At 41.8% G+C, this 72,089-nt stretch overlaps 1 protein-coding gene across 2 annotated transcripts; it reads left to right on the top strand.

Annotated features, from left to right (window-relative positions):
• Positions 1-13,726: 13,726 nt before the first annotated feature.
• Positions 13,727-51,553, top strand: RPS6KA6 (ribosomal protein S6 kinase A6; the record flags this gene model as incomplete). 2 transcript variants are annotated; one of them, XM_084269138.1, is made up of 22 exons in its annotated part: positions 13,727-13,807; positions 23,427-23,486; positions 27,336-27,452; positions 30,976-31,057; positions 31,911-31,991; positions 32,503-32,582; positions 35,249-35,355; positions 35,628-35,665; positions 37,226-37,368; positions 38,198-38,268; positions 39,376-39,464; positions 39,907-39,971; positions 41,453-41,555; positions 42,840-42,964; positions 43,744-43,869; positions 44,417-44,506; positions 45,164-45,326; positions 46,089-46,246; positions 46,660-46,736; positions 48,390-48,507; positions 50,401-50,541; positions 51,428-51,553. In XM_084269138.1, 22 exons carry the CDS (start codon positions 13,727-13,729, stop codon positions 51,551-51,553), a joined length of 2,241 nt encoding a protein of 746 aa, XP_084125264.1. The 2 variants fall into 2 exon arrangements, with proteins under 2 accessions (XP_084125264.1, XP_084125265.1); XM_084269139.1 differs by lacking the exon at positions 13,727-13,807 and having other exon boundaries at positions 23,436-23,486; positions 42,840-42,961.
• Positions 51,554-72,089: the final 20,536 nt, after the last annotated feature.

Here is a 72,089-nt window from a genome sequence, read left to right as displayed (position 1 = left end):
ACTGGAGAGCAGGTACTCGCCATCCAAGGCCACACACAGCAGAGCCTGAGGCGTTTGGTTCCCCAAGCCTGCAGGCTCACTTCCCTGGGTTTCATGTGCCATCAATACTTTCCTTCTGTAATATCTGCAAACCCATCGCAACCAAAATCCCTCAGACCTTGTAGCCAAGAATAGTAAGTAAATGGCTCACTGTGATCTGAACTATAAACAGACTTTATGGATTCTGCCAGAAATTTCATATTGAATTATTTCTTTATGCCCACATGTCTTTCCTGGTTTTCTTAATTCTGCCAAATATTTAGCTCAGCAATCTCTTCTCTCAGCAGCCCACACGCTCCTAGTGACATAATCCCATTTTTGGACCATTATTTAAAATTTCAGCATTTTCCCAGGGCTGGCCAAAGAAGCCAAACGCTTCTGAGAAGAATGAAACAAATGAGAGTGTTCAGCTCATTTGCGGATCAGGTTGTTCCCTCCTCATGTGAAAACAGGACCACCCCACAGTGGGCTTTGGACCCGACCAAGTAAACCCAAGTGACTTCTTGCAGCTCAAGAAGCCACCTAAGATAAGAGATATTGTTATTCACTGCAGCTGCTTCCTTGGGTGTCCTGAGCGGCTGGGGCTGATGGAGCCATTCCCCTGACATGCTCCCACCTGGGATGGGGACAGGGATTGGGATGGGGATGGCTGGCATCACGGATTGCTCGCTGCTCCCACGCCGAAGCGATGCGTTGATTCACTCTGTAATTGATTTGGGCAACTTGAGGCAATCGGTTTCCAAGATACCACATCCTTCAGATATTTAAAACATCGTAACTCTGGCAGCAGGTTATATTTAAATGTCGATGTGTAATGTGTGTGTGTGTGTGTGTGTGTGTGTGTGTGTGTGTGTGTGTGGATATACGTGTGTGCGTTCATAGGCCTCTCACTGGAAAGGGACGGGCAGGACAGCGTGTGGAGCTGCTGCATCCCACTGAGGAGGCTGCTGGCGGATAGTTCAGTGGGTAGACCCTCTCTGAGTCACTGTGCAATCGATGTCTCAGCATGGCCAGAGAGGTTCCCAGGGGCTATGCCACGCTGGGATTTCAGTACAGCTCCCACCGACATTCCAACCACGTGCAGCTATTAAAGAGCGGTTTCAGCGTTTCCTTCAGGTACAGGGGCAGTGGCCAGCTCCAGCTCAGAGAGGCCCATTGCGTTTGACAGTCCTGCTGTGTCTCACTGTTTACTCCCCACTGCCGTGCTACCGAGCTGCTTCACGTCAGGATCACTGCATTTCGGGGGGGAACTCCCCAGATAAAGGAAATTCCAAAGGAAGAGAGAGGAGAGTCTGCTGGGATCTCCCTCTAGTTTTCCAACAAAGCAAACTGTTTAGATATTGGTTAAATGGGTCGAGTGTTACAAGTGTTACGAGTGTTACAAGAGCTGCACATGCACCTATGTGAGCTCTGGTTTTCGGCGTGTGAGGAGAAAACTCCTGTATGCAGAGGAAGAGCATACAGAGAGAGTGCCGAGGTGCTGGAGCAGGCTGCCCAGAGAGGTGGTGGATGCCCCATGCCTGGGGGTGTTCAAGGCCAGGTTGGATGGGGCCCTGGGCAGCCTTGTATAGCTCCAGGCCTGGAGGTTGGTGGCCCTGCCTGTGGCAGGGGGTTGGAGCTCTGTGATCCTTGGGGTCCTTTCCAACCCAGATGATTCTATGATTGTATGAAGAGGGGAAAGCTCTGAAGCAGGCAGGAGAGGTGAGTGGGATGTGGACACATGGGTCACCCCGTCCTGGGCTGCCTCTGCCAAGCAGGAACCCAGGAAGTGCCCAAAAAGGCAGAGTTCCCAAAAGCCCTGCTATGAGCTGCCAGAGCAAAAGCAAGGCCCATTTAACTCCTGAGGCCTGGCATGAGCCAAACTTAGCAGCACAGAGCTCAGAGTATGTTGAGAATGGAGATAAAAGAAAAGCTTGGATGTGTGTCCTCCCAGGTTTGTGACCATCGCGAATTTAAAGTTGGGATCCAAGATCACCCAAATCCTCCTTTCATCCATCTCCTGGGCGCAGGTAGCAGCAGGAGACCACAGAGGAGCCATAAGGGGACAGAACCGAAACGACATGAAACCAGAGGTATAAGGACAGATTAAACTGGTGGAGAGACAGACTGTGAGTGCACACAGCCTGTAAAGCAAAGCCAGCCCTGTGAGATAGGGCCAGGGACACACCTGATGCCAGAGCCGGACATACAGGTCTTGGTGGAGAGGTGGGGAGGGTTGGAGGGGGGGGCAGTAGAGTTGCAGGGAATCTGGAGCAAAGCACCTCCTTGCTGGGGTGTAAGAGGGCCTGATCTTGGTTGATCAAATCAGAGGTAGGGCTGGAGAAGTCACTTAAAGATGAGTGTGTCACCAGGCACTGCACTGGTTCGGTTTGGCCCGGGTTGGGAAGGAACAGACTGGTTGGTACGAGCGCTGGTGCCGTGTGCGTGCTGCACGCCGCGCTGCCGGCGCTGCCTGTAGGTGTATCAGTGGGATGAAATGACGGCTGAGTTTTGGCTCAACAAGGAAAAAATAAAACCCAACCTTTTTGCGTTTGGTTTTATCCTTGCTGTAAGCTACACGCTGCGGAGTTTTCATTGACACGTTTCAGGACTGTATTGCATGCAAAAAATAAACTCTGGGCACAAAATAGTCTGTATGAACAGCAGTATAGTAATTATAAGCAGAAACTCAAATGCAATCCAGGAGAGTATCTCCTGCTCAAGGGGTTTTAAAGGCTGTTTTTTCCCCTATCTATTAATAACACTGAGTTATTATTATTTTCCATATCCTAAAAGTTTTACAACGACGGTCATTTTTTTCTAGAAGTGATTCTTAGTTCAAGGAAAGAGATCTCGAACTGCTGCAGCTGAAATAACCTGAGTCACTCCAGCTTTCTCTACCCAAGATCTGACCTGGTAACTTTAATTCACAACTCTGGCTGGCGAGTCCTTCTCCCAGTTAGTCATCTCGAACATACCCATGGGCTTTTAAACGTCTACTTCTTATTTGTAGTAAAAGGAGGCGATTGTATCCCTATGGAGCTCTTACAAGAACCTCTGGCACCAGTGGAGCTGGTGGGAAGCGATGCCGACCATTTCCAGCTCAGGGCCTGGCTGCCCTTTCTCAGAAGCTGTTTCCGAGAGATTTCTGAACATGCTGCACCAGGATGATAATCATTATAATCATTATAATAACCCACGTGTACAACTGGAGCTCCCAGAGGAGACTGAAACTCTCCAGAAAGCTGAAGGACGACACAAAAAGGTTTTCACAGCTCTCTCTCTCTGAGATGGATGCCAGCTGAAAGATGGACAGTCTGGAGGCAAAACAGCCGGTTCTGTAGCACTCGATGTGCTTAACATTTGTCAGCAGGCTTGAGAAGAAATGAAAACACAAACTGAGAAGCGTTGCACTCCTATGGAGATAAAACAGAAGGAAGATGTTTTTAACAGAGAGTGGGATGAGGATAAAAACAAAGAAGGGGGGCTTGGGGCTGTGTTAGGGCTGATCAACCTGCTTGTCATTTGGGAGGGGGTTAAGGACCCCCCATAAAAGCTCAAAACCTGATTTTCCTGATGAAAAACATTGTGAGGGAGGAGGGAGTGAGGCCCTTGGGGTGTGCATGGATAGAAAATAACTCGGTACATGCGAATATTCCGATGATGTTGAAAGGAAAATGCATTAGCAGTTGTTTTGGCAGGTGCTTTTCAAAATGAACCACCAACCTGTGCAGATTAATCACCCACTTTTGAGGCCGTGCTTTGGTAACGAGCTGCCTGGTTGCGCTCAGCAGCCAAGGTGTTTTGTAGGTGAGCTCCCTTTTTTTTCCAGCTGTACAGAGCATAATGAAATGTAGGTGTCACTTTGACATGCCAATAGCATTAAAAAAAATGCACTCCCAGAGTCTCAAAACAACTTTGGGAGAAGCCAGAACTGCTGGCTTGAAGTTAAACAAACAAGCAGACAAAGGAGGAATGACAATTTTCCTTCCCCTTGAGCTTCTCTCAGCCGTCGGTGGGTTAAGCAGATCTATCGGTGTGACACGAGGGGAGGCGGAAGGAAGAGCCGAGCACTCAGCGTGATGTTTTATGGAGGAAAAATCTTCTAGGGAGGAAATATTTATGAGAAAAATGTTCTCCTGTATAGACAAATGATGCAGCACGTTTACCCTGCTGAAATCCTGTTTAACTCTGTAACAGGGCTTGGGCACGGCGGGGCTCCCGTGCTGGTTCCATGCTCAGATAAGCATCATCCTCCCCGAAAAAAAAAAGTCATCTCTCAAAATTAAGTGGCTAGGGAAGTATATTTGTAGCTGCTAATATAGATATAATCATCTTGATCTTCCACACAGCAAGCCAAATAGCTGGATGTAAAACATCTATAAAAACATAAAATACTTTACGACTGTCTCACGAAAATGCATTAACATGAGGACTTTGTCATAACAGAAGAAACATATTACTTCTGTTGCCACAAGCTTCATAATTGTGCTTAATCACCCATTATTTGGCGATTCAAAATATGGAAGCATGTTTTGATTTAAATTTTTAAGAGTTCCAAGAGGTCGGGATGCTCTAGAAAAGCATGGGGGGGGTGGGGGAGGCAGCCCTGGTTCTCTGAGACACACGGGCTCGTTCCAAGCCTGTGGCTGCAGAGCTGCTCGCCCAGCCCTGTGCTGCCTCAAGCCCTCCTCAGTCACATGAGCAGCTTTCAAGGCCAGCTTCTGCCCTTGAGTCCATGTGAACTTCAGCTCTTTATCTTCTGCCCCTGTTTAGGTGCATTTACATGTCCTTTAAACTTTTCTCATCGATATTTCAATGTGAATATTTAAAGTATGTTAATTCTGACTATCTCTTTCAACGGTTCCTGTAATTACAAGGTACGTCATTCATTCTAGATTTAAATATGCTTCCTTCCCACACAAACCCAGCATTATTTCATTTTTTTCTTTATATTACTGTTAGCATATTTTAAAAGTGAGTCTTTTGTGTGTGTGTGTGTGTGAAGAAATCACATCCTCCTCTTTTAATTGAAGTGTCCGTCCCTGGTGCTTCCTGCCGTCCTTGCCAAGATGGTCCTAGATTGTGCTGGTTGCAGCAGAAAATATTAAAGACAGGTCCTCCTCCTTTTATGAGATGCTGGTTGATGCTCAGAATCACGTTTAAAAAGACCCTGCAGTGCTTAATAAAAGTAGAACTTTATTTCCCCAGCCAGAAGATACACTGGTGGTTCTGAACTCAAGGTTACCCAGCATCTGTCTCTTTATGCAATGGGGTTGGGCGAATGAGGAGAATGAAGGTGCATACCCAGGCCTGGAGCACTCCTAGGTGTGCAGCATGGAGTCGCTGACAGAGGGGTTTATTGGTGCAAGTGACTTCATGACATGTCATCCCACGCTGCTGGAACAGGAGCACGCCCGTTCATGAAGTTACCTGAACTTTACAGAGGAACAGCCTCGCTGGGCCATCACTGTTGAGCTTCATTTCCATGCAGCCTTTGCCTTTTCCTCTTTTCTGTGAAGCCTGCCCGGGTAACAGCAGCGTTTCAGCAGCCAGGCTCCAGACATAGCTCCTTTCTGTTGCTTTCTTTAAAGTCCTGCCAGGTCAGTTCAAATTGAATTTCCTTAAGCCCCACTAACCAGTGAAATGCTGCAAACCTCTACCAGGCTGGAACTGACCTTTCATAGTTTCGGCAGGGTTTTCCAGGTACCCCTCAACCAGTGTTATTCTTGCTGTTAACAGGAGATTATTTATTGTTTACTCTGGAGTGGTTTGCTGATGTTCCGGTTTGCTGGGTAATAGCCATTCTTTAAAAGTCTGACCTCATTCTATTAGATGCTTCCTCCATTGAGTGCTCTCATTTCTCACTGAAGCTAATCCACAACATTTACTAAAAAAAACCACCCTACCCTCCCATTAAAGGCAGTGAGAATCTGCCTCAGATGGTGCAGACTGTATTTTTTTCCCTTATCATTAAGAAATCTGTTCGTCTGTCATTTTTTACTGCTTTCATCTGCTCTGCCACGGCTACTGATCGATGCCGGTGACAGCTCATCATTAAAAGGAGAAGCAGCTCTTTCAATGTCAAAGTCAACTTGTTGAAAACTCTTCATAATCGCTTGTCCTCGTAGATCTATGGCAAATGAGAAAATATTACGAAGTGCTGGGAATGGTCACAAGTAATGTCCTTTCTTTACTGAGCATTCGGCTGCCCCATGACCACCGTTATTTATTAAAGCAGCAGAAGAAACCAGATAATGAAATGAGCTGCTAAGCAGGTTTTTTTGGCATTTTCCCCATATCAAAGACTGGGTTTGAAGATAAATTGTCACCGTAATTGCTGCTTCGGCTTTGTCCCAGGACAGCACAATGTGACTGGGATAAATAGTTCTGACTTTGCTGGCCGTGTTGTGTTACCAGATCCTATTGGTGGCACTGAGCAGCACATCAAATCAGGAGCAGGTCAGGGCTGTGGTGCGTAGATTCTACATGTTTAATACACGTGAGTAGTGCCAACTGAGAGTAATGCTGAGTTAGGGCCACACTTCAAAGGCAAACTTGCACCTTAGCCTTTAAACACACCAGTATGTGACTGTGGAGGCTTCTCGGCCCAACATCCAGCCTAGTAGAGAGTTTCAAGTAAGTTCTAGTCACTTACCTGCTCATCTGCATATAATACTGTTATTTGTCTAATTGTTTCTATTCTTGTATGTTTGGTATGTGGAAATTCAGTAAAGCCATTATGCAGGAAAAGAAAAGGAAAGTAGTTGAGATGATTATTCTGTTATCAGTCATGACTAAGATGAAGAGAGATACACTAGCAAGACGTTGCTCCTAAAATAGATACCTTGCAAACAAGAAATGTCAGTCAAATCAGGTTTAAATTAAATTCCTGATAGCAATTACTTACAGGGTGATCATGTTCCCATTGAAATTATTATGAATATTGTCTCCATTTTTAATGGAAAAAGAAGTTGGGCTTCAGATACCGGTTCTGAAGTATACTTCAAAGTGTCCACAGCTTTTACCATCTGCTTACATCCAGTGTCACGCTGCTGCAGGATGGACACCTGGCTGAGCCATGGCTTTAAGCAAGGGGAGTAGGAAAATGAGTTAAACTGAGAAATGGGCACTCACAGGAAGTATTGAATGGCCACAAACAAGTGACCTCACTGGGAGGAGAACTGATGAAGTGAAGAAATGCGATGTGCGTTCCAAATAAAGAACTGATGACTCAAGTTGTGCCCCAATTGGAACAAAAGCAAAGTCAAGACGGCTTGAAAATAACCTTGATTATACTGGCAAAGAAACAGCAATCGATTCAAGTTGCATTGACCCCCAGAAGCTATGAGAATAGCAGTGGGTTGGGAAGGTACACTGATTTCTCTTCCTCCAGGAATTCTTCAAGACCTACTGCTAGAGCAATTACTTGAAGACCTAAACTAGTATCACTGAAGTGGTATTCGGTGACCTACTCTCTCTTCCCAGTAATGTATCTATTACTCATGCAGTCAGGTCCTTTTGTTCCACAATAAGGAGAAAACAATTTCTAATTATATTCTTTTAAATCAGTACCTTTAGACTGCAAGACACAAACAGCTACTGCTGAATTATTTCTGACAGACACCGAGTCCCTGTTTAATCTTCCAGGTTGAGACATTTTCTCTAAGCATGGCTCAGTAGGAAGTTAATTATAATCTTCCAGAATGGGAAGAATTTTCACCTGGAATGATTAGGATACTGGTTTGAGGCATGATACGTGGGCTTCTAGCTAAAGTTAGGAACTGGCAACATCTTTGGCTCTGTTATCATTTCAGAAGTAACAGCCTCTGCTGGCACAAAAAAACTTCCCTGAAGATGGAGATCACGATGATTTCGGATGCAATCAGTTCCTTAAGGATTCATCATTGTTGATGCATTTGCATATCAGGACATCATGATGGTTTGTTCCACACTCTGACACAAAACGTGAATTCAAGTTTGAATTTTTCGGGTTTGGTTTCAGTTTCAAGAGACAGGTTTGAAGAAAAATTATGATGCAAGTTTTGGAAAACCTAAAAGCATGTTAGATTTGGTTTTAAAGACAGAAAAAGAAGAAAGGAGCAATTGCTTGTGGTGGATTTGCCATTTGTTGGTGAACTCACGCTGCTGTAGTAACTTACTTCAGTGTTTGATCAATTTTCCTGCCCTGCATTTGGCTCAGCTAACCTTAAGTGTTCACATGAGAAATCCAGTTTCTGAAGTTCCCTTCAGCAGTCTTTGGGAAGAGCTGAATTGCCACAGAAGTTCTTGTTAATGAGTACTCAGGGTGAGGCTTGGTTAAGCTGGGGCCTTTGGGCTTTTCACTCCAAGTGGTTGGGTAGAGGCTGGAGCGCATCTCCAGTTCTTTGCTGGGCTTTCCTAAGCACAGATTCCAAAGCTGCAAGTAAAGTCAGAGTAACCATCTCCACAGTGTTACTCGTGGGTGTAAAACAAGCTCCCTCCTTACTTTATCGCTGCTTATGCATCCAGTCCTCAACACAGGCCTGTAATTTACTTTGTGCTGCCTGTCATCTCCCAAAGGACTTTGATAACTGACTGCTCGTTACTTTCCTTTCTCTTTGTAATATGTGTGTGCCATTGGTACTTATTTTGTATTTACTCCCAAATCACTAGTGAAAATACAGAGAAACTGGAATTTCCTCACCCTCTGTTTACCAAGTGACTTAACAGCCCACAAATCTTTAGCCTGGGAAACAGAGCAGAGCACAGTAGGATGGTGGAGGCAGGATATATATCATACATTAAATCATGAACTATGCAGAGAGGGTAATTAATCCCTCTCCCGTACAATGTAGGGATAGGGAACATCAGATGAAACAAAGCAGTAGGCTCAGAGTGAGATACTTTCGACATAAGGTGTAGTTGTGGAGCTGGTGAGATGTTATTGTTGCTGAAAATTTAGACATTCAAGAAGTCTTGGGAAAATTGATGGAAGAAATATCCATCAAGACAATATACCAACTACATTTTGAAATGAAAAAGAACTAGTTGTAAGTGAAAAAAAATTAGATAAGCATCAAAAGTGCAGTGGGATCTTCACTCACTGTGCCTATCTGGAGTTTTCAACCCCTACTATGAGATAAATGTTGTCAGCAGAGATAAAGTCATTGTATTTTCTATATGGCTGAGATCTTTTTTCAGCTTATTTTGGATAAATGTGTGGAAAAGCGTTTTTCCTGTGCTCCAAAAATAGCCCAGAAAAAGGGTGCTTGCTTTGATGGTGAAAGTGGAATAGTGAGTATCAAGGATCTTTCTCAAGGTGTTGGTGTAGGAGCATGGTCTCAAATTGGCTTCCTTTTTTATCTGTGAGATTTTTTAAAACTTGCAACAAGAGATGGAAGAACATGCCTGTAAACCTGAAGCAGGGATTCAGAGGGCCTCTTCACTCTGGCTTCCTACATGCAGCTTAACCATAACTGAGTATAAAAGTGATTCTTGTTTCCTGACATGCCTTCTCTTCCCTTTATAGTGTGGGGCAAGTATATACAATAAACTGTTTAATGACATCAAACTGTTTATAAGCTGCAGCTCTTTTCTGTAAATACACACACATGCACGTGCTTGGCTCTATTTGCATTTTTTAAGCATTAGTATATACAGGATGGGATATGGGCTCTCACATTTCTATTTCATCTAACACAGTACCACTAAGGATTTTGTCCTGGTACTCTTCCATAACTTAATCCAACTCCAGAGAGATCAGTTCCTCCTCTGGAACAATTCTGGTGTAGACACAGGCATACAACCACACATTTTGGATGCATCGGGACAGTTCTTTTTCCTTCTCGTAGGAGAACGAGCCACGCTAACAGAGCCTGCTTTGTACCCACGTAAATTCATCCACACAATGGGGAGGAGTTGTACTGCTCTGACTGTGCAAGTGCTGCTAAATCACATCCTACAAAAGATTAAAGGTGAAATGATGAGGAACTTGAATAAACTTGCCCTGAGAAATTAACTGTATCCCCACCAAAACCACACCAGCAATTGATTACGGAGCTCACAGTCTGCCTCCCACGGAACCTACAAAAGCTGAATTCATACCTGCTCCCATTCAGGGGCTTACCTTTGTAGTAAAACCAGAGTAAAAACATCAGTCTAGGCTCAGGCAGTCTCCTCAAACTTTGCTTTTAGCAGAGTTTCCTTCCTGGGACCTTGCTGAGCTAGATACATTCGCACATTTCCAAATTCACACTGCTGCTTCTGCTTTGTTTTCCAGGGTGGAGCTGAGCTGTACTTCCCATGGTTAGCATGGTTCAGATTCCAGTATCATCAGCTGAAGGGAGGAGGACAACAACCGACACAGGCCTGATGAGAACAATCTTGGTTGTCCTTTCTTGAAAAGCATTCTGGGTGGATGAACACAAAGTTTGCAGAATTCTTCAAAAATAGTCATCTTCAGGGACAAGTTGGACACAGATTGACTGAAAAGAGCTCTGTAATATGCCTCTCTGAGAAATGGCCTGTGAGGAATGATATGCAGGAAATTTGCAGGGGGTTATTTTTTTAGTCTCACAAGCAGTGTATGACCGATACTTCCAGGGAAATGGAATGGGCAAACAAAGTGTGGGTGTTGCCCACTGGCTGCAGCCCTGAGGTCTGTGCAAGGGTCAACTGAGTGGTTACTGACACTGAGCAAGATGAATTTTGGCTGCAGATCCCATTTAATAATAATAATAATAATAATAATAATAATAATAATAATAATAATAATAATAATAATAATAATAATAATAGAATAGGATTTGCAGCCAAAATTCAGCTTATTATTATTATAATAATCATGATGATTATAATCCTCCTCCTATTAGGCTATTAGGCTTGGTAAAAGAGCATTCTCAGCAACTTTGCCATGTCATGCAATTTATTTTAAAGCAAATAAATAGTTAGAAACTGGTTACTTTGAAGCCTTCCATCTAACAAAAGCGCCTGACAGAGGAGAATGTGGTTATGATGTCATGCTGGTCATGCTGTGACCTGCTGAGGAACATAACGGGCAGAACCTGCTGAATGAATTAAGGTCCTGGAATGTATAAAGCACTCAGTTGAAACCTGCACACCTAATGTGATCAGATATCCTCACCTGAAAACTGCTCACCAAATGAGATCTGATACCCACACAGTCATGGACATGGGCTAGATTAGCTGCTCGAAGGAGGTATGAAAAATATCTAAATATGTGATATTTAAATATGAATTTGAAACCCAAGACAGGAGGCCTTGGTCTGCCTAACTTCATGGTTTGCTATTGTGTTTCTGATATTTTATTTCTCCATAAGACCATTTCAGGGTGTCAGTCTTGCTAAGTTTTACATTTCTGTGACATATTTTTGCCTTTTTATTGAATACTTTTCACCTCTTTGGTTGCGAGAGCTAAAGGCAAGTCTGAATTTACTTTGCCTTATTCAGTCATTTTTCTGTCTACATACACCATAATTTCCCTCTTCTAATCCTTGACGTGAGTAACAATCCTCACTTCTTTGATTATTGCTTTTCTCTGAGCTTCCCAAATATTACAGTGTGAAGACTTTGGGGATGCAGAACTCTTGTTTTCCCGTGGGGTCCCACCCATGGGAGACAGTCCTCCACCAGCTTCTCCAACATGAGTCCTTTCTGTTGGGGCGTTAGCTCTTCATCAGCTGCCCCAGCATGGATGTCTTGAAGTGCTGACCTTCAGGCCCAGACTGCTCCAGCCTGGTCCCCCACGGAGTCACAAGTTCCCCAGGAACCCTGCTCCGGAGTGGGTCTGTCTCTCCATGGGCTGCAGGTTTTGCTGCCAGGAGCTTGCTCCAATGCAGGCTTCCCACTGGGTCACAGTGTCCTTCAGGTGTCTCTACTTGCTCTGACATGTGGTCCTCCATGGATCTCTGCTCCCCATCGTCATCCATGGGCTACAGGGGGACAGCCTGCTTAACCATGGTCTTCTGCACACAGAACCATGACAACTATTTAAGATGTAAATTCAAAGTGCTCTGGCCCTAACTTTGGCCCTATGTGTTTTTTACTTTCTGAGGGATGAACGTTCCTGCTACACTCCCTGTTTCAGCCCAAAGCATTTGTCTTCCACAGTTGAGTTGCAGACCTTTAAAAATAGGTTTGCAATGGAAACGCTGACACGCCAGCTGGCTCTTACTGCAGTGACACATTCACAATAGGCGACTCTCTCTTCCGCAGGCTCAGCGACGGGGAACTGGTAATGATTAGCTTTGTGAAATAGGTCGCTCTGATTTAATCAAGGACTACAGCGGCACGGCAGCTTACACTGGACACTTGATTGTACCATGACTGAGTGAAAAATAAAAGAAAATTCAAAAAGAGCAGTGTGGGAAAGCCTTACAGATGATGGGGTGTACCGCTTGTTCCCTCAGCCGTGCTACTGTCATCAGGATTACTTGGCAATTAAGAATGGTTTGAGAGTTCACAGAATCATAGGGGTTGGAAGCAACCTCCACAGATCATCACATCCAACCCCCCTGCCGAAGCAGGGTCCCTAGGACAGGTCACACAGGTCGGCGTCCAGATGGGTCTTGAATAATTCCAGAGGAGACTCCACAACCCACCTGGGCAGCCTGTCCCAGGGCTCTGGAATAGCCTGTACAGTGCTCTGACTTCTAGCTTTACCTAAAGGGCAGGGCTTACCAAGAAGTCGTATAGAGTGTTTGAATGAAACCTCCGTGTCACCGAGGCAGTTTTCTGTCCTTAAAAAACAAGTGGTTCTGAGAGCATCACCTAGTGCTTCCCAGCCCTTGAGACCGAAGAGTGATCTCTGTCACCCGCAGGGGTTTTCTACAGCCCAGCGCGTCCCTCTCCCCGCACACACGCCGGCTGCGAGCACAAGGCAGATGCAGAGGGCCGTCCCCCTCGCTGCCCTCGCACCAACACCCCAGGAGGGTCCCGGCTGCGGATTCCCACTCTCCGGCCCGCCTTTCGGCCCCTGACACGTCTGAATTTTGAAAAACGAAACTTTTCCCCCGCCCTCCCTCCGTCACTCCACCGGGCAGGAGAGGCTCCGTGCTCCCGGCCGCGCTCCTGAGGGGAAGGTCCCCGAGGGCAGCGACCGGCTGTTCCTGCGCGGGCCGAGGGGACAGCGGCCTCTGAGCCGGGGGTTACGTCACGGACTTCACACCAGCCCCTTTTTACGCCCTTTGTTCGGTTTAAATGCCGCCGTGACGCTGTGCCGGGCCCCCCCTCAGCTTCCCCCGCTCTCCGGCAGGACGCCCCGCTGCCGCCCGCCCTTGCGGCTATTTACCGCCGTCCCTCAGCTGGGACGGGGCACACGTCCCCCTCCCCATCGGAGCCCCCCTGTTTCCCTCAGCGAGGCGCCGCCCAGCCAAAGCAACGCTAACGGCGCCGCGCGTCACCACGCGTCACGGCCCAGCCTCCCCCCTCCCTCCCCATGCAGGGGATTCTCCGGCCCGCCCTGACGTCATCCCCATGCCGCGCAGGCCCCGCCCCCGCCGGCCGCCATGTTGGGGGGTGTGCGCGGGGGAGCGCAGAGCGGAGCCGCCCCCGCCGGCCGGCAGCAGCAGTAGCCCGAGCTCCCGCCGCGCTCTATGGGCAGGAGGAGGGGGCCCGCTGCGGCCGTCCGCCGCCTCTGAGCCGGCCGCTGGGCCGGAGTATGTGCAGCGGCTGGCGGCGGCTGCCCGGCTAGGAGGAGAGCCGGGACATGGTGCCGTTCGCTCCGCTGGAGGACGCGGAGGAGCCAGAGCCCTGCCACAAAATGGAGCTGTACGTGAGCGGCGGCGAGGTCAGTGTGGGGCCGGGGGCGGGGCGCGCCGCGGCCGGTTCCCCGCGGGCACCTGCGTCCCCGCTCCCCGCCTGGGAACGGCCGGCCCGGGGGCGGAGGGCGGACGAGACCGCAACGCCCCCGGCTCCGGCCTCACCCCGGCGGCCCCCGCCCCTCCCCGGCGTCGCGGGTCTCCCCCCTCCTCGCCTCCCTGCCCGCGGTCCGTCCGCCGCCCTCCCCCGACGGTTCCCGGCGCTCTCGGCGGCGCCGCCGCTTCCCCGCCCCCCTCGGGATCTCCCCCTCTCGGGCACTGCCGCCCGCCCCCCGCCGCTCGGGCACCTGGCCTGCTCGCTCCCGCCGCCCCCAGGGGAGCCGTGCCGGGACCGGCCTCCGGGGACCTCGCTCCGGCCCGTCCCGGGAACGCGGCGGCCCCCAGGCGCGACCCGTCCTCGCGGCCGCGGGAGGGCCCGTCCCCGCCGCCCTCCCCCGCCTCCCCTCGTCGGCCGCGGCCGATCCCGCTGCCTCTCGGCTGCCACTGCCCCGGCGGCGGCTCCGGGGCTGGGAAAGCGGAGGCGAACCCCGCTCCCCGCCCGGGTGCGGGCTGCGAGCGGCGCTCACACGTGTGGGGTGAGAGGAGAGCTGGCCGAGCCGGGAGCAATCACGCCTATCAGCGGGCACTAAAGGCCGGTTGGCTGACGATGTGCGTGCCGCGGGTGTCGGTTCCCAGCTAACATACGGCTCCGGAGGTTGGTTTATTTTGTAAACTCAGTTTTACGGCCGTGGCTCCTGCGGAAAGTTACTTTAACTTGTGGAAACGTGCACCCAGGTGGGCTGTCACTAGGAGAGGTCCCTTCGCCTTTCCCCTGGGTAGCTGTGCTGTAGCTGCCGTGCCCACAGCCAGCGGGAAGAACCCGGAGCGTGTGGCAGAGGGTTGGGTGCTTAAGCGTTGCAAAAAGCGAGGGACGGCTGGCAGAGTGTCTTGGAGGTATTGCTCAGCGCTCTGGGCCCATCCGTAAGCGAGTATCAGACGCTGTTAAGGAGAAGATAGATGGTGAGAGCGGCTGTGCTGTAGCGGTGCGTGTGTCTCAGCAGAATGTGACACTGGAGTATCAGAACTTCTGCACTTTTCTATCAGAAGCGTAGGATTGCATATCAAGTATCGCCAAGTATGACAAATAAAAGATTACACCGAGGTGTATGAGACAAGCAAAAGATGTTATCTAAATAAAGCTTCTTAAAACTGGTCGGACTGGCTTTCTGTGATGCAGTAGGTTTTTCTTATCAGAAGTAAAAAGGTCTGTAGCGAATCCATCTCCCAGTACAAAGTGTGCGAAACAGGCATAGGTTCAAGATTTGGGAAGGATGAAAGGATATCCTTTACAGGATCTTGTTGAAATGCTCTTAGATAAAACTTTATATGTGTAAAGGAAAAAAAGCCCCTTAAGTTCACAAGAGGAATAAAGCCATGAGGTTTCAAGTTTCTTCGGGTTTTTCATTTTCGGAGCCTACAGAGTGCCACTTCCAAATACGATAATTACTGGACATGTGTTTCTGCACTGTGGCAGCTACCCTTTAACACTTTAAAATGCTTTAATAATCTCATAATACTTGACACAGTCCTTGTACCTTAACATTAGAGAAATCCTAATTATGTTAGTGAAGCTACAGGTAAGGATTAAAAAGTCAGCTGAAGTATTAAGGCTAATTTGTTAATCTTATGGTTTGTAAAAATAGTATGCTGTAGTTGAGGCATGACGCTTATTGAAGGCCTGAGAACTTTCTTGGCACTGCTGATCTGTTCTTGAAGAATATTGCAATCCATCAGTGTTAAAATAAGGAAACTTAACGTATTGCAGCTGAAATGTATTTATGGGTGTTGTGCATTGCTCAGTATTTTTAGGACTGGACAAATACCCTTCCTGTGAGGCTGATGCTGCTGTCAGAGTACTGACTTTAGTGCTGCTTCTTTCTGTCTGCAGATTTTGCCATAAATACTGGTAGTTGGCAGGAGTCTAGAGAGCCAGCCCTAGCCCTAGCAAAGCTCTAACAGGTACTTCTGCTGACGGTGGGGGACGTTTAAGTCTGCTGTAGGAGCCTGGTTCTGGAGTCACTAGTCTAGCCAGGAGTGTAGCGTGGTAGATGTCCAACTGAACCAGCTTTGTGTTCCTAACACCTGAAGGCAACTGTTTGCAACAGTTGTTCTTTGAAATGTGTTTTCCTCAAGCCTGTACATGAACTACTCACTTAACAAGGTCTGCGTAAAACTTTCAGTAGTGCTTTGATTAAAATGAGACATTGTGTTTGTTACAGCCGTGTTACATTTGGCTAGCGGCGTGTGAGGCCTCCTTTATACCAGAACTAGTTTCTTCGAATTGCCTATGAAGTTCCCAAATTACATTAACAAATGCTTGTTATTGTCATAAGGCTTTCTATTACAGTGCATCTCAGGGATGTGTAGCACCTTTTGTTTGCTGGTCGCTTGTTTCACGTGGTCCGGCAATTTAATAAAGGTTCATTTTATGTTAAAATGAATTTTGGTTTGGAATCTTCACTTAAATTTTATAGAATTAATAATAGGCTATAGTATTTACTGCAACCTGTTGTTGTCAGCCTGCTAGATATCGGTGACCTTGGCCTCATTGGAGCTGCAGTCCATCAGTGTTACTGTGAAATCGTCCCCTATTTTGAAGACTTTCTTCTGTTTACTGGTGCTCTTCTCCGTCAGCTGTAGCGCAGGAGGAGGAATCAGAGCTCTGTCTGATGAGTCTGCTTATTGACAAAGTTCAAGATTGGGTTATTAGAAATAAATGCATTTCCAGTGAAGTTGCACTTGTGTTGATTTGATAAAGTAAAAGCAGCTGGCAAGGAAAGGATGTGATCTTGAAGGTAGGAAACAAATTTCACGTGTCAAGGCATAGAAACAACATGGAATTTAGGAGGCATCTGTCCTTTTTCATGTCAGTGGTCTTTGAAGTGCTAAGGATTATATTTTGTGCTGTTTTGCATGTTTGTGCTGTTCCTGTCCTTATATTCCAATGACAGTGCCAGTTGTGAAGCGATTCTGTGACTGTGGGAATTCCTGAAGAATAGGTAGGAAGGGTCGACGTCATGCAGTTAAACTTCAGATTCCGACTGAACTCCTTTCCTGCTAAATAGCTGATTAATGAGCCTTTTCAGGGTCATAAAAATAGATACGAGGGTGTTGATTGTAATTGACTGTTGCAGATTATTTAAATATGATCACAGTCTACAAAGAAACAGTAAATGTTAATGTTTTATTGATCGAGCTGAATGGAAATACTTGGAACTGGGCAGAATGTACTAATTTGGGGATTTTCTGGTTGTTTATGCATTTAAGAGAAGTGTAATTGACTTAAGTGCGTGCTCTTTGCAAGTCATGAATATTGTGAATTGCATAAATGCCACCTCAAACTCAAATACTTACTTTCAAAATAAATACTTAAGGAACCGGTTGCTTAATTGGCTGTCAGGGACAAGGAAGACAAAGTTGGAACAACGAAGTAGCTGGAAATCAAAGTATTCTGTTAGAAAACTGGCCTGCCTTGGAAGTTCCTGCCTTCCAAAAAGCCAGTTGTGACTTGAGCTTTGCTGCTGCTGTACATAATCTGTTGCCTGTGCCAATTTAAATAAATACATCTTTGATTTTGGCCAGTGTTTTCAGTCCATTCTCTTAAGCATGTTCTGAGCCTGGTCTGTCAAAGGCCACTGAATTTTGTCAGTGTTACGAGTTGCATAACTCCTTTGTGAGTAATTACTGGCAGTGACGTGGATGACTCAGCTACCTAGTTCTGTGCATCTCTGAAAAAATCCACAATTAGGTGGTGTTATGCTAAGAAAATAAAGTAATAGTATTGCCTGTAACTTGAACTAAGTGTCCTCAGCCGTTTCAACAGTTACAGTTTGTATAAAGCCTTCTGAGAACAAACTGCCTTAAAAGAAATTTTTAAAAGAAGCACATTAATACTCTTAAATGGAAAACACTAAGTGTCTTTATGCATTGAAAAGTGCTGCAATATAATAATAATTCTGTTTTGGTATGCCTCTTCCGAAGATAGTCTTGGAAATGCTTTTCTGAGTCTCTGAAAGGAGTAGGGGGTCTGTTTGCAGAAGCTCATCTCTGTTCCCTTGGGATAGCTTTGGAGGCACTTCATAGTAGTCCTGCATCAGAATGATGGTATGATTTGTTACATCGTATACAGAAACTTAATACTTAGGCAGATGTACTTCTTTACTAGATTAAGGATAAAATTTGAAAAAATGTTGTTTTCATCAATTTAAAGTCTTTTCCAGGGTAATCTGCCTAATTCCTAATATGCCATTAAACACTATTTCCTGAGCTGGCTGCTTTATGCCCTTTGACAGAGGTACAGTTGTCTCCTAGACAGGCAGGCGCGAAAAGATCCCAAGTCCTTTACTTGCTCAGTGATCCCTGTGCTTATGGTTGGATTGTGTCTTGCCATCGCTGTAACTAGTCTGACATGTAATTCTCGCCTGATCTCTGATAATGGAAAGGATCAAAATGTTCTCTTAAAATCAGTAATTATACGTTGCTGAAGGTTTGTTATCCTATCTGAATGTATGAGTTATTTGCCACAGGAAAAGAACCTGATAGCTTTCCCTAGTATCAACTGAGTGTTTAAGTAATACTGGTTGCTTGGTTTTCAAGATACGTGGCTTTACCTTCCTCTTTAACTTGATATGGCTAAAGAGAGCGCGTGTGAGTTGCCTGGCCTCTTCCTTTTGGGAGAGGAGCTGGGGGACTGAGGCTAGCACAGGGGTTATGCTGTGAGTGGGTGAGGAGAAAATTCAGCGTAGACCTGCAGTCTCATGTCAGCACTGCTGTCAGCAGGACATCCTTCCTCTGGTCACATCGTGGTAGGGTAGGACTCAGCTGTACTTGGGGTAACTCTGTGTCTGTTAACCTTGATAACCCCCACTCTGTCTTCCACTTCATGGGCTTGGCTGCTGGGCTGGGGGAAACTCTTCCTTCCCAAAAGTGTCTAAGCCCATGCAGTAAAGACCTCCTAATCCATCTTGGACACCTGTGTGCAACTACAATATCTTGTGTTATGGCTGGGGTTTTTTGTTGTTTGGCTGGGTGTTTTTTAATAAGACTGTTGCATGGGGAAGAATCATGGATGCCTTATAGGAAGAACAGGTGCCTTGAAGCTTTAGTTTTGTTCACAGTGACTTTTAGACATTGTTTTGAAAAATAACACACTCCTTCACCTGCTTGGCTGTGCACAGAACCCCCACATTTCTCAAACCTATCTCAGGAACTAAGATTCAGTGGGGCGAGTGTGGTGTTAATTATGTTAATGATGCAAACTCTGCAGATGCAGTTCAAAAATAAATGAGGAGCAAATGTGGTCTTAACAGGACTTTTTCCCAAAGGGTTTTTTTCCCAAAGTCCTTTCAAAATAATGGAGGCTTCTAATGTAAGCTTCCACTCTGACATTGAAATAAGTATTTGAAGTAGTGCTTTTGTATGTGAGGAAGCAAACTGGTTTGTCTTGTGTCCCTTTGGAAGGATTGAGAGGTGGGGTCTGGGCACTGTAGCTGCAGTAACTCTGCATATGAAGCTCAGTGAAGGAGGAACTGGGGAGGATGCTGAAGCTTTTGTTGATCCTTGTGTAGAATTTTACCTGTATAAAGCAAGGCATGATTATACTTGAGTGGTGATGAATAACTCTTTATACTTCTAATAATACTATGACTATGACATTCACAGTTCTGGGTTTTTTTTTTTTATAAAATTTCTAATTCTGTTCAAATGTTGAAATGAAGATGTGAAAAAAACAGGGCAGAATAAACCAGTTTTACATTTCGTGGTTTTCCATGATCGTGTCTAGCTGCTTTCAGCCAAACCCAATAGGTCCACCAAACTGTAACACATTTACCATGTAAACTGTTAAAAACATCCTTAATGTTGGGAGGAAGGTGGTCTTAATCTTTGCTAATGCTGTGCTTCCTCTGTTCTGCTGTAATTATCAGAGGAAAACCATGCACAATAGTAGCTAATCCCTTTGCCAGCCCACAAAAGCCCTTTGGATGTTCTCCCAAGGTAACAGGGTATCGTCCCAGCCACTCATAGGATCCAGCACAGCTCTTTAAAGCAGAAGGCAGATTGCACTGCATTACCTCAGAGGCAGTTTGGCATCGAAGGCTTGTGTCTGTTAGCCTGCACCTCTGGAAAAGTAAGGTTTTTATCTGCCAGGTTGTCTGACCTTAATGTCATTTTATCTTTCTTTTGTGTAGTGGTTTTGGTTATTTTTATACTTATCAACAATGGGGACTATCTCTTTAAAAAAAATGTTTGGAAAGTATTGAGAGTGTTTTCCTAAAAGTCTGAGATTTAGTTTGTATCTTAATGAGAGTTGCTACATAAAACATTCAGTTATTTGTAAGAGTTTAGCATTACTGAACAACAAAATGATTCAAGATGAAAGAATTTCCTTCAGAATAATGATACTGGCTTCCTTTCACCTGTTGTCTTGTAGAGAGACGTGCTTTTTAATGTTCAATAATCAGTGAAATGTGTGCATTAGTAAGTAGTGACTTGGAGGATAAAATAGTTCTGTTCTTTGTATGTTTGTACTTAAATATTCATATTAAATCACTAAAAGGGAGGGCAGTTGGCTGTGGAAGCAGAATTTTGTATTTGGTTACCATAAAGCTTGGGAAATAAATATGAATTACCATTTGTATTATTTGCCTACTGTGAGAGCCATTGATAACTTCAAGTTACTGAACCTTATCTGGTATAAGTAACCATACAGAACAGCAATGATTTGATTTTGGTCATTGATTTATTTTTTCTTTAACTGAAAAACAAGCTACTAGTTGTTTAAAAGCAGGAGACCTCGGGGTACAGTCCAGTTGGTTTGTTGTTGGTGCTGCTTTGTTTTGAATGGACGATGACCAAGGTCACAAACAAATAAGACGAAAGTGTAGCCATGTATATCAGGCAACAAAAGTAAAATCATGCACTTGAACTTAAAATTCTTTGGAGTAAAGCTTGGCAAACAGCCCAGTCTTTATAGTTATAGAGAGACTGGATGGGGGAAAAAAAACAACCCATGAGCAGCAACGAAGGGGGAAAAGTGTACGATAGGAAATTGTTAATTAAGATGACATTTGATTACCTGCCATAAAAATCCAATAACATACTGTATGAGGTTTGCCAGAAAGCTGCAAGTATGCCTACGTGGCATGCACAGCAGCTATGTAGATCAAATAACATGCTGATTTTTGGTTCAAAACCTCATTCCAGCAGTGACAGCTTTCCACATCTGATTGCCTGGAGTTACGCTACTGTTTTTAGTGGATCTGCAGTTCTTCTGGCTGGTAGTATCAGTTCCAGAGCTTAAATAACAAAGCTTGAAAAATATTGACTATATTTAAAGAAAAGATGAAATGCACATTGCAAATTTAATTCTGTGGAGTGGGAAACCACTTTCTTGCTAGATCCGAATAGTTTTTAGGGGGGCAACTTTGGTCTCATGTTAATCTCATGTTAATGGTCTCACATTAATTCATGCTTGAATGTAATTAGTGATACCCTGAAAAGAAATCACATGTCAATGAATCATCTGCAATGAGGTTGAGTTCATATTTGGTCGGAACTCCAATATTATTTCTTGATGTATTCAATTAATTCATACAGTAAGAAGTGTAATGAGTGCCCCATCCCTCCCAGTATCTAATTTGGAAAAAAAAATATATCTAAAAAAGAAAGTTAGGTAGCAAAGGGGTAGCTTGGGTTCCTTTAGTATATGTGAGGCTTCTGAATCCAGGCTAATAGGTTAATGATTTTTCGGCGTTGAGAAATTAGGGTGTGTGTGTGTGTATATATATATGTGTGTGTGTGTGTGTGTGTGTGTGTATGTTGAAGGTGTGTTGAATATGCCAGTGTTGGGTTAAACTGATGGTTTTTAGTTCATGTGAAGAGTGTGTATGTTTACTGTGGTTAAAATAACCAGAAACTTAAGAGTGGAAGCAAGCAAAGCCTCATGCTCTGCTCCTTTCCTTGCTATTTTTTTCCCCATGAGGTTATTAGTCTAAAAATACAAAACCCAGTATTTTGATACAAAATTTGTAGATCTAATTTTCTCAAAATCATTAATTTTTAATTTGGCTCTTAAAAGTTCTGCTTGAAATCAAGAGTCTGAGAAGAAGCAGTGGAAGTGGTTGCGTTTGCTTAGGTGACAGAATCGTGGTGGTACAAACCCATCCCTTCAGCCCTACCTGTCTGTCGAGTTTTCTGATTGGTTTTTTTAAATAGAATCATGGTCAACATGGCATTTCCAGAGTCTTTGTAGTCCTGTGGCTTAGCAGTTCACATACTGATAATCAGTGTATTGCAGTATCCTAGGCATGTGTTTTAGATAAATTAAGAGGTGCAAGGGGAAAAAAAGGTCATTAACAGGTCTAAAAACTTGCTTCAACTTCTGTTTTCAGGAAAAAAAGCAGCCTGAGTTTCCTCGTGGTTTTTCTAGTTGGTGTTTTGGTGTGTGAGATGTAAGCCACACGAAGGTAGTGATGCTGAACAATTAACATATAAATAAATTAGCAATTATCACTAGCAAAATCCATAATTGGCTTCACCCACTTTGTCAGGTATTTCCAGCTTTTAATTAATGCTTTGCGTGTTGAAGCAGAGCATGTCCTTCTTATTTGGGGTTGGGTATTATGGTTTTTTTTTTCCATTTCAGTTATTAAGAAGCATTGAATTGTTTGTTACTTGAGGAGAACTTAAAGTAAATAACTTCATAGAGAAGTTAAACTCTTCTTTACTGTGACTGCGGGCTTGGTATCTTCTTTGCTGGTAGGGGTACAGATGCTGGCAGGGGTAGGCAGATGCTCACAAGTATTGCGCTCATTTCTGACCGTGGCATGTATTCACTTCTGTCCAGGTCATGTCATACTTTTTTGCCTCTTAAAAGTTGTTTTTGAAAATGATCCACAAATAATTTAATATACAGATATGCAGTTTCTAACAAACTTTATTAGGGTTTGAGTACTTCACTTGCTAGATATTTAAGTAACTTCAGAAGCAAGCAAATTTTTAGAGGGATCTAATTATTTTTAAGGAAATAGGCAATTATTTTAATGCCTTAGAATTATGGCATTTATGCTCTGTTCTACCTGCTCCTACACTGCTACTTGCCCTAAAAATACTTGAAATCACTTTTGAATCTTTTATCCTTAAATTGTAAATTAATCTTCAGCAGCAGATTTTAGGTTTCTGAAAAGCATCTGCAACATAAATTTTGTGCATAGGAGAATTTTACATTAGTGTCATCTTGTATGGATGGTATCTGTAGCTTTTAAAGAAGGAATTTTAAATTAATTCTAATTAAATAACACTACGGAATGGCATTTACAAAGGGATCTGCTAAATGATACATAAGGGAGATGCTAAATATAACTACTAAGTAGTAGCATTTGTTTGAAACTACAGTTTTAAATTAGAGCAACAAGAACACCAGTCTTCATTTGTGTGCTCTGAAATGTAAATTGGCCAAATTATGAGCTCTGTTTATTTGAAATTATTAGGTCTTAATGATGTTTTTGTTTTGTCTTTTTCTTCTGTATTCCCCTTCCATCCCCTCTCCAGCTAAATGGCCTTAAAATGGCAGATGAGCCTATGGAAGAAGGTGAACCATATTCCTACCACGTAAGTATATCCGATAGCAGCTCGGATTCAGGCCCTCATCAGCATGACTTCCTTTTGAAGCGAAAGTTAAACATTCCCTCCTCTTTAATAACTTTTGAACCTATCATTTTATTTGACCAGATCTGAAGAAGTTCCAAGTCTTAAGGTGATTTTGAAAATTAGCACCTGGGCAGAGGCCAGAAGTGCCTTGTTAGGGAAAGTTTGCCACATGAGGCAGTGCTTCATGGAAAATACAGAGCCTTCAACCCTTTGTACACAGTGCTTAATGTTGCTTTTTCTGTTCTTCGTATTTTTTAATGTAGCTGCTGTACTTTCATCTAGAAAGCATTAAAATTCTGCTATTTTAGAACAGAATTAATTTTTACAGTGGTATGTTAATTTGACTATTAACTAGATGTATACTAGGTAAACCCTATTGAGCATGATTTTTGTCCAGTGTGATGGATATGCATATTTAGGAGATGCTGACGATCAGCTTTTTGCATGCTGGATAAATTTTGGTCTGAACTCCAGGCTAATTCTCTTGCATGATGAAACACCTGACTTTGCATGGAAAAATTTGTCATCAGTTTTCAAAATGCCTACCCCTGTATTTTTGAGCAGGATCATGGAAGAAGGTATCAAGTAGATCTTATTGCCACCTGTAGCTACTTGCTTTGTATTGCAATAGTGACTTTTTAAGGCACTGATTTGGAGAACAAATTCTTGAGGGTAGAAACACGGTGCTTGAATGCTTCCTGATGTGGAGTAAGTAAAGAGGCAGCGTTGTAGTTGTCTTACACATGGCAAGGAAAGACGTGCAGTGGGTTGTCTCAAATCTTTCACTGTACTCGAACCAGAAGGATGTTGTTGAGCTTGTTTGTTAGGTGCTTGGAGCTACATACCAGTCAAGCTGTAACAAAGCAAGATGGCACAAAGCCATAACCGGTGGTGGCCTTTGTTTCAGTGCTTTGTCTTCTGTTGTGCAAGGCGACTCGGTGGGAGCTGGTACCTCAGCACTGAAATAGATTTGCTGCTGGAGCACAAAATCAGATGACCAAACTTGCAGTTTGTGGAGGCAGAACTAGAAATGAAAATGAAACTGTTTTTTGTATCTGCTCAGCTCTTTACCTGCTTGTTTCTCGATGATGATGCAGAGATCTTTTTATACCTCAGTCATGCCAATTTTTAGTACTATAATGGTAGTTAAGTAGGTGAAATTATAGATGTCTTTTCTGAAGGTAAAACACTTGATAAAAAATAACTCATTTTGTGCATCTCAAGTTATTCTTTATTTGCATGGAAAACATTTTTCTCCTCAGTTCACATTTAGAAATACTCTGTTAGTCTCCGCAGCAACCACATGTGATGTCACAGGCTAATGACTCAAGGTGGGTGACAAACAGAAGAGCAGATGAACTCATAAAGACCTTTTCTTATGCAAAGGTTCACAGTGTTAAGAAACACAAATTAGGATGTTCAAGTAAAAAGGCTTCTAAATAGAGTATTTACATATTTCATGGAAAGAACCAGCGTTAAGCCTGTTGTACAACTTGAGGTGTAACTAGAGGAATCACTGCTTTCATCTGTCTTTGGGTGATGTGAAATGCTAGTGTTCTTCCCTGCCTTAAATTCCAGGCATGTGTTTAAAAAATAAGAAAAAATGAAGAGGTGAGCGCATCACTTCTACAAATATGTGTACACCAGGTCAGCAAGGTGAATGGAAGAAGTGACATTGAGATGTATATGCTGTATCATCAGGCTATGTCAGATGGACTTTTTTTGTGAGCAAAGGGAAATAAAGTAGCTTAGAGTGTGAATTAATTATTTAACTTAATTTTCCAGCAGTGCCTTGTGTTAATTAATACCTACTTTTGCAAGGGAAGCAGGTGGAGCAAACAGACCTTTTCTAGGAAGAGTGTGAAAGAAGAGATGTAGTAGAGGGGAAAGGACTCCTGTGCAACAGAGCTGGACTACAATTTGGGAACATACTGAGATGTTAGTTTGAAATCCTTCTGTCCACCTCTGGTCAAACAGAAAAACTAAGCCATAGACATTTAATGCAGTATTATGGTTACCCTCATCTTCTGTTTCTTTTGGGTTTTTTCCCCAATTATTGCAGGAAGTGCATAGACATTAAGATGACCAGATTTCTACCCTGAATTTCTCTGTAATCGCACCTGGAGAATTTTATCTGTTTCTGTATTTAGTGTGATAACACTGATTACAAGTTTTAATGTGTGCTCTTAGGCAATGAGACTTTCTTTGGTCAACCTGGTTATAGAATTACATTCTTTCCTAAAACCAACTCTTGCATCAAGTGGTTGAGTTGTTTTCTGGTGGTGTTCAGACTTGTCACTGAGGGAGAGCAGTGCACTGTAAGTTGGTAAGGTGTTTTTCTGCTCTCTTCTAAGAGAAGCTTTCAAGATGAAGACCTAATGAGAGGCTAGGAGGATGGTTAGTCATCATTTGATACCCTAAAGCAAAGTACTGCAAATGAGGTGGGATTTTCTGTTGTGCTTGGGTTGTGTACAAGAAGTTCCTTGGTATTTTTGATAGGGCTTGAGAGGTGCAGCTCCTTTTCTAAGCACAAGCTGAGGTTGCTGTTGTAGGCCTCAGCATGCAGTCTGTAGTTTCAAGGGTGCTGATTTTGACACCTCCCTCATTTTGGCTCACGGAAACTTCTCTTACCCCATAAAAGCTGCAATACATAATCTGGTTTGTTTTCATCATGGATGTTTGTCTTTTCACAATTATAGCTGCTGTGCCCTGCTTAAGCTAAAGGGGAGAGTAACAGGAAGAAATAAACAGAACATCCAATCTTTTACCTACCTCAGAATTACACTGGCTTTCTTGAAGGTCTCCATGCAGGGTAGTCTTTCTGTGAGCTCTGCGCCCCAGAGCTGTTTCTTCTGTTGGGAATTTGTGGAGTTCTTAAGATGACTCATATCTTTCTTATTTTCTCCAAATGATCTATATTCCTTCAGCTACAGCTGGGTGACCATATTTATTATTTGCTGCTGTGAAAAGCAATGATTACCTAAAATAATGAAATTAAATTTAGATTTCATTAGGTCTGTTTCAGGAAAGGGAAAGATGAGAAGAGTAATCACTGGGAGAAGCAAAGGTTTCTGAAACAGAGGTGGAGCACAGAAGGATTATCTCAGACTTTATTTTAAATTTGTGTATTTCTTTCATGTCAGAAAATCCATCTTTGCTGGAGTTGTTATATTTGTGGCTGTAAGAAATGAGCATTCTTTGAATTCTAGTACTTCAGAAGTTTTAGATGCATCTCCCCTATGAGGAAAGGCTGAGTAAGTTGGGACTCTTCAGCGTTGAGAAGAGAAGACTAAGGGGGGACCTAATTAAAGTCTGTAATTATCTTAAGCAGGGGATGCAGGGGGAATCAGCCAGCCCCTTTTCAGTGGTCTGTGGGGATAGGACAAGGGGCAATGGCTGCAAGTTGGAACATAGGAAGTTCTGCACCAACATGTGGAAGAACTTTTTCACAGTGAGGGTGACAGAGCCCTGGGACAGGCTGCCCAGGGAGGTGGTGGAGTCTCCATCTCTGGAGATATTCAAGACCCGTCTGGACTCCTATCTGAGTGATATGTCCTAGGGAGCTGCTTTGGCAGGGGGGTTGGACCCGATGATCTCTCAAGGTCCCTTCCAACCCCTACAATTCTATGATTCTATGATTTAAAAAAGGAGGGATAGACAAACTATGACCAGGTTTCTTCTAGGCCTTATTAGTGTTCTGAATATTTTATTAAGAGAGAGAAAAAAGAACAGGTATTTACATACTCTCCTAACAATGTTGCTTAATCAGGCCTGTTCATTGTTGTATTTTTATTTCCCTTGAAATAATAGGATGAAGGAAGTGTGAAAGAAATTCCTATTACACACCATGTGAAAGAAGGATGTGAGAAGGCGGATCCAGCACAGTTTGAACTACTTAAGGTTCTTGGACAGGGGTCGTTTGGAAAGGTAAGATAACAAACCTTGCTTTCATCTTATGTCCACTTGAAATCCACTTCGTCTTAATAATGTTTTACTTCCCTTATTTCTGTAATAGTATAAATGTGAGTAGAGGTGGATATCCTTGTGGAAGTTGCCATCCTGTTCTGCAGTTGGTTGATGTGGGGTTTGGTTTTGGTTTACTGGGACACTCTTTCTGACTGCAGATACTTTAGAGGAGAAGTAATGTCTTGTCTCCAGAGACCTGTCCAGACTGTCAGCCTGGGAGGCATTAGCTCAAGTACATTTTTGGATAAGAAAGATATTGCTGGAAATGTTTGAAAAGCTGTTGACAAATTTCATCTCTTTCCAGTCTTGCCAAGGGAGCACTGTTTATAGCAGGACACCACATTGAGTCAGAGAGGCAACAGCCTAGGTCCCCAGGCAGAAGGGTTCACCAGCAGCAAATTTTAGGAGGTCTGCAGTGGAAAGTTACTGTTTGCTTTAACAGGGATGTGTTTGTGGTGCATCTGCAGCTTCACAGGAACTATGGCACCAAGAGCAAGGGATTTTACCAGTTGGGTTGTAGCACCAGGGGTGGGTTTTACACAACAGCCCTGGTGTTGCCAAGCTCTGTTTGCCTAATACCATGCTGTTTGAAACAAAATCATGGGGTTCAATTGCCTTGAGACTGTATTGCAACATCTAGTGGGGAATCAGAATGAACAATATCCCTGTTCCATGGGTTGCCTCATTTCTCCTGTAGCTTAGGTTGATGCTTCAGGGGCACCAGTGGTGTGATAGAGACAGACCCTTCTGGAGGAGGTAGTGATTTGTCTCTTATTGATGGTACTTGACATGTTGTGAATTGCTTTTTGCAATAAAGGAAATCTCTGATGGAAATGCAAAAGAATGATCTGGTAGTTTGGAACTTGAACCAAAGTAACAATAGAGTAGATACATTTCCCAGGTTATTTGGGTTTTTTATTTTGCTGTATTTCTTTAGTGTCTTTTAGCTGTAGATCACTCAGGGAGCAATTATTCAACTAGCATAGAGAGAAATTTGGCACCTTTTTGTTAGAATAATTCTTTTTGTAACGTGCCACTTGGTGCCACGCTGCAGAAATGAAATTAAAAATCAAATGTCACAATCACTAGTCTGAAACACATTAATTGAAATATTAATCCTAGTGTAGAAGACATTAACTTTTTTTAAAAATCAGCCTCTAAACCTAGATCTTCTGCAACACAAAAATCTTTCCGTTTTCCTGTTCTTCAGCTGGTTTAGTCTGTCTAATGGCAGGAACAAACCTCTGCATAGAGTTGTATGGGGTGAGGTGGAATTAGACATTAAGAAGACATCCTGTAGATAAGTGACAGTTTAAGAAATATTTTAAAGTCTATTTTCTAATGTTTTACAGCTTAAACATTTCTCTGGTAGTGTTGGTTGCCAATTCCCTCATATACTACTGATACTCAGAGACTAAAAGGCTCCATAGGTATATTACTTCGGACTTGAGATGTCTCAAGCTATCTTAGGGTTCAGCACTTCTGGTGTGGACATCCTAGCCTGGACTCAGACCGATTCTCACTTCAGGCTTCGATAGCATAAGGAACACCCTGGCTCAGAGTCCCACCAGCTTGGTGAGACGTCTGTTCAGAGCTTTAGAAACCTGGCAGTGCTTGGTTGAGGAATCAGCTTGAAGAGTTGGATGGTGACTTGCACATCTGAGTGGAGCTCTTTATCTAGTATGTGTTGCTTTCTGTTGAAGAGAGGCAACAAACAAGATCAGTGGCTTTTACCTTTGTGGTGTTTGTTTTCTCTCTCCAGTTCATTCTTCCCAGAGATCTCCTTTTGGCTTTAGCAAACAGGAGGTTTGTTTGCTGTGGCTTGGTATAGTACTACAGCCTGTCATCTGTTGTTTTTTTTTTTCCTGACCCTCTGCAGGATTTAACACTGCTTGCAGAAGTAAAGGGTTAAATCTCTTGTCTGGTACTGAATTTCCTTCTTCAGCCTATGATAACCTTCTAAGGCTTCTGCACCCACTTCTGAAGAGGATCTGTAGTTCCCTTAGGTGAATCACCTTGTACAGCACGTGCCCATCTTGAGTTTTGCTTACAGTTGAACAGACACTTTGAGTCATTTTCAGAGGCAGCTATTGTAGTCCTTATTAGCTGAAATTTGTAAGTCACATAAATTCCTTACGTTCTCACGAGCTGCTGGTTATTAAGCATTAGAATATTTTTACATTCTTACTAATATTTTACTTTTATAACTGTGAGTGTATTAATCTACACATATTTTCTTATTTGCTGGTGTCTGAATTAGTCCCCTTACTATTTACACATCAATATCATTTGAGAACAGTGCCGTAGGCCAGTCATCGGGCTACACTTGAAACAAAAAGCCTGATAACCTTGGAGCACGATGACATTTTTCTTCTAGTCAGAACTTAAAATAAACACAGCTACTTTCCCCAACCCTATACAATTTAGTCTGTGACAACATAGGAATTTCTGATTCCAGAATAGAAAAGTTGACAAGTTTTTTAGAGACTATTTGTATTTTATTAGAAAATAATAGTAATTTTTAACAGTAAATAAACCTAGCATTAATAAAAATCTGAACAAGGTAAGACCAGAGATACAATTTTGGGTAGCTCTTGGCATTCTCTTGTGACTTGTACATTTTTTTTTTTTATTTTTTTTTTAACATTTACAAGCATTCCTCCTAACCAATACTTGCTGTTATAAGAACAATGACTTGGAAAGAGGAGCACATACCAAGCAGTGTTGTAAATGGAAAGACCTAACAGTTAGGGTCTTAGTCAATAGAGGTACATGTATTTGTACTGTGTTACTCTAATATTATGCTTTCCTTAGAGTCAAGTTATATACTACCTATCTTTAAAACTCCTTGGGAAAGAAGAGAGTAGAAAAACCTGTTGGAGTTGCTCTTCCAGAGGGAAAGGTTGCTTTGATGTTAAATGGTGAGGCTTCCTTGCTTTCCTTTCACTGCTCTCACAGAATTCATTGATGCAACCTCTTACGTATGCAAGACTTGAAACCTGTTAGGAGGTGACAGGCCACACAGAACCATCATGCTCCAGGAAAGCAGGATAAAGAAACACATTTGAATTAGTACTCACTTGATAAGTACTTTTTAAAAACAGTTTGCCATAGTTTATGACCAGTCTGAATACTTCAGAGAGCTTGGTGGTGCATGTACTTCTAATCTGATTAAGGGAATGCAATTTTGCCCTTCCTTTAAACGTGTGTACTTAGGAAGGAACACTGAGAGCTGTTTGAAATTACTAAGAGGTTTGTGATAGTTGCTTATTCAATTACTAAGCTTCCTTCTACAAAAAGACTTACTGTGACTATTTGGCATCTTCTTGTTCCTCAGGAGATTTGAGGACTGGGACAGGACTAGGGATATACTATCTCCTTGTCTGTATTAAGTAAGTTAAAAGTAAAGACATAGTAATGGGGTTTAGTCAGGTTTATGTAAACTACTTCAGCAGTAATTTAAAATTTGTGTTTATATTACCAGGTCTTCCTTGTAAGGAAAATCATTGGTCCTGATGCTGGGCAACTTTATGCAATGAAAGTATTGAAAAAAGCTTCTTTAAAAGGTACGTTTGTATTTTGAATTGGGGCTTGAGAAAATAGTTTTCAATGCACCTGGATCTCTTAAATGAGTCTTGTAAATACTTCTCTTTAAAACCTTTTTTTATTCTTAAATATCTTTCATTGAGTCCATAACTCTTCTCCAACAGTAGACTTTTTTTTTCTAGAGTAACTTATAAGTTCATGTTTAAGAACTACTTTAAATCTGGCCAGATAGCTTTAATTATATAGTTTTAAAAAGTACTCTTTCAAAGTTTAAAATTGCATGTCTTTGGTCATTATGTTAAAACAATTTCATAAACAATTTTCCTTTTGCCTTCTGTTAAGGTAGAGCTCTGCCGTGGTTAAAACTAAGTCATACCCTCTTGTTACAGGCACCACAGCAAGCTAGCTTACTCTACTGGCTTTCTGAAAGCACTTTAATGGGTGCAACTCCACTGAGTGTAAATAGGGACTGTTACTAGTTGAAAAGGATCAAGTAATCTTAAAAGACAGAAAATAGATATTCAGTACAGATGGTTAATTCAGAGATTGAAGTGAGCTGCCAGGAAATATAGATGTGAGCTTTTTTTCTTGAAAGCGATATGGTTTATCACAAAATATTGGAATGTGTTGGGGTGAAAAATGAAGACAATAAGGAAGCTGGGGTGGGTAAGAAAGAAAGTAGAGTTTTACTGTTTGAAAGCATGTGTTTTGTGGGAGACTTGAAAATTAAGAGCAAATAAGGGAACAGGGAAGTATTTCTTTAGACAGCAAAGACTTCCCATATCATAATTTGTGCTCCATTTGTAATATACCAAATGCCTCTTGTTCATACTTTTCATGTCTGTCTGTTTTGTGTGTGTTTTATCTCCTCAGTTCGGGATAGAGTTCGTACAAAAATGGAGAGAGATATATTAGTAGAAGTAAATCATCCATTTATCGTCAAACTGCACTATGGTTGGTATTTTTCTATTTTTGCTACAGTTTCTGTCATTAATTGAAGGCATAGCCTATGTTGTTCTTCTCAGCTTTGTGTCCATTTTAGTGTCTGATTCATTTTAGCAACTTGAAATCACAGGGCAGAAAAAAAGGAGTGTTAAATACACACACGTATAAAAAAGCTTTAGGTTAAGTCCTCTTGAAATTAAAAATTTGGAGAATTCTTTAAAGTTCTGTGGAGACTTTTTACTTTTCATTGAGTAAACCCAAAGCACAGTAATTCACATACTTGCTGTTTCCCTGTTTGACAATGGAGAAATAAAAGAACAGTGTTGTAATGATCTCCCATGACTAAGACTGTCTTCTGTGAAGAAGCAAGTAATAAATTACTGCATGTGCTGCTGAATTATTTTGGTTCCGTAACAAAAGTATTGCCTTTCACTGAAATACCAGAGTTGTAAAAGCATTCAGGTCTGTTTTGTAGATCATTGTTGTCACACAACTATTGATTTTTGAAATTTTTTTTAAGCCTTTCAGACTGAAGGGAAGCTATATTTAATATTGGATTTTCTCAGGGGAGGAGATGTATTCACACGATTATCCAAAGAGGTAAGTACCTAAAATTTTATCTCCGCTCAGTGCTAGGCAAGGGGTTTATTTTGTCAGCACAGGATTGTCTTCTATAGTTGTTTCTCCCTTATTTTTGTCACAGTCATGTTTTTAATAACATAGTTGGCTTCCCTGACATATTCTAGAATATATTCTGTAACATTAAGAAACATGACTGTGTATTGATTAGTAGCCTAAATCTTAATTTGGTATCTGCAAAGTACAGTTCTTTTGTCTAAAAATGTTTTGTTGCTTGGAAACCTAACTGAATTAAATTAGGATTGAGGAATAAAGAAAAGGGGCTGTATAGTTCTTGTGCTTATAGTCAGCTTAGGTGCTCCTGGATGCTCAAATCTATAAGACATTTCTGCTGCATTGTAAAATTTCATAATGCTGTAATACAAATCCTGATGCTTAATCTCACGAAGTGTGAACATGGAGTATTTTTGAGACTGCTCTCCATCTGACATTTGGCATGCAACTGGAACTTTAATTTTTCATTTCTGTTTTTGTATTATTAAATATTACGAACACATTTTAAGACTTTGATTTTCTTTCTGCAAACCTTTCATAAAGATATAAATTTTTAATGGCAGTTTCTCAGTGACCTCATAGTAAGAGCTTTTCAGTGTTTTCACTGGTGTGAGTACACTTATGTTGCTAATGCATGGGAAAAAACACTTTCTTAAATGAGAAAACTGCATGTCTGGATTACTTCTCATGACATGAAGTGGGTGGTTGTATTCCTAGTCCTTAGGGCCAGGAGCTAGTTTATTTCCCCATATACTTTTTTGTTAAAAATAAAGCTTTTCTCTAGGAACAGGCCAAAGGAGGAAGAAAATGTTAAAGCTGTTTGTTTTTTGTTTTGGTTTTTTTTTTTATAAAAAGCTGACTTTGGTGAAACAGTGATCATACTTAAGAATTGAGCTTAAAATTAATTAACTTTGAGGCTAAAATGGAGGTTAATAGCTTCAGCAAACTGACTTATAAAGGGTTATTGGCACAGTAGGTAGGAAAGAGGTCAGTCTCTGCTGTGATAGAGGATGTCTAATTATAGAGGAAATTCTGGTCTAGCAGGAAGAACTGTTCTTTTGCCCTAACACAGCTGAGATTACCAAATGTGCAATGTTCTTAAATAAAGGATGCAAGTCTGTCTGTAGTAATACTAGCTAGGTGGCTGAAAGAGGTTTGTATTCCCTTTGGGAATAGAGAAGTCATAATTGTCAAGTTTTCTTACTGTTAAGTCTCTATGTGTTTTCTGGAAGACTTCAGTTACCTTCTACAATGGCTTTTAATTCCTACTGGGTATATCAATAGGGGAAAAAAAATCAGAGGAGGTATTTTCAAAAGTACATGGTAGAACAAAGACAGTAGGCAATACACATGAGGGTAAATTCCCTGTGGCACTTCATACTGCACACAAGGATTATTTTAAATTAATTTGGTTTAGTATGAGGTTATTAAAACGCCTTTGTTGGTCTTCAAATTCTAATGTGGGTATGAGAGTTTCAGCTGTGGAGGTGAAGTGAGTGTATAATGAAGTTTTCATTGGTGGCATCTAATGAAGCTGACTTGCATCATGTTTAATTTGACAGAGAAAGTAGTTTTAAATGAAATTATTATTGTGAGATTGCAGGTTACTGTGCAGCATGATTGTAGTCGGAGATTGGCGTTTTGGCAAGTCCAAGGAGTAATGATAGCCAAGGTTTCCTCTTGCTCTTTTGGATATAGATTAAAAAACAGTGTCAACATCGCTCTTTAAAAGAATGAAGGTGAAACTTTTAGTGCAACAGCTTTATTGCTCATAGAAAGTTAATGCCCATCGTTGTGGAAATTAGGAATATCTCTGTTGCTGGTAGAGCAGGTGACGTGTGTGCAATCTGAAGTACACGTCAGTGTATTGCTAAATCAGTGAGCCCAGGTACCTTAAGTCTTGTTAGCTATTTGCTGTGCTGTTGAGATGGCTGTTCTTCCTTGTGCCTTCAACAAGGGGATAGTTCACTGAAACCTCAAATTCAGTTTCAGTAATTTAATGATGATTAGCTTGTCCAGGAATCCATAGAACATGGGAAGAGCTGAAGCAGATATGCTTCTTGTATATGAAATTAAAACCGATGTGTTGAGTGTTAAGGATAGAAATTGATCCATCAAATACTGTGTGGTAGGTCCTTCAATCCCACTGCGGGTTTTCATCTCATTGTTATTTTCACCCAGGTGTTTTATTTTGCATACTTTTTTCCTGTATTCTTTTTTTCTCCCCAAAATATGAATACAAACTCAGAGATAAGTCACCCAATACAGCAGTCATATACTAAATTTTATAATGTAGTAGAAAACAGTCTGTATAGGCTTGTGGCAGAGGGAGTACTGGTGATAGTTAATTTGTTATATTTAGTGTTTAATTAATTACTAATTAAATGTTAGCTAATGCTCTGTGGTAACTGCTGATGATATTTTTATTGCTGTATTGCAGGTACCTCTTGTATACTTGATGACTAGCCTATATTAATATATAATCTGTGTTAGGTGGATTCATGAATTATGAGTACATAAGATACTTCCAAAATTCATTTTTAAATTTAGGCAGACAGGACTATTTTTTTTTAGATTGCAGTTTTAAAAACTGAAGACAAGATCAGAAGGTAAATCTATACAGTTCTTATTAGGTTATGTTTACAGAGGAAGATGTGAAATTCTACCTCGCAGAACTGGCCCTTGCTTTGGATCACCTTCACAGCTTGGGAATTGTATACAGGGACCTGAAGCCAGAAAAGTAAAGTAAAATGTATTTTACCACTATTACGTGTATTTTACTTGTTGTTTTGCATTTTCCACTATAGTCATGTAAAAGATTAAGAATATTTGTTACACTATGTAAACAAATGTAAAATTAAAAACTCTATCTGTGATTTAAATGTAATGATATTGGCTTGATTAAACTAATAACAGAACTCCGAGATTAAAAATGTTAATTATTATATTTTAAATGTTATATGTAAACTTTCTTCTTTATGCATATTGCTGAATGTGAATTTTTATTTTCAGCATTTTGCTTGATGAAGCAGGACATATCAAGTTAACAGGTAGGTAACACTTATTAGTATAGCACTTTCTGAACCTATTTCTGTTTAAGCTCTTAGTTTTAAGCCTCCTTTATATATAATGATGTCTTGAGTAAGTGACAGCCATAATTAGCTGTTTAGAAATTTTTTTATTGGACACACTTAATCTGTACACTTTTTACTATATAATGATGCTTTACCTAATATTAAGTATTATATCTGTTGAAATACTCTAGACAATAGAAGACTGTCTAGAGTACTTCATCTGATGGGTTCGTTGTTTACCAGATCCTAATGTTCACACAGGTTCTATGGACATTACTTACCCTGTTGGCTACTATTAGACTTGATAAATTGCCATCTGAGCAGCAATATTGCTGGAAAGTGCAATAGAAGAAATGTAAACTACCCACTTATCAAGATTTACTGTGAAACACTTTTTAACTAAAGATCAAGAGGTTATAGACCCAGGCTAAAGTTGCTGACTGGGAGACTTTTAGTGCATAGTAAAACTTCTGAAATACAATTCCCTTTTTTTTTTTCCTCATTTCATTTCTGGATTATCACTTTTAAATGCATATGAAATCCAGAAAAATGTTCTGTGAGGAACAATTAAAATAAGTATATTCTAGGAAATGGTTTGTAGAAAAGACTTTGACTACTTGGAAACTGAATTGCTATGAATTTCTGAAAGCTTTAAATTACACTTAAGGTGATTCTTCTGTATTATAAATTAATATATATATTAAAATACATTTTTATCTATAGATATTACTGTTAGATTCCAAGAGCAAATGAAGTTTTTGACCTCTCCAAGACTTCATAGATATGATGATTATAAAATGCATGATTTTTGAAGTTCTACACAATATATTTAAATCCAATTAAATTTTAAAATTCTCCGCTCCTTCTGAAAGCAGAAGGAATAATTGATGAGATTATTGATTGGCAACCATTTCCCCTTTGATAGAAGGGAACTGTGGGAGCTTTTTCTTGCAATTTGGGCCAGTATCAAGGACTTGAGTATTCAGTGGCATTGTTCCTACTAGGGGAAAAAGTATTCTGGCAATGAAGTGGGCAGATATGCCAGGCTACTGAATTTGAGTCATGTTGCAGAATTATGTAACTATGATATTTTTAGCCTGATTTTATTTATTCATCATTCAGTAATACTAGACCGTGTGGACATTCTTCTCTTTGAAATTCATTTTACCTGTATCCAAATTTATGTGACTAAAGCAGGCAGTAAACAGAGAAAGCCAGAACTTTGGATTGTCTTAAGGCTGTAAATGTGTAGTATTTCAGATACTGAGTTACTTTGGGTTGTAATATTGATGGCTAATCAACAGTTTAATAAGACTCACAGTATGGTTTTGGTTGCATGTAGTGAACTACATGTCTGCAGCATCTCTAGATTTCTGCAGTATCTTGTTTCATGAAGACCTAGGATGATCACATTGTATTCCTCAAAGCAAACAAAAGCTGTCAACACTTTGATTTTGAAATACTGTATACAATATTGCTTCCCCCACACCAAAAAAATTCTTTACTGGCTATATTCTTGTAATGCTGTTGTTGTAGACTTCGGACTCAGCAAAGAATCAGTAGATCAAGAGAAGAAGGCCTATTCTTTCTGTGGTACTGTAGAATACATGGCACCTGAAGTAGTAAACAGGAGAGGGCACAACCAGAGTGCTGACTGGTGGTCCTTTGGTGTTCTCATGGTACTGTATGCTTCGTTGCTTACCTTACCTAAGGTCACAAATACATGATGTATGTCTAAAGTGGAATGGGAAATAGTCTCATGTGAAATAGTTTGTTTAGAGTAAGTGTGTTTGGTTCTAGTTATGAATGCTTGGGGAAGGGGAAGAGAGAATTTAGTGACTGAATTGCTACTGAAATAGCAAATAATTTGAATAAATTATTTTCGTCTGTAAGAACTTACTGGGAGCTGCGAAGGTCCTGGGTGCAGTTTGTTAGTAGTACAGAACAGTTGTAATCACTGTGAAACGTCAGTTTGTGTATTTATTTTGTGTGGTACTTGAGAGTTAAAGAAAAAAGTCTGAAAACTTGGTTCAATTGGAATATTAATTACACTTTTTTAAGACTCAGCTTGTTGAATGAGTTCTGGAGTAGTGAAATAAGCCACTAACTGCCAGCATTGTGCCTTTGCTGTGATAGGTTAAAGCATCAGGCTGAAATATGAATATTGACATTAAAAGTGAAGTACTGGTTTAGAAGTAGTTAGTGCCTTTTTTCAAGGTATGACAACTTCTAGAGATAGGTTTTGGAGGGAATATTATTACTTTATTTAAAGGAATGCTTACAGATGCAAAATACTCCTGCATCCATTATATGACACTTCCCACTGGCTTTTGTCATGTAAAGTGCCAGTGAAAACAAAATTCTAGGTTTGTGAACTCTTTGGATAATCTGTTAAAAGCTCAAGTCAGTATGTTTAATATAGTGATAAGGAACAGATCAGTACTTAACAATTTATTTGAGCAATTGGGAAGAGAAATGTTGATTTAGATTAACATTTGTTCTTTTCAGTTTGAAATGCTTACTGGTACGCTACCATTTCAAGGTAAAGATCGAAATGAAACTATGAATATGATTCTGAAGTAAGTATATCTTCTTACTTTTTGAAAAGTCAGAAAATGTAATTTTTAAATGTCTTAACTGTTTGTGCTTGAAGAGCATTAAGCTAGAACAGGAATAAAAAAACAAAGCCCCCTTCCCAGCAAGGTTTAGAACACAGACCGTTCACATACTGCAGGAATTAAAGTCTTGGGGGATGAACTTTTTATTTTCTTTGTAGCTATGTAATAAAGATAAAACAAAGCAGTGACTTAGAACAGCATGTTATATACCTCTTGTATGGTTATGCTCTCCTGCCAGTGTTACAGCACACCTTACTTTGCAAGCAGTAGTTAATCAGGTGTTGCTTTGTGTGTGTGTGTACAGAGAGTGCACTCACGTCCTCACATTTTTCATATTAACTTACCCCAGTTACAACAGAAGCTGTCTGACAGGACAAACTGGGTAAACTGGTGATTAGTAAGTGAAGTTGTTGGGCAAATATGCTCTCCTCGTTATTTGTGCTTAGCTAACAAAGAAGTTCCTCCAGACCACATGCAGAGCCTTGGGCCTTTCGAGGGGGTGGTGGGGAAGGGGGTGAGAGGGAAACTCATCTTAACTTCCCCTCAGTATGTTTATGGTGAAAGCAGATGGATTAGATCCCTAGCCTTGCTGCTGAAGAATTTCTTGCCTTAGCATAATTCCTTTCATAAAATAAGGTTGGTAAATCAGTAAGCTTTTGTCTAATAGCTTAGTGAGCCATTGCTTGAGGCTGTTGCTTCAAGGGGAATATTAGTAATCGCTTCAGGGCAAGTACTGTGGGATTTGATGAGTTCTGGCCTCAGTTCTAGTGGATGTATTTTTGTGGTAACTAACTGGTGACTTGGAGATACCTTTGAAAATACGTACATACTCCTGAGAGAACAGTTCTAGTCTACTTGTTTTGAGGGCTTGGGTGGACTTGGGGTTTTGGTATGGTGGGTTTTGTGTGTGTTTTTGAAAACCACTCCTATAATGTGAAACTTAAACTGAGTGAAACGAGTACACACCACAAGACTTTGGACTACATCGTTGATAGATAAAATTGTGCAATGAAACCTAAGTAGACAATTTTTAGTAAGATGCTTTGCTTCTTTTCTGTTTTTGTTTAGAGCAAAACTTGGAATGCCTCAGTTCCTCAGCCCTGAAGCACAAAGTCTTCTGAGGATGTTGTTTAAAAGGAACCCATCAAATAGATTAGGTTGGTTCATTTATTTGGATCTTTGAAATAAAAATAGTTGGGTCAAATTGATTATTTAAAGAAAATAGTAGCTAGAGACTCTCAAGCTCCAGATGGGCCAGTAAGATTTGGATTTACATACCATTTCGTGTTAGTTTGGATCATGACTTCCTGGGTTTGGCTACTGAATGGTCACTTTTTTGGACCTGTGACACTTAGCACTGAGCCGAAACTGTGACTCTGTCAGAGCAAAGACTATTGACTCTGTAGTTATGGGCTTCTTGTATGGTTTGCTTCCCTGGTGAGGTATAAACTACTTAATTTTGCATCCTTGGAATATTTCTGTATTTACAGTTCCCTCAACCATGTCTATGCAATTTTTTTAGAAACTAACTAAATTTTAGTGTAATGCTCTTCAAAAACTACTCAAAAGTATTTAAAATACTGTATTTTCTTTGTTCAGGAGCTGGTTCAGATGGAGTTGAAGAAATCAAGAGACATCCTTTTTTTTCTACTGTTGACTGGAATGTAAGTCAAAATCTGAATGATAAAGCTGTCTAATTTTTCTGTTTTGCAGCATCTGAATATGGCACAATAAACACTGCAGTACTGCTGACTTTACCTTTTGGCTTCTGCTATAATCTTACTTGGCATCTGGAGCTGCAGTATTTGTGGTATAGGGAATATTTCTTTTTAAATAATTAAGAGTTGCAGCTTTCTAAAGCTTAATTTGTCTGTTAGAGCATTTGTAGTTGGGAGAGAATGTTGGTGTTCCCTGTGTGCAAAAGCCTTCTCTTCAGTAAGTGTGTAGTGCTTCCATGTGGGGAACACAAACTCACTGTTACTCTAATTCCCTCTGACTTCTCTCTACTTGGCCACCACACACTCTATTTTATCAGTCATACTCCATTCACAGTTGAAGTATTGACTCTGGTGCTCTGACATGGTCAGAAGTCTGTTCAAGTTCATGATTGCCTGCTTAAATTTTGAACCATTTATTGAACTAAATACCAGCAAGGAAGTTAGATCTGCAGTTTAACCTTTTCTTTTTCCCCTATTTTTTTTATTTGACAGTGCTTTGTATTTATTTCAGTATGGTCATGTTGATGACCACTTCTGCACTGTATCTCATTACTTCTTTAGGATGAATTCAGATTGTTCTTCCTTGGATATATTAGTATTTTTTTAATTGAAATCTGTTGCGTATTCCTGTACAGGAAGATTAAATGTAAAGAACTCCAAAAAACAGATCTGAAGGGATGAGAGAAATGTCAAGAAAGTGTTCTTAGAACTTCTTGAGTTTTGCATGGGGCTTCTACATCATTTGACATGAAATTTTCTCTTCCTTAACTGCAAATGGGACTCATTGCTGACATGAGATCGTTTGGGTTATGCATTTTTTTAAAGCATGTGTAAAGGAGGAAAAAAAGGAGGAGCCATTGTTCTGCTGTCTTTTCCCCCAGCTTAGTTTAGTGAACTAGGAAAACTTTGAATAGAGCTTTGAGAATTGGCAGACCCTTACAAAGAGGGGCAAGTCTGTCAGTTAAGTCTTTGGGACTGTATTTCCCTGTCTTCCTTTTGGGTGGGATGGTGAGAGAGTAGCAGTGAACCAGTCCTGAGGTGGTGATTGAAGGTAGGATGCGCTGAGGTTGTTCTCTGTTAGTAATAATGAATAAGCCAGACTAGTGATAAGTAGCAGCCTGCTGTTGTAGTTTGAAAAGTGAGGGTCTGGTAGATGAGAGATTCAGAAGAATAAGGGAAAAGCTGTATGGTGTTTGACTTGTTTGGCAATATTTCCTATAGCATTTCAGTTCAGAGGTGCATAGAATAATTCTCTTGTTCCATATATACAGGTGGCTTTTTACCTGCTATATATGAGTTACTCTTTCAGAAAATTGTTTTAATACAATAGTAACACTTGAGTTGCTTTTCCTTTGACTTGACAAAATCACAACACCCATTGCAATTTTATTCATTCTTTATTATGTGACTTTGTCCTTCTACTTCAGAAACTGTTCAGAAGAGAAATCCAGCCCCCATTTAAACCTGCATCAGGAAAGCCAGAAGATACCTTTTGTTTTGATCCAGAATTCACAGCAAAAACACCAAAAGGTAATTGTGTGTGGTTAGAAATTGGTCAGGTTCGTGGGACAAGGGCTCAAATTAATGTTAACAACAAGCTTACTAAGAGAAAAAGCCTGTGACAAAGTTAAAAGGAAAGGGTGCAGCAGGGTTCCAGTACTTTGAAGGAGTACCTTCTCCTCAGCAGGTTCCTGGTTTTTAAATATTCTGCTAAACTTTGATTCACAAAAGAAAAAACAGGAATATTAATGGCTGACTTAAAATTTCTAGTTTTCCAGACACACAGTGTTTAGGGAAGGGGGGGAAAGTGTAATTCTAAAAGTAAACTAAATTTGATTCCAGTAGGGGTTACTATTTAGGATGAGTATTCCACTGAAAATGACGTGCTTTCAGTAACGTCCTTGAGGCTGTTAATTATTACAGTTATTAAAATTGCATTGCAGCATTTTTTTCACTGAGCTGTTCCCCTCGCTGCCCATGCTGGATTTGACTTTACTCTTGAGTAACTGGTGATTGAAAGGTAGAGGAGGGTGGGGAAAACATACACTGGATGAGCTATCTGTACTACTAGGTCAGTAGTTCATGAAGATGAATCTTTAAAATATCCCTCAGGTGTTTTCACTATGAAAAGTTCCAAGTAACTGAACTTCGAAACAAAGACAGTAAGCACAAATGCTTACTGCTCAGTATGCTTTTAACTTTCACTTCAGAGTTTCTTTTGTGATTGTTTTTCTGCTGCTGCATCCAGCTTTTAAAACCACTTGTTTCTTTCTTTGGAGAAGTCTGTGTTTATGCAGGCTACACAGAATTATCAAGCTGTGCTTACTGTGAAACTTAAATGGTGAATTCAAAGGTGCACATAATATAATCTGAGGAAAAATTTGATTCTAAATATTCAGTAGTATTGGTAATTGAATGTTCTTGTATTGCCTCACTTCTGCCTTGCCAGCAGCATGTAAACTGCTGAAGTAGCAAAATCTGCGGGCGCTGCTCTTTGCAATGCACTCCTTGAGCACAAGGCTCTGATCTTTATTTCTTATGAGTAGTGCTGTGCTTTGATAAACTTCTTCCTTAAAACATGTATTTGTACATTAGTTCCTGCATGATTTTGTGATCTCAGATAAAACCCAGGGATAATTGTTTTGAGTTTCTTACTGAAATAGAAGACAGATAACTGCCTAGAAGTCTTAGTCAACATCTGGCATTGCCCTTGTTTGCTGCCCTTCTCTCAAAATGCTTCCTCCAACACATCTCTCTGGAATAAAATAGCCTTGCTAAGATCTAGCTATGCTAATTAACTCTGTATCCCACCAGATTCTCCAGGAGTCCCACCTAGTGCGAATGCACATCAGCTCTTCAAAGGATTTAGTTTTGTCGCGACGACTACTGCAGAAGACCATAAAATATCACCCCTCACCAATATACTGCCAATAGTACAGGTAACACTTCATTTTTTGGGAAACTTTTTTTTTTTACATGCTAAAGATTGACCAGTATTTAGTGTTTACAGTCTGTTCTGGTTTGTTGGGGAGACTGTTAGAAAATGTGAGTTAAGATGCTCCCATGGGATATTTTTAAAATTTAAAAAGCAAGTTGCTGGTGTTCTGGAAGTAGAGTTGTGCAGAGATCAGCGATGGGCAACATGCAATTAGATATGAATTTTAGATGAATTTTGGGTGAAATCACACAGGTTATATACATTTGTTACTGCGAACATGGCAAGCTAAAAGACTGCTAACTGGCTGCACACACTGTTCACACCAAACTGATTGGTTAGTAATTATAACGAGTTCTGATAAGCATATCTTACAGCTAAACATTGTTAGTTTACCTTCGCTGTCCAAAAGCATCCGCACACCTGTTCTTATGACCATCTATTATGGCTGGTTCTTGACATGTTCACTTACTCCCGAATACCTTCCCATAACTCCTTGGTTTAGGGCAGTTTGTACCCCTGTCTTCAAGGCCTCTGTGTTTTGAGAATGTGGTTACCAGAATCCTCTCAGCATTAGTAACTTTGCTGCCTCGGGAGCTTAAGGTTATTGTCAGGGCCTGTGTCTGTGAGGAGAGTCAGGCTGCTGGCAGGCCTGCTGCCTTCCCAGACAGAATTGGGAAGAGAAAACATTGACAAAAGAAACTTTTGTTGTTAGAAACAGTAGCATAGCAAAGAACATCTTGTTGCTTTAGATGACAGCTTGTATGTGTTTGTGTGTTAAAGCAACTTCATGGCAACAGCGCGCAGTTTACTGATGTGTATGAGCTGAAGGAGGATATTGGTGTTGGTTCCTACTCTGTTTGCAAGCGATGCGTACACGTAGCCACAAACATGGAGTTTGCTGTAAAGGTAATCTGAAGAAATTTCACTGTGACACTTCTGAGATTGTGTAATAGATCTGTACATTTAGATGCATCAATTTTCCAGTGAGCATAACTGTTTATATGCCATGACAAATGAAAACCAACGTTTTGTTCCTTTGTTGAAATTACATATTGGCTTCTTTTTGTGGGTAAAGTTATGGCCTTGAGGAACTGGCTTTGCAATTACAGTCTTGAAGCCTGAAAATACTGTATGATGATGAGAGCACCTGGAATAAAATAAGATTCAGAAGATCTTATCCACAGAGAAGTAGTGGTGCTTCAGATAGTCTGTTGTGTTTCCTTGTGTGCTGAAGTAGAATAAACAGCATTAACAATATAATTTTAACTTCGAGCAAGGAGAGAGCAAGATATGAATAACCAGTGGGATGTGAAGCTGGAAGATGAATTAGTCATGATTAGTAAGAAGTAATGAAGTCTAGAATATTTTTTATTCTGTTGTTGAAGTGAGAATATAAATAGAAAACAATTTCTATTTAATAAAGGTTTTAACCAAGGTGTTTTTCATGTTGCAGATAATAGATAAAAGCAAGAGGGATCCTTCAGAAGAAATTGAGATTCTCATGCGTTATGGACAACATCCAAATATTATTACTCTAAAGGATGTACGTACCTCTTTTTCTCTTCTACCTCTGAATGTGCAGTAGTCAGTAATACGTCTCAAACTCCCTACATCAATATTTAAGTTTCTTTTACATAGCAAGATATAACAGGAGAGCAGTGCATAGTGTTGAGTATTTAAAAATAAGCCGTTGTCCTGTGATAGTAACTTTTTCTAAAGGTTGTTTAATGGAGTTGAAGTGAGAAATTAGATAAAGGTTAGACATGCTGTATTTCTTCTTATTTCAAATGAGTAGCTAACGTGCTGGTAATCTGAAAAAGCAGTTGTGTGATGTCCTGTGTGTGCAAGGTGCCAGCAGTTAAAAAAATGTCCGCAGAGAGGAGAGCAGTAAGGACTAGTAGGGATTCTCTTCTTAGGGCAGAAGTTCCTAGACTAAAAAATTTGATTCCGAGTCATGAATTAACAATTGCTTACCTCAGTGTCTCACAAAACGACACACCAGCTGTCTCACACTTCAAGCTTTAAGGCTTCTGAATTGCAGAATTAAATTTGACGGTCCCTACTCTTTGTGCTTTATGAGTGAGTAGCTGCACAGTCTAGTCTACAACTGTCACTTAACACGATGTATAATCTATAGATGATCTCTTTTAATAGATAGTGTTTGTTTATATACATATGCATGTGTTAAACTTCTCATCAGGTGTACGATGATGGTAGATTCATATACCTGGTCACTGAACTCATGAAAGGAGGAGAGCTGCTCGACAGAATTCTCAGGCAGAAGTTCTTCTCAGAACGAGAGGCTAGTGCTGTATTATACACCATAACTAAGACTGTGGACTACCTGCACTGCCAAGGGGTGAGTGATTATTAACATTTATAAATATCTGAAGTATGGGATGCAGGGGGAAATGGGCAGCCCCTTTTCAGTGTCTGTGGAGACAGGACAAGGGGCAATGGCTGCAAGTTGGAGCACAGGAAGTTCCGCACCAACATGGGGAAGAACTTTTGCCCGGTGAGGGTGAGGGAGCCCTGGGACAGGCTGCCCAGGGGGTGTGGAGTCTCCTCTGGAGATATTCCAGCCCTGTCTGGACACCGACCTGTGCAATATGAGCTGGGGAGCTGCTTTGGCAGGGGGTTGGGCCCGATGATCTCTCGAGGTCCCTTCCAACCCCTATGATTCTGTGATTTCTGACACTGCTTCCTTCCCTGCTCTTAGAATTAACAAATCCCTTTTGTTACATGCTTTGGTTGACTTGGTTTTATGGCAGAAGGGAAGAAGATTTCTGAGTGGTTTTATGGCAGAGGTAAATAATCTAAATGGCCCATCCTGCTATTCTGGTGGGCCCTTTTGACTCTACTTTTAGTTTATGAAACAGCAGATATTTGTTCTTTTATGCTTTTTATCCATACTTATGTTAGTTACAGTTGTGCTGTGAGCCAGCAGGCTTTTTTTATGATGTTAGTTCAACCAAACTTGTTTTTCCATGAAAGTTTTATAATTGTGTAGAACTGTTAATAAGTGTGTTAATCTAGAGAATAGTTTTTATTAATTGCAAATTATGTATGAACAAATGTACATACAACTCTTGAATTCTTGTTAAAATTTCTTTGTTTAAAGGTAGTGCATCGAGACCTTAAACCCAGTAATATTTTATATACGGATGATTCCAATAATGCTGACTCTATCAGGATTTGTGATTTTGGCTTTGCAAAACAACTTCGAGGAGAAAATGGACTACTTCTAACTCCATGCTACACTGCAAACTTCGTGGCACCAGAGGTATTTTAAACTGCTCTTTGTTTTCTGTGCTGGTTTTCATGCATTGAGTACTTCAGCTTTTAAGTAGTGTCATAAAAAAAGAAAAATTCTGCTACTTTTCCCTAAGTATAATTATACATACTTAATAAACACTGGTGCATATGTTTATAATAAACCTGCTGTAAAAATACCAGAATCCAACCTTAAAAATAAGATGTTAGCCTGTTAAGAGTCCTAAGAAGTGATGTTCTGGTAGCAAGCCATACTACTTGATAGTTACTGTAACATGTACATTGAAAAATAATCAAACCTCTGAAATTATCCTGGGATTGATCCTGGGATCCCTTCCTTATGCTGCACAGTGGTATTGATTTGGGGTTTGTTTAGGGTTTTTTTTAATACCTGAAAAGCCTTTAACACTCATTGTCTTCTAGGTCCTCATGAGACAGGGATATGATGCTGCTTGTGACATATGGAGCTTGGGTGTTCTTCTGTACACAATGTTGGCAGGGTGAGAAATATTTCTTAGCTTTTTTGTTTACCTAAATTCCAGCATGCTGCCTGAATCCATGCTTTCATTAAAATTGCAAGGTATTACCTCATGGATTTGAACACAGAAAGACAAGGACACAACTGGAACAAGAAGCCTGAAGTAAATATGTACATAAATCTTGTCTTATCTTACCAGTAGGTTCAAGGCTTCTCTCTTTTATAGTGCATGACTGGGGGATGCCAAAGCCTCTGCCCAGTTTCCAGGAGAGAGTTCAGTCTGTGAAAGTATGTGGTAGTTTTCTTTTTACTCCTCCTGCCTCTTGTCCTCCCCACCCTTGTAGTCGCTTCCTTGTATCTTCTGCCACAGGCTTGACTCCTGGCCCTTTTGTAAAACACCCTGGCTTGTAATCTCTTAAGGTTTTGAAACCTTGAAACCTTCATTAAGCACCGTGAAGCACTAGTGGGTGTATGACAAAATGTTTTCTAAATTCTGCTTTACCAGAAAAATAGTGGATATGTTTTTTCTCACAGATCAATACCATTAGAAACTCTGCATTTGTAGTTCTGTCTGTAAAGTCACCACCAACACTATGATTCTGTTCTCACTGCTCAGGTTCTGAATGATTTAGGTGCAGGCATGCAGGTATTGGGCAGTATACTGCCTACACACTTGAGAAACTGTCTGAACAGAAGGTATGGTAGGCCAAAAGCATGGGAAAAGAGTTGGATCAGCCTGAATCCACATCTTTCCATTTCGTTCCTCTTAAGATCATCAACTGCAAGCCAGTGGCTGGGATAGTTCCTAAACATCTGTTGATGATCCTGGTTGATCCTCCTTCTATGCAGAGGTTTCAAAGTACCAAGACAGAATTGTTTAAGCCTAATTATCACTGTTTGCAAACTAATTTGAAATCTAAGGGTTTATTATGATGTAACTACTTAATCAAAGTAAGATTTGGGTTCTATAGTTAAGACTAATTTGGTAGTAGCCTGTGATCATAGGAGGTGCCAGAACATTGTAATACTCTGTGTTGTTCAAAGTGATTCACACCATGTTTCAGATTTGCAGGTTAAGTTCTTTCGAGTTCATTCCAGCAGGATTTGTAGGAAGTAAGCCAGATTTAGGGGAAACCCTGTTAGCAGCCTCAAGAAACAATGATCTTGGGGTTTAACCTTCCCAAATGCACTTAAGGAAAAACAATCACGAAGATTTTCTCGTAGCTTTTCCCTGAATGGTAGGTGTGTGCACCTTGTGCTCATTGCCTGCCTAGTTAAATGCACATACCCTAAACATGGCATTACTCTGGGCTTTTATTGGCTTAGGGTGCTGTTCCAGGTTTGGATTACTGTACATGCCCTGGTAATCTAGCATAATCTGTGTTAATGATTCACTGCTATTAAACTTGAAAGTCTGTGCTGATTTGAATGCATTATTAAGATACTAATTTAAGACATCTTTTTAGTCTGTTTCCCACTTAATCTCCTTGATTAACCACAACTATGACGAAGAGCAAATAATATTATTAAATATTTCATATATTAGCATTTCTTCTTCAAAACCATATCTAGTGTGTTTCTGTCAGCAGTGGGATATCTAATCAGTGATACACAAGACTTTACCAGTTTTTTGCAACTTATCTATAACATGGTGGTGTGTTTTTTCTTTCAACAGCTATACACCATTTGCCAATGGTCCTAATGATACTCCAGAGGAGATCCTGGTACGGATAGGCAGTGGAAAATTCTCTTTAAGTGGAGGCAACTGGGACACTGTTTCAGATGCAGCAAAGGTGTAAATGTGTTTTGTTGTTATATATTTGTGCAATTCAAATGAACATTTACCGGACTCTATAAAATAGACTAGACAAACACTGTAGTTTGCTGTTAGGTCATCTAGGGCAAGGTTGTGCTCAAAGCAGGGCTAGCCATGAGATCTGACCAGGTAGCTCAGGGTGTTATTCAGTCTCATTTTTGGAAATCTCCAAGGGTGGAGACTGACTGACTTGCCTGGGAAGGCTTTTCTGTTGCTTGGCTAGTGTAATGAGGAAAAAGCTGCTCTTAATTTCAAGCCACAGCATCTCATGTTTTACTTCGTTCTCTGTCTCTGTGCCTTTGTGTTCCTTTAGTCAGCACGGCCAGTGACCTCCTTCACTCTGCTTGCCCAAGATGCTGTCAGCCACCTTGGATGCCAGGTCTTGCTGGCTGTTCAGGTTCAGCTTGTCAACCAGAACCTCCTGGTTGTTCTCAGCAAAGCTGGTCCCCAGCCAGTCAATCCCCACCCTGTACCTCAGTAAGGATTTCTTCCTTTCCAAGTGCAGGACTTCACATTTGCCCTTGATGAATTTTGTAGGGCTCTGGTGAGCCCACTATTCCATCCTGCCTAGGTGCCTTGGATGGCTGCTCTGCCCTTGAACTCATTAGCTCTTTACCTGTGCCTCATGTGCCCCACTACAAACTTGTCAGTGTGTGTTCCCTCTTCCTTAGGTCACTGAAAGATTGTAAATGAGATCGGTCCCAATGTAGGCTTTCCTAAGTTTTTATTGGACCAAAATTGGATGTTTGTAGGATTCCTTAAATGGAAGGATAACTTTTTTTACAGTTAGCTGTTAGTTCTAGTAGCTAACCAGTCTTGCATTGACTTCCTTTGCAGTGAAATTTCTTAAACTCTGGTCAATGCTGAAGTCATCAGGTCTTTTGTCTTTGTTAGTACTTCTAGCAATTAAACTAGTTCTTCAACAACCAAACACATCTAGATATCTTGCCAAAAGTCTCAATCACCTTGATTATGCAGCTGTCCTTTTTATTTGAAGACAGCATCTCTCATCAGTTGCTGTCTGTGTTCTCTGGGTTTGGTGTCAGCCTGGTCCATAGATATCTTAGTCACTACTGTTACCTTTTATAAAGCTTGGCATTAATATTAAATCTTTTTCCTAATCCTTTGGAACTGCACTGTTTGTTCACTTCAGTGGGAGTGATTCAGAATACTTGTTGGCTGATGCTGTCTTAGCACAAGTAATTCACTTCTGTATATTTAAGAATGCTTAACATTTTGTACCTAAAACAAAGGGAACATTCTGTCAGCATGTTCGTGTTTTGGTTTCTTTCAAGCTATTCCCATTTCTATTCTGTGTCCTTCCTACCCAGCTCTTCTTCTGACCAACGTTGTAATTAGTAGCTTATTGCTAATGCTTCTAAACTGGCAAAACCAACTGTCCATTTCTGGTGGCTTTATTCTTCATATAATTCCTTGAAGAGGAAAAAAACCTAATTGGTATATCACTATATATAAATTAAATTGTACTGTGTAGCCAGCACACCCCAAATGTGTAGCATGAATGAAGAGAAATGTTTGCAAATGATCACTTTCTTCCATAAAATCTGCTATCTTTTAATAGGATTTCTAGTCTTTTAAAGATCATATTAGTAACACAGTGAAATGAAATGCACAAGCAACAGTAGGTTCCTTAACAATAAAGGCTGGCTCTGTTAGACTGATTAAATAGTACAACACATTGTTTTCAGGCTTCCGCGGTGTCAGGGCACAGAATGATCCGATTTATCTGCTGATTTGTGTGTGTCTGCATTGTGTTAATCCCTGCCACATAGGGTACTTGTTTCATTGCTACTCAAATTACTGCTTTAAAGTCTGTATTAAGATTGCTTTAACTTTTGTTTTTATCTAGGACTTGTTATCACACATGCTTCACGTAGATCCACATCAGCGGTATACAGCAGAGCAAGTGTTAAAACACTCGTGGATAGCCTGTAGGGACCAGTTGCCACATTATCAGCTCAACAGGCAAGATGCACCACATCTAGTAAAGGTAAAACCACCTGACGACTGAGCATTGCTTGAGCTAGTGGAATAGCATTTAAAACTACAAACAGAACTCTTGGGTTTTTTTTTTTTAAGAAAAGAATGAGCTTGCTTTTGTTCTCTCTGGTACATACGTATTTAAGTTACATCAGCAGGCAAATTATTGGTAAACTGGATTGTTTAACCTGTGTGTGAAGAAAGGGGTTTTTCTGGATGTTTTGGCTTCAAAGATTAAGGCAGCCTTGGGTATATAGGAACCTGATAAGGCTATCTCAGCCTGAGCCTTGCACAGACCTTGTAACATTCTTATTCGGGAAATGTTTTGAGATTCATTTCTGGCTGGCTCACACTGTGCTTTCCTAATGTAAATTAACAAACTACATTACAGTTTTTCCACCAGTATTATATCTGTGTTTCTCTACTTGTGCTTCTGCCCTGCAACACAAAAACACTGTACTGCATGCAGCCAGCTTTTAAGTTGACTTTGGTCTGGATTCAAGAGCAAGGACCTGTCATAGCAAGGCCTAATTGTGTTGTGTTCCTAAGTTGGGACCTGAATAGCCTTTTAAAGGGCTGCATTTGGTAAATTGAGGATAATGATGCTTGGAAGGTACTAATTCTGATGCACATTAAAAGGTTATTCCTGCATCTCAAGTATGTAAAAGAAAAATACATGGTAAAGAGAACAAAGTGTCAGATATTTGTGCTTAGAAACCTGAAGGAGCTGGCAATAAATACGTTTGGTTTTTTTTTCCAAAACAAACTTAAGTCTGCGTGACCTGCCAGAAGTCCTAGGGATTTTTCTGGGTTAATTAAGAATTTAGAATTCACTGGCTTTATTTTCTGATAAAAATGACCTTTACAGCCTTTTTGTATTTTTCCTTGTTCCCTAGGGAGCCATGGCTGCTACATATTCTGCACTGAATCACAAGACATTTCAGCCAGTGTTAGAGCCTGTTGCAGCCTCAAGTTTAGCTCAGCGACGGAGCATGAAAAAGCTAACATCAACGGACTTATAGATCCACTGGGACACCTTAGCAAACAAGAAGCGAGGGGAAAAATCCAATAAGTGGCTCTCTTTTGCCTGACCTGTGATGAAAAGGCATCTATGGTTTCCTGCTACACTACTTGAATTCTGTAAAAGTCCTTTTTTAAAAAAGATAAGAAGAAAAAAATCCACAGGTTCATACTGTGTTGTTTTACAGGCTGTATCTGTTAAATTAATTTAAACATCAGGTACACCATGATGAATTTCTCTACACTGTCCTTAAGAAATCTGTTGCAAATATTATTTCACGTTCTGTATAGTTTTGCTGGGTTCATTTAAGAAATGGTTTAGGGGACCGTTGCCAATGACGAAGTTGTACATAAAGTGTCAGTGTAAGGTTTCTTTTCTTCACACCTTTAGACCCCTGTTGTGAAGGACAAGTTCGTAATTTTGTAATTGGGCACTTAATTCATTCAACTTAATTGATTTAACTTGTTCATTACTATTATCAAAAGCTGACTAATGTATTGTGCCGGTGTTAAATGCATTAGTGTTAATTGGGAAGGTCTGTGTTTGCATGGTGCCAGTAACCGGTAAGTTTATGTGAAAATACAAACAAAAGGGATGTGTAAGATCCTGCACTTTACTCATAAACTTAATTTGATCTCTTGTGACCCAAAAGAAATGCTGCTGGCTAACCAACGGCCTCGTTACAGGAAAATTAACATGCCTAGTTGATGCCACAAATAGTATTCTGTCCTGCACTGAGCTGGAGGAAGTAAGTATGTGTATGAACTGTCAACATTAAGGATCTAAGAAGCATTGATTGGTACCACTCTAAGCATTATGAAATACAGTCATTTTCTTATTTATATTGTCTATCCATTTGTACAGCAACCCTGTTACTGTTTCCTTGGCAGTCATTTCCACTGAATATACCCAATATTAAGTTTGGCATATAAGACAAGCTGACACTTTATTATAACAAATTTGGCACGTGGATTTTCTTTTTTATTTATTTGTTTTTATTTTTAATAGGACGTTGCTTCTATCTGAATCTCTCGCAGCATGTACAAATATTACAGAACATAAATGCAAAATTCTCTTTGCCTAACTGTAGGGGTAGCTTGGGAAAACAAATAAGCCTTGCAGTGTGCCCAGGTAAAGGAATTCTGACCAAGAAATTTCATGATTATGGACAAATTACTGACAATATCCTGTTGCCAGTGCTTGCACGCCCTTTCTGTCTCAGTGTTAGGACTTTCAGCTGTTTCTTAACTGCTGTGATGGAGAGGAAATGAATTCCAGGCCCAGAATTATCTTGGTTTTCTGACTCAAAACCAGTACTAACTGCTAGTAGCCTGGGAACTAACACATTGAGAGATGATGAGCTCAAAAGCTGTAGATGCCGCTGTGCAATTGTGCTGTCATGGCAGGATGATAAGCATTTTAAATATTAGTTCTGTTAGTGACTGTTAGACTGGTCATTTGGGTTCTCTAACTGCTCACAAACATCAAGTGTATTTCAAACTGATTTACCATCACTTAATTTCCAGTTTCAGTAGCTTTGGTAGTTACAAGGCACCAGTGAGAGCAGAACTCAGCGTTTTGAGACAGGAAAAAAAGTTTTCAGGAAAATTCTGGCCCAACACTGAGAGTGACAGTAGGGCCTCAGCTTTTAAAGAGCAGAGGCTGCTGGCTGGATTTTGCTTGTTACCTGTGAAGTACTTGGTGGCATTGGAAGCACTGTTAGATAAGTTGCTTGCTTTTGTTGTGGTGGGGGACGATGGAAATTATCTGGCCAGATAGTTAGGTATCAATATATGTAGATTTGAGACTTAATGAATATAGCAAACATAGGTGTGCTATTTGTATCATGCCAAGCATACCCCATACTAAATTTCTGGAGTGTTTGATAGATGTTGGAAGCTTTAGGGGCCATTTGTGCCTAGTTTTGAGGTGCCTGTTTGAAATGTGTGAAAGCTCATCGAAGAACACAACTGCTTCCTGGAAAGCTTATTGTTCAGTATAGAAAACCTGTCCATTGTGTGGCTGGTTCATCCTTCTTGATGTCATTACTGAACACCTTTGCCAGCAAGAATGACTCTGAGCCTCTTCACTCCGTTGGCTTCATTTTTTCTTTAAATTTACAAATGACTGCCAGAAGAATTTTAATTCACTCTAAGGAACAAAGGAAAAAAAAACCCAAACAACATACAAAGGGATAAAAATACAGCCCCTTCAGCCAAGGTCAAGGTATAATGTGGATTGAAAGGTAGTAGTAAAAACTATGTGGGTGATAGTGATGTGAGGCGTGGAACACTGCTAGAATGTCACACTCACATTGTCTTCAGCTTTCCCGTAAGGTAGCAGCTGGTTTTTAATGGCTTTATTCATGAATCATTCAACAGTGTTTATATTGGTATTGTCTTTCAGCTTGCTTAGAAGCACCACGTTATAAGCACCTTAAAAGCACTTTGCACAAAAGCAGTTGTAAGCAACTGAAGGTACTTAAGTTCTTCTTGGCGTATGACACACAAGTCATAAGAGGAAAAGTGCACCAGCAAGGAGGAGCAGAGAACTGAAAGCATCTTCTCAAAAGCTGATTTTTGTATTGTGACCAACCAAGTGGTACTCCTGAGGGAAAAGCAAGGTGTCACTGTCACAAAGTTGTCCTATCACAAGGAGAACGGACAAACACCTTTGTTCTATCTAACAGTGTACCCTGCTATGCCAGTTTTGATCCTTGGTTTGGGGGCAAAAGCATGTCCATCTCTGTATGAAACAGTTTGGATGTGCAGGGATACAAGAGAGTTCACTTGCAGCTTATTTTGTAGTACTGGGTGGTCATCTTTTCATGATACTTCTTTTGGAATTCCCTGCATACTTCTCGCCTCTTTTTTTTCCCTTTTCAAGCCTAGGGTTTGTTCAGTTAAGGAATCATAAAATTAGTGTGGTCTGCTCATGAATAAGCAGTAGAATGTTTGAAACGGAAGAGAAATTGGACCATGCTCTTGGCTTGAGGGAGAGCTCAGTGTAAATTGTTTCATATCAACTCTGCACAGTTCAAGACCACAAACTAGTTACGATCTTAATGTCTTACTGGCTGAGTCTTTTTAAAATGAAATTTCCACAGCAGCTTATTATGAAGAAATAGGTCCATGTACTATGTATTTAAAGGAATTTTTGGAGAAATAATTAATGTCTTAAATTCCATAATATTTTGGATATTGAGTCTGTTACTGATGCCACTGGTGTGTGGGGCTGCCAGTTATAAATGTGTGCGTGTTCTCAAGTGCAGGTACTGGAGGTTCCCACAGACACCAGCTATAGCTGGATGGAGGCAGGTTCCTGATGTGTTTTGCTGTTCTCTCACCCTATGGACACTGCCATTTCTGTCTTTGGTTATCCCTCTGATAGAAAGTGAGGAGCTCTATTGTATTCCAGTCTCCAAAATCCGTGCAGTGGCATCATCAGGGGCCAGTGGTGCATCACGAGCAGTACCCATACCTGAGAGTGCTACTGTGCCTGGAGTAATTTCAGCCAGCGTTTTGTGGGTTGTGTAGTCTTAATGCTGCTGTTAACATGTTGAGTGTTTGGGGGGTTTTCTCCTAAAAATAATAAGCCCCTAAGGAGTAGGTGGGCGAAGGGCACTGACCGTTTGAAGCCGAGCTTGTAGTATGGCTTAAATATTCTCCTTGCATCCAGAGAAGGCATCCAAAACCCTCCCCTGAGTCAGACTAAGCTTGAATTCTGTCTTCCGTGTTTTAATTACTTTTCTAAAGCTGATCTCCATAGGTCTGAGAGTTTACATTACCTTTAGCAAACTTCATCAGCTGGAAGTTACTTGTGGTGTACTTGCAAACTGGCTGTTTGCAGTAACAGACAGGTGCATCAAGGCCTGGCGCTCTGCCCTGAAATGTTACAACTCAAAAGCTGAGAGAGCTTGTAAGAATTGAGTGAAATTAATTTCAGGATGCTACAGCAGTTACTCTTATTTGTATTAATGAAATTAGGCTAAAATGTCAATGCATATTTGGGGGTTGATGTACTTTTGTAGCACTTAAGTTTTTCCCTTGTATCCACGATTAAAATCTGCAAATACTTGGTGGTGGGGGAAGAGATGAGCAGGTTTTCCTTTCTCAGAGTTTCCAAAAAGCTTCTGAAGCAATGATGCTAAGAGTCCAGATGTAACCCTGTGGGAGCTTGGTGTGTTTGAAAAAGTCTTGAAAGTTTATTCAGAAACTTCCTTGGGTCTGTACTGGTACCTGTTGGCAACAGGCCTGTGCTGCCAGTCATACTGTACCACCCTTCTGCATTAACACCTCTTCAGTGAAGTATGGTCTGAATGCTGGTTGTCCCTCCTTCAGTGAGTTTTGGGGTTGGTTGGGTTTGGTTTAAGATGTTTACTCCCCTTGCCAGACTATGTTGTTAAGTCTATGTTTTCCTTTGGGAACAGAAGGTGAATACAATTTGAAAAATCCAAATCCACCCATAGTGTGTAGCTGAAGCTGGCTTGAGTATTGCAGTAACTTAAGCCTCATCAAAAAAGTTAGTTACTGGTTTTCTTGAGACTTTTTTCCTGTGTAACAAAAACAAGCTCTTTGAAAGCTTTAAAAAAGATATTTAATTGATTACGTCTCTTAATTATTAAGATTTGGGCAATAGCTTATTACCAGTAGTGAGTTGGGATAACATGAAATCCTGTTTGGGGAGCTTGTTTCTTTTCTTAACTGTGAGAACTGTAAAGATGCTGGGGGTGGATCTCCTCCTCAGGACAAAGTGTTCCGAGTTTGCGTGTTTTGCATTACGAGCAGCGTTCGCTGAGTAATTAATTACGTTGTTGTAACATCCCAAGCACTTTGGCATCTTGCACTGATACTCTGATTAGAGCTAAAACTCTCCTGGCACCTGACTGGCTATCAATCTCAATAGACGAAAGGGCATTAATTGAAAACGGTGTGCAATGAATTACATGCTCTCTGAGGTACTTCAAAGGTGAAACTATACAAAAGGTCCCCGGTATCGGATATTGTAACTGTCATTTCTTTCTCTAAGCATATTGTGGATTTTGTATCATATTGTATTTATTTCATTTAATTTTAAAAGAAAAGAAATGTTTTCTTTAAAGCTCTGTATATATTGACATTAAAGTTTGCATTGTACTACGTTCTCTTCTCCTTGTAAGGCTGAATCTAGTAGTGCATTGTATGGTATGTTGTTTTTCTTTGCACTGTGCTGCTAAAAGATACTATTGCCTTGAATGACGACATGCCAAAGACAACCTCAAAATTGTATTTATTTTTGTTAAACTTTGTGAATAATGATAAAGGTACAGTTTTAAATAGCTGGCAGTTCCTTGAGTACTAGAATAAAAAGGTTGCAAATTCATAATATTTTATAATTGACAAAAATCCATCATTTATGATTTGGAAGTTCATCAACTCCTTTTTTTTTTTTCCTTTTTAATTGATAAAAACACCAACAATGAGCGAACATTCCTAAATTAAATGTACTGTCAACTGCATTATTTGGTAAACCTTGCCAAAAACTCTCACGTCCATCCAGAGCTGTTTATAAATTTCTACTCGCAGTCAAGTGTTTCATGCCACACTTTCAATAAAACATACATTCACCGATAGGATTGATGTATTACTTCAGGGTGGGATGATCTGCCTTCTACATGCTTTTTTCAGGTTATCTATTCGGCTTTGACTTTATTTAGGAGGAAATAATTGCCCTGCAAAGGTCTAGTCCTTTGAAAATAGAGGTGTTTAGATAAGAAACAGGAGTGATGACATCACATGTGTACTGCATTCCTGGTCAGAGTTAAGTACGTGCGTCAGTGTTTGCCATGTGAGGTCTCAGGAGCTGTAGCACAGGGCTCAGCCTCCTGATGCTGCTTCCTCTTGGGATTTAAGCTGATAAACTACTGCAGATGGCTGAGCTCCTTTTGTCCTGGGTATGATCTGTCGCTGCTGAGCCAGATGAGGTTGATCTCGCTGGTGAATGATGGAACAGCTCAGGGTGCAGCTAATAATCCCCATCACGGGACAAGAACAGGAGATACTGGGATATAACAGTGTTTAAGTTAAATTCCAGTATCTGGACTTAAAATACTTTAAGGAATTTGGTAACTAGCGTTGCCATTTGTATTCAAAGTGGGTTACAAACACCTTACTTCTCAGTTACTCTCTCAGTGCAGGTGGAACAGGTTTTCCCCATTGCCCAGGTCAGTCCATCTGCTGGGTGAGGTTTGCTCACACAAGGCACTTCTGGGCATCTCTGGTGCTGCAGTCGCCTGAGGACAGCCCTTGCTAACAGAGGGAGCTCTCGGGACACCTACGGCTGAACCCCTCCACGTTGGGTGAGGATTGGGTGCTTCAGCTTTTTTTTAATGCTCTCAAAGGGTAAGTGAAATAGGAAAGAAAGAGCTGAAACAAGGACTAAGCTCTGCATGGCAGAGAGCTGCTCCCTCGCCCCTGCCCTGCAGTGCCAGACCCTGCTGTGCCTGGGGGGCTCTGGACGTTGGGATGGGCCTTGGTGCTGTGGTGCTGGTGGTGGTCCTGGGCCCTCCTGCAGCTGGACAGCGAACTGCAGAGCTCTGCCTTCGGCTGGGAAGTGCGTGTCTAAAGCCCTGTGGAAGGCAATATGTGAAAAGGCTCCCGTGGTGGTTTCCATGAAGGTGGGCAGGAGGGAGTCACCAAACTGGGTAGAAAGATTACTAAACCCAACTGATAACATCAAAGTCTTTAGTAACGAGTTCCTGCAGGCTTGGTGGAGGAACAAGGTCTGGATTAAAAGCCCATCAACCTTACTTATCTGGTGCCAGTGAGGGTTTTTCAGGAACTGAGGATCAGGACAGGCCCAGTGTTACAGGCTCCAGAGTGCCTTCATATATCACATCCTGCTCTTCCTGTGAAAACTGGTTCTCAGGAGCTGTTTTCCTTCCCCATGATTCATTTCTGAAGCTTTGTGATTGTACAAGGCCCCTTCCCATGTCTCTCTTGTAAAGGTAAAAAATATTGTAAGGTAAAGAAAAGGCTCTTAAAGACACTTGAGATACTCAGCCAAAATAAGTGTACCTTTCCAAAGGTGGTCACCACATCAAGCTCACAGCAACAGCACCATCCAGCGCCATGCAGGAACCTGAGGAACTGGGGTGCAGAGACCAGGCCACGCTCCTACTCGAGCAGAACCTGTTTGGTGATGGACCTCAAGGATGCAGAGCAGTAGGTAAGTCCTTGGCCCACAGTTACAACACTTTTTGACAGAAATCCTGAACAGAGGGCTCACTTTCTTGACTGCTCTTTGTCTTTGTGAAGTGAAGGTTAGGGTTTACTGCTGAACTTGGTGTCCTGCTGGTGAGACTGCATGTGTCCTGCATAGATTGTGTAGCAAGGTGTCAGAAACCGGTATTGCGTTGTCTTCTGCTTCTCTTGGGCTGAAGGTAGTGCTTTTGTCAGTGAGAAAGCGACGAGGAGCAGGGGCAAAGCCACAAAATCGAACTGTGGGATAGAATTGTGCAGGGATGATGCGAATCTCCTGCTCCAGGAAGAGTGCTACCGCTTCGGTCCGGCTCCTTCCCGCCTGCGGCTGACTCGGGACTGGGCAGTGCTCTCCCGAGGCCCCTGGCTGCTGACCGGTCCCTCCAGCCGGGCCGGTTCCCGGCTCCCAGCTCCGGACCGCGGTGCCTGCGCTGCCCGCTTCGCCCGGGAGAGGGAAGCAGCGCCCCGCCGCCCCGCTCCGCCCGCGCCCGGACACTGCGCGGCCGTGGGAACGCTCCCGGCTGAAGGATGCGCCCCGAGCAAGGGGCTGCTGGCGTTTCCTTGCTTTTCTTGGCGGGTTTTTGTGGTGTTTTGGTTGGGTTTTTTTAACCTGCGGCTACGCTGCTGGGAGCAATCCGCCGCTGTGGCTGCGGGAGCGCATCCGTATTCCAGAAACTTGGGGCTGAAGCGGCTTCACCCCGGCTGTCTGCTGAGCATCTCTGCTGCTTCTGACCGAGAAGAGGAAAAGCAGCTGCCTGCGGAGGAAGGCTCTGCCGGGAGCTCAGCCATGGGCTCCTGAGCATCCCCCGGCATGCAGAGTTCACGGCCCCTGGGGCACGGTTTTCCCAGCCTCAGAAAGGGAGGAGCAGAAGGATGAAGCGTGGTGTGTCCAGGATGGCAGCAAAAAATGCTTGGATGCTCCAAGCTGGATGGAGAAGTGTTTGGGAAATGCTGGGATAAGCAGCTCGGTGCCTCTAACCAGCTGTGTGCTTCCTTGGCGCTTGGGACCAGTGCAGCCAAGTACAAAAGGTCTGGAAACGGGAGCAAGAGGTGACTTTGGAAAGTGCAGATCTAGAGCAAAAACCTTAAAAGCTGCAAAATGCAGAGTTTTGGAGCTCAGCGTAGAGCTCAGGTGTATGTCTTTAGTGATCTTTAAAAGCTGGTGAGCTTCCTGTAGCAAAAGGGGCTTTAGACACCTGTATGCTTGTAAACACAGTTGTAAATGCAACTCTTTCCATGTTTGTTGTTTGGATCAGGGGATTTATTGCTATTTAATATGCTGCAATACTCCAGGGCTTAGTGTCTGGAGCAAATTCTACAGTAGAGAAAAGTTCTCATTAAGTTGTGCCAGTAAGACAAAGCTTCAGCAATAAAATGTATTGAAGAGCTGGCCATGCCAAGTTAAAAGCCCATTATCTGGTTTACCACAGGACAGGAATGGTTGGACTTGATGATCTTAAGGGTCTTTTCCAACCTTGTGATTCTGCAATTTTGTGATCTCGTCTGCTGAGGGTGATGGAGGGACACTGCTGCCCTGGGTCAATGAGCCCTATAAGGCCTTGGGAGGCAGGAGGAAACTATAACAGCTCCTTAGCTGAGACTTTTCTTAGGTGTATGGGTTTTCTTACATGTACATTTACTGCTGGCCCCACATATGTTATCACTTGTGCCAGTCTTAAGTGCTCTCACCCTGCTGCTGAGGCTCCGCGGTGCAGATGGGGGGGGGACCAGAAAATTCTCCGTAGCATTAATAACCAGTTCCAGTTAGCTAATTCCCCCCTACCACCAAGCTGGGAACATATCCTTTAGTGGCCTTGCTAATTTTTCTGTGCCTCATGGAAAATGATCAGGCTCAAAAACCAGCTGAAAGAATTAATTTGAATGCAGTGGAGGTGGTTGTCAGGGCTGGAACGTGGCACCAGAAGGGCAAATTTGAGGAAATTAGTAACATAACTGAAAGTTCCCAGCAAACTGACAAAGGCAATGTAAACTTGGCTTCAAATTAATTATTGCAAATAAACATTTGGAATGCTACAGGCCAAATTAATATTTCAGAATTCTTTGCTATTTATTACTGTGCTCCATTTTCTTACGTAAACATATTTGGGGCCTAGGGCTGTTAAGAATTTAATTTTTGAGGTACTTTAATGAATTTTAAAACATGTTTTAAACAGAAATGAATAGCTAATAAATGCCAAAAGTGATTAATTTTCTGAAATGTGGAAAGGCCTTTGTATTTAATTTAAAAAAATGCCCTAAATTGTTGGAAAGTAAGGAGAAAGAAAATACAAAGTGGATCAATTGGAGTTTTGATTAAATGACAGCAAATCACAACTTGGTTTCCCCCTTTGCTGTGACACAGTGGAGAGGCACCAGCTCTGGGAGAAGCCCTGCTTCACCTCAAGCATCCCCTGCTATTAAACATTCCCAGGCTGCTTGTATTAACCAGCAGCCTCTCCAGTTTGTGCTGGGCATGAGGACATGTTTGAGCTTGGTTTTAAATCAGGGACTCGTGGTGTCCCTCTTAGATACTCACGGTAACTTTACAACTTTGTAAGTCCAGATTGAATCACAGAGTCACAAGTTTGTAAAAGACCTTTTAGATCATCGAGTCCAACTGTTCCCATCCTATGCTAACCCATATCCCTAAGTACCTCATCTACCCATCTGTTAAACACATCCAGGGAAGGTGACTCAACCCCCTCCCTGGGCAGCCTGTTCCAGGCCCTGACAACTCTTTCAGTAAAAAATTTTTTCTAATGTCTAATCTAACCCTGCCCTGGCACAGCTTCATGCCATTTCCCCTTTGCCCATCTCCTGTCCCCTGGCTGAAAAGACCATCACCCACCTCTCTACAATTTCCCTTCAGGTAGCGTAGGTGGTGATAAGGTCTCCCCTCAGCCTCTCCAGACCAAACACCCCCAGCTCCCTCAGCTGCTCCTCATAGGATTTGCCCTCCAGCCCATTGACCAGCCTGGTTGTCCTTTTCTGGATTTGTTCAAGGGCCTCAATGTCCTTCTTTGAGTGGGGCTTTGTCCCTGGCCAGTGTGGCTTTGGGAACACCAAAGACAAATTCATCTGTGGCTGGTCTGTTAGAGGAGAACCCAAAACATCTCAAAACCAGACGGAGGACAGAGACAAAAGCAGAGCTGTAACTTGCACGTGACGATCGGGTCTCGAAGTTTTTTCAGTGATGGAAATATTCTGGTGGCTTTTGAAGTAAATCAGGAAAAACGTGTTTGTTCTACAAACCTTTTAGTGTAGCAAGTCCTATATTGCTAATGACCGTACCGCTAATGAAAGTAATACCTGGTTGTAAATAGATATGACAACCTTTAATCATGCTTTGTTGACTTAGAACTACGTTTTTGGCTGAATACCAGCTCTGCTGTCTGCCTCTGGTCCTGCACACCCTGTTCCATGTAATGTCTGATAGCAATGCTCAGGGTACAGCTGCTTTGTGCCATCATTCATCCTGCTTTGCCTTTTGGGCTTACCTGGCTTTTGGGAACTCGTTGCTGAGGGCTGGCCTGCTCCATCATCCTGCACTGGTGCCTTACATTGGTGGCATGTCATTGCTTTTTTCTGACGCTGCCTTCTTCTGAGAGTCCCCAACCCGTTTATCACATCCTTCAGACCAGGCAGCCAGAAGTGGACACAACCCTCCTCTGGACCACAGTTTTACCTAAAACTGGCCTCCCTAAACTTTTCCTGCACTACTAGGATGTCGAGGATGCATCACTATGTAAGTCCTCCTTTGTCTGACCATTTTAGTGCTTTTGCTTTTATTTAAGTGAAAAACCTACTTGCAAGAAAGAAGAGGTTTTCCTAGTTCAGGTGAGCTTTTAATTTAAAATTTGAATCAGGGGGCTTGTGTCATTCTTAAAACGACACCAGCCTCCCCTGAGGTGGGGATTTATGTGCACGGCTTCCCGCCTGTCGAGATGAGAATACCTGTCGTTAATTTCTGTGGCTTGAAACCGAGCTTGATTTAGATGCTCTCTTCCCAAGGGAAGAGGCATTTTATAAAAACACCACGGTGGTAATTGTTTGGAGTTCAGAGTGAACTAACTTAAATTTCACATGAATCAGTTGTGTGCTGTAAATGATTTATGCCCCAGCACATGCCTTCAGATGTCCTTACAAATCACACCGAGCTCAGAAGAGTATGATTTGCTGCCAGTGACGCTTCCTAGAGTATTCAGCAAAAGTGTTTGCTTGCAGATCTTGCTACAGGAAGGTCCTGCTCATCAACAGGGTCAATAAAACCACGAGTTCCTTCTGAATTTCCCTTTCTTGGGCATAAAGAAATGGATGTGCATGTAGGTACATCCCAGCATCTCTCCTATGAGGAGTTACCTCTTAGCAGGCATTGGTGTTGGACCTTACAGCCACCATTCCTCCTCAACAGAAGACACAAAACCTTTGAGAACCAGAAATGTAGATGCTCAGCAGGGCTAGAGGTCTAACAAAGATGTGAGCATCCTGGAGAGAGAAGTATTATTTAGATGCAAAGATTTAAAGCTGTGCATCTTGATGAAACTGGAAAAGGAAACTTAAAATAAGACACCAAACAAAATTGCTTAATGGCTTAAAGGATAAAGTTATTGTAAGAAGACATCATCAGGGAATAAATGTTAGGAAATTAGTATATCTATATGTGAAATTTTGTGTTTCCTGTTAAGTTTCTTTTAACCTGCAGTATGTTTCCCCCTTGTTTTACAGCCAGGATTTATAGAAAAGAAAGTAAGTGGGGTTTTTTGTCTTTTTTTTTTTAAATTTTCTTTCCCAGGCTTTGAATTTTCCTAAATTCTTTTTGCTTCAAAATTATTTTCTTGAGAGCCTTTTGAATGCTTGAATCGATTTCTGTTTCTTCTCTTATTAATGAAACCATTCATCCAAGAAAACTTTGAGGAAGAGAGATCTAATTTACAGACTTACCCTAGTGAAAAGAAATAAGGTGAACAATCAGCTGGACCAGCCAAAGGATTATTACTGTTTCAACATAAGCTATTTAAGAAAATGTCTGTGGGGAAATATCTGGAAATGTAATAACTTAATCCTAAATATCATGAAAACAAAGAAAATAACTGAGTATATTGTGGAGACTGAGAACATGAGCAGAGGTGGACGATCACCTGGTCAGAAAGTTTTGGGTTTCCTGCAAACCAGCCCTGAAAAATAGTCTGTCCTGAAGGCTGCCCTAATGATGTGTAGTTTGCTAGTTTAATAGGCAAAAGCTGGTCTTTTTTCCCCCTTTTTTCTAAGTGTCTGGCACTGTAGGACTTGCATACGCTGTCCTTCAAGACCAGAGGGATGATTGATCATAAAGGTGATGTTCAATTCAGTAGTGTTTGCAAGTGCTGAGTTTCTGGTTGAACTGAGTTTCTGGTTGAACTGAGACTGACACCTATAACTTCTCTTCAGTTTAAAGATTTCCAACGTCAAAATACCAAGGATCCTGCATGTCCCTCTTTGTAGGTATGATACCTGATGTTATAGAGGTGTGACCCTTTCTATCTGGGCTATATCATATCAGGAATTACATCAGCCCATTACATCTGACCTAAAGTTTTGCTTTTTGGTTTATTACCTTTAACCCATGATTTTCACCCTCCTGTTAAATATCTCTGCCAAAACCGTGTCTTTTTCTTTAGCTTATCTGGGAGGAGGGAAAACAGGAGATAATTTTAGGAAGTGAGGAAGAGATGGATGCAGCCACAGAGAGAGGAACAGCCAGAGAGTCTCATCTGTGCATGTGAAGTTTTTGCCAGCATCTGGAGGTGGCCATGGGTCAGGCCAAGGATGCCCAGATGTTGGGCAGCTGAGGGTGCTTTGGAGTCCCATGTCAGAGCTTCATCACAGGTCAGTAGAGAGATCCTGATCACCTCCCCTATGAAGAGAAGCTGAGGGAGCTGGGCTTGTTTAGCCTGGAGAAGAGAAGGTTGCTGGGGGACCTCATTGCAGCCTTGAAGACACCATGTAAACAGGAGGGAAATGAACTTTTTAAAAGGGCAGATAATGGCAGGACAAGGGGGAATGGACTAAAGCTAAAGGAAGGAAGGTTTAGATTAGATTTTAGGGGGAAGCTCTTTACAGAGAGAGTGGTGAGGGGCTGGAACAGGCTGGCCAGAGAGGGGGTGGGTGCCCCGTCCCTGGTGGTGTTCAAGCCCTGGGCAACCTTGTGTAGCTCCAGGCCTGGAGGTTGGTGGCCCTGCCTGTGGCAGGGGGGTTGGAGGTCTGTGATCTTTGGAGTCCCTTCCAACCCAGACCGTTCTATGATTCTATGATCCTGGCAGAGATGCTTCCTGTAGGATGGTGTGACACCACCTTCCCAACCTCTGCTCAGTCAATACGTCCCCTTACTGTGCACCACTTCCTGCGTTGAGCTCACCCACCCGGGTGGAACGGAGCCAGCCAGGGCCTAGTCTGACTGCTGTAGAGATGTCAAGAAAACCTGCGTGCTCTGCCCACTGCCAGGCCTGTGCAGAGCAATTATTCATGCTGGAGACCCAATGCTAGGAGACGTGGGCTCAGTGAGAGGGAATGTCTAGTACTGGTAGGACGAGGTCATTGTGCTGCAGCTTGAATGAAAGGCATCTTTTTTTCATCACAAAGATAAGACAGGCCATGAAAGACACTTTTTTCCACGAAGGAAGAAGGCGTTATCCTGCTTAAATGATTTAGACAGACTTTATTTTCTAGGAAAGCCATGAGTCTCTTCATGGATCATTGTCTCCAAGCTGAGTTGCTCAGTGAGACCTTTCGTCTATGGAAAAGAGACCCAAATAGTGTGAACTGAACCGGTGACCTTCCACCACTGTAAGTCAGGAGCCATAGAAATGTTTGTCAGTGCTTTGAAAGGACATGGTTGTATTTGAGATGCTTTCCTAGGAGGAAAATTATCCTCAATATGGACCTAAAATGAGGCTAGATTTTAGTGCAGATCTGCCAGGATGTGTAGGATTTCCTTTGAAATAAAATAACAAAGTCAGTTGGGACATCTGAGCTTTTGGGATGTTATAAGGAAAATATTAAATCCATCTTTTTTATTTTTAATTTGGGTGAGGAGAGCTCTGTGTATAATCAGTTTTCTAGAAGCAACACAAAAATACCTTTTGTACTGGAATAAATCTGGTATGAGAACTTGGTTTGGTAGCCTCCCATTAGGGGAGCAATATGCACCCCCTTTGCAGAGAAAAATCCCCATGTCCCAACTCAACCAGAACATGTGGCCACCAGACCTAAAGGCATTTCTCCACTAATGGAGAATGGTCAAAACATTGTGATTCTTCCTCCTGCAGAGGTAGCAAGTCCAGTTGGGTGTTACTCTTACCTCTCCTTCCTTCCTTCCCTCATTCACGACACACATAGAGAAAAATGGTGTTACCGTAGATAGAACAGTGGGCTGACATCAGTGTAGTGAGTATTTCCAGTAAACGAGATTCCTGCCTGTCATTTGCCATACCCAGTAATTGCTGCTTTATCCCAAACCTGGCTATTTTTGGTGGATTTTTTTGTAAAGCAGGAGCACGTGACAAAATAAGCTGTTTCCAAACTACTGTATCCTTCCCTAGTTGGGCGCTTTTTTCCCCCTCAGTGTCCACACTTACTTACTCTCCTCCTATGGACAACCTCTGTGTTGCTTATGTCACATGGTTGCCCTGGCAGATGATGTCATAAGGAGAGTTGGAATCCCACCAGTTGGAATCCTTGCTGCTGCCGCTCAGCCTGTGAGTGTACTACATTTCTTCTCCACTGGGGAGTGGGTCTGGAGTGGAAGGAAGGAGCATCTTCGATTTTTTTTTAACCTGGCCAAAGCCTATTAGCATTTTCTTGTCTTTAAATGAGGAGGGAAGTCTCCATTCCCCTCCTTTGCTGAGAGAAGCAGAGTAATATTGCAGTATGTAAAAATCAGTTCTTTTACTACAGGTAATTTCTTGGAAGCTTAAGCACAGCATGTGAGCACACCTCTTTCCTTACCTTACCTTCTATAAAAAGCAAATTTTATTTTCCTAAGTAAAAAAATTCAACTCTAAGTACTCCTAACAGAAGAAGGAAAGACATTTCTTGTTCCTACTTGCTGTTGTGCGGTCTCCATCACATATCGATGCTGCTCCTTGTCAGCACGTCCAAAAGGCCTTTCAGACCCTTATGAGCCATGGTTCATGTCAGACCCAGCTGAGCAGGGAGCCCTGCACCAGCAGCTCTGTGGGCAGGTACCTTCTGCGCAGCTTTTATCACATCTTCACCTCCAAAGGGGAGAACCTTGAGGTTGAATGAGTCATTTGCATGAAAGGTGGTAAAAAACGCTCCAAGCAGGGCAGAAAATTGGGAAAGGGTGTGGGGAAGCTTTCTTTGATACTTTCTTTTGACTGAGAAAATAAGACGTTTCGTTTTGAGGTGGAGTTTTGAGCCTGTGTCTGGTTACTGGGGCAGGTCCAGTGATGACTGTGACACTGCAACAGCTCTCTTCCTTCTTCAATTTTTGGGGCTTTGTGCCTACAGGCCACAAGCCTGCAGTTTGGGCTATTGGGTGGGTTTGGTTTTGTTGTTGTTGTTTGGTGTTATTTGGGGTGGAATTAATTTAAATGTAAACGCTTTTCCTTGGTGACAGCACAGAGATGTGTTGAACTGATGTGCCTCCTGGGGGTATGAACGGCTTGGCTGTGTTCCTCTAGGGGCTTAGGAGCAGCTGGAGGTGACCAAAACACCCCAGCTGCCTCCTGCTGTAACCCTGTTCCTCTCCCCTCCCAGTTGCACCACTGAAGTGTTCACAGCATCAGCGTTGGAGGGGCTTGGCCCAACTGATGCAGGACAGACACTTCCAAACATACATCCTAGTGGCAACCTGTCTTCTAATGTCAAACCCCCTAAATCAGGTGGCCACGTGTAACCTCTGATAGAGTTGCAAACATTTGTCTCAACATGTGATTTATTGTAAGAGGTGATTACACTCAAAAACAAAAGCTGTAAGGGGAGAAATATTTAAATGGGATAATCCTTGAAACCTTGGACCCTGTCACAGCATCACAGAGCAGATTAGCTCATTTATTTTCATTGTACAGTGCAATGAGCAACATTCACGCTGAAAAGTAAACGAGATTTGGAAAATGACTGCATCTGAATAACTGTAAATTTTATTAGCAGCAGAGATTTGAATAATGGCTTTTCCTGTATTCTTCAGCCTGTTTGTGTTCCTGTCTGCTTGCCCAACCCTGTAAATCATTCATTTGAACGCTTGTTCAAAACTTATTAAAATTAATTATCATTATTTTCACCAGCAGAATGAGTTTTCCAAGTCGTCCTCATCACTTGAATCCTCAGACGGCTCGTGTCCTGTCGTGGTCAGGTGGTGGGATGCTCTGGGATGAGAGTGTCCTTCAGCTACAGAGAGTTGAGCATAAGGGATTTCCTTCATGGTGTCTGGAGGTGGGGGAAGCAGCTGCTTGGGACCCTCACCAGGCATGGAGGTTCCTCCACAGCCTCCTAGGTGTTTGCCCACGTCCATAGCCTTGCAGCAGCCTGCCACACTGCCTTTGTCACTTATAGCCCATGGGTTATAAATGTGAAAATACTCAGTCAGCAGCATTCAGTGATGGGAACTACAGAATCATTGCTTTGGGGAGAAAAATGGATTATTCTGCACACAAACTTGTGTCTCTTTAACAAGAACAGGCAGGTTATGCTTGGAAAATAAATAAATAGTTGGGAGCAGGAAGCTTGTGTGCAAATACACATGAGACTACCAGCATCTGAACCTCTGTCTGTAGGAATCAACAGGCAATCGCAGGGAAAAGATCCAGTTTTGGGCAGAGAAGAAGGGAAAGGGGCCAGAGAAGCTCTGGCAGTTCTGCTTTCCTCCTTCACACGTCAGCATCTCCTCCCCAGGAGGGAGCCAGGCTCCCATCCTGCACAAGGTAGATTTCCCAGTTGGGAGCGAGGTAGGTTCACAGCCCCAGGAGTGGGAGCTCTCGGAGAACCAAGCACACTTGGGGGATTTGTGATGTGATCCTGAGAGCTGCCAAACTGCTGCTGCTTCTCATGTCATCTTGGAGTGTCAAAGCACCTGGATGTCACCTAGCTATTACATTAAAAGGAAGCAGGCATGAGAGGAGACTGTATCATACGCAGGAGTCTCCCAAGCTCACCGAGCAGATGCTGCCCAGATACGACCCAAAGGTCCATGTACCTGCCTGTCCCCTATGGCATGTATTGTTCCCCAGCCTTGAAGAGCTGAGCTGCCTTCTCCTGCTTGTAGCGCTGGTGCTCACAGTGATGCCCTGAGCATGATGGGGCTGGAGAATGATCTCTAAGCTTCTTCACAGCACTGCTGCTGAGCAAAGATGCTCAGCCACGGCGAGGGATGGACAGATGCTTGGGAAGGTACAGGTAAGCATGAGGAATCACGTGTTTCCATCTATAGTGAATATGATGATTATGTGTGTTTAGGGAGTAAAGTTATGGTAAACAGAGGAGGATGAGTATTACAGGGCAACAGAGGCTTTAAAAAATCAAGTTCTTTTTTTCATTGGTAGTGCTATTTGTACAATATATAGCTACTGAAGAGATTAGACTTCATTTAAAGGGTCACCTTCCTTCACAGCCTTGCCACTGCTTGAGGTTCACTGTCAGTAGATCCTGCTGCCCATCAAGAGGTGTTGGGAGGTCCCCTCCTGCGTGTGGATGTCTCCGTGCACACGATTCCGCATTCGGTCGAGGAGACTCCCCTTTCCAGCAGCCCTTCACTTCATTCCTTGTTTCTCGTTTATGAGGAAAACATAAAATGCTTCCTGCACTTAAAGTCATTCTGGTAACGCTTTAAATCCTATGCTTAAGGATGCATTTAATTAAAGATTGACTATGGCATAAAGCGTGGGTTAATTAAATACCAATCAATTCCTGTGTAAAATACATATAAAGGGGCTTTGACTCAGACAGTGAAATGATTCTCCAGGAGCAGATCCCCGTCTTCCACACTGAGCAGCAGCAGAACCACTTCTCAGAGGCTTTTCCCTGTGGTATTTGCCACTTGGACCACTGATGCTCCAGCAGAAAAGCTCTGGGGAAACAAACCCCACTCTGACTTGCTCCTGCTGTTCAGAACAGGTTTCTCAGAGACTTTTCCATCACTTGCAATCAGATCCTCACTTTGGTCACATTGGTGTAATTAGACAAAACTCCGATTGAGGGAAGAATTAACCCTGGAGTGCTGTAGTTAGTGCTTTCCAAGTGTTTTTGGCAAAGTTTCTCAGAGTCAATGCCATGAGGGGCATCAAATGAAGCCAGAATGTCCAAAATAAACAAAACAGGTGACTTGTCATGAAACGAGTTCTTAAACTGGCGTTATCATAGGATTTTACATCTCCTGAAATGTAGGTAGGCTCCAGGGAGGACAGAAGCTTTGGGGGGTCTGGAAGAGGATTCACATGTGGGAGAAGCCTTGTGTGGTTTTTCTCTCCTTCTATGCTCCTCTTCTATGGGGAGACATTTTGGGGCTTGGTGGGATGTCAGTCTGACCCTCTCCAGCCATTCCTCTGGGGTACAGCTGTCCCCACGTCACTGGTGGTGGCAGTGAAAGCCTAGATGTTAATGCTGAGATTCCTGGAAGATCCTTGGGGTTTGTGCATTTAATCTGTGGCCAAACAGGCAGCCTTGAGAAAAGAGACCCCAGCCCAAAATATGAACACAGTGAATCAAGGGCAGAGTTTCTCTTCTACCTGAATCTGCTTAAGCAGACCTTAGGAAAATGGCTTCAAGATGCTCACTGTTCTCTGTGCTCTGCAGAACATCAGCAAAGTTGGCTACACAGTGAAAAGCAAAGTTATCCTACCTCACAGCGATGCCTCAAAAGGGAGGTTGGTTTGAGATTGGGTTTTAATTTAAAAATCCTCTAATTTCCAAGTTGTTCAGAACTTCTTTTAATGGGCACTCTTACATTCAGCCTACTAAAACCAGTTTGTAGACATGTCAATGTTGTTCAGGAGGAAAATTACTAATAGGAAATGCAAAAATGAAGTTGCAAGTTAATTGTTCTTGTTGCTGAAAGGCCTGGGTTAGTTGCTGTCATTACACTAATTTTTATACTGTCTTAGTGACCTTCATATCATATTAACAATTTTATATTATGTTAGCAAATTGCTCAGTGAGAGCTGCTAGTCTGATTGCGTTCTGAAGGTCATTAATATGATATGAAAATCTTACTGTATTCTCTGCTTTCATATTTTATTAGTGATAGAGAAAGCAATAAAGAGGCTGATTTTTGCTGGGAGGCTCCCCAGGGAAACAGACTCTACAGCAGTGGTGTCCCACATTGGCTCCTAATCCAATCTCAATGGGAAGTTCAATTTCCTCATCATTAATTATTTAGCTGTATTTAACTGCTGTAAATTCTCAGATTAATTTTTTTTAACTGTTGAGTTTGATGACCTCTAAAGACATTGGTATTAACCAACACAAGATGAAATACAGTTGCTTCATGCAAATAGAAGCTCACTCTTTTACGAGGATTTGCATGAAGGTGCAATAATGGCAGATTTAATTTTTTCTGCTGTAGGAGTGAAGGTTTATTGTATCCCCACTTTTAGCTCAATTTGGTATTGCAGAATGGAGGATGAAGGTGATTGTGACTGGGCCATTCTCAGACCGTCCCAGGAAGGTGTTATGACTGGTGATGTCCCCAGGACACGCTGCCAGCACTGGCCAGGTGTTCCCTTCAATGAACTCCATGGTGTTTAGGAGTTGGACTCTGTCCTTATGGGTCCCTTTCAACTCAGGCTATTCTGTGATTCTAGGTGTGTTTGGCTGTTGATCAACTGCACACACAGGGTTAAGGTAATGTAACCCACATCTTGGTGTGGGCTCCTAACATTTTATCTCTCCAGTAATGTAGCACAGCAAAGTCCTAACCCATGAAGCAGGAACGTTATCAGGCACCTAACAGCCAAGCATCTTTTGAGCAGCCTTCGTCTCTTGGCTAAGTACAACGGAGCTTTAGTCTTGAAGAAAGTAAGTTAGAAAACAATAAAGACTTTAACAGAAAAGAAAGGTCATCGTTTGCAAAGACAAATGATTTTGGGACTTACCAAAGCAGTATATTAGAATTACTTCTGTCAGAAGGATGACTCTGTCGTTACGCAGCAGCAGTTAGGTGCTTTGTGCTTCAACAGGCTTGTAGCCCTTTAACTCGCCCTTAAAATGACATATAGCAGCTGTTTATCAAGTGTTTGCCAACAACAACATTGAAATATGATACAATAGGGCTTGACTGTTGTTTTTCAACAGGTTTGTGCCGACCAG

Source organism: Gallinula chloropus (genome assembly GCF_964237585.1).
Source record: "Gallinula chloropus genome assembly, chromosome: 11".
NCBI lineage: Eukaryota > Metazoa > Chordata > Aves > Gruiformes > Rallidae > Gallinula > Gallinula chloropus.
Note: the sequence above shows the minus strand (reverse complement) of the source record. Positions and strands in the feature narration are given on the sequence as shown.